Raw genomic sequence first — 72,089 nt, 5'->3', positions numbered from 1 at the left:
TCCACATAGGATTCTTGAAACTGATTCCACGTAGGAACCTCCAGGGAAACTCCACATAGAAGTCTTAGGTTACATCCACGTAGGAATCTTCGGGTTGGCTCACCAGGGCAGATTAGCAGGTTAAGCTCTCCAAGAGCTTCAGGCTTGAGACTGGTTCCTGTGATGCAGCTCTTCCAGAGCTTCAGACCAGAGACAGGGTTCCAGAGGGGCAGCTCTTCCTGAGCTTCAGACCTGAGACAGGTTTCCTGTAAGGCACAGACGAAGGAGAGATTAGAATCTGAATCTCACACTAGAGTCAACCAAGATTCAATCAAAAACAGAGACTCTGGAAGCTAACCAACTAAGATCAACACTGCGGCGTGGAAGCAAGGTCAGGCAGGAGCTTATAAAGGAGAGGTCTTCTGATGAGAGGATTAGCAACAGGTGTGCAGGAAGATTCCAGCCCTAGGGGAAAAATACACAGAACAGAAGAGGATCCTCGGCGCCCTCTGGTGGGCAAGCCTGAGGATCCCAACAGAAATAGTATATGATTATATATAATTTTTTTGTGGGACTATAATCTATGTTCAGTTATAAATTTTAAGAGCATGCCTTCCACATAACCCAATTTGGTCGTTCTTCTGTATAAATGTTGTTCCAAAGAGGGTGCTAACATTACTTTGCCGTGCTATCAGCGCATCCGTCTCCATTCAAGGGGTCATTCCCACAGTCAGGGTCTAATAATGGCAACATTAGTTCTTTTGAGTGAACTGAATCACTAGAATTAATGCACTAAAATGATATGAGAAAATTTATTTCACTGAATCAGTTCATGCAGCTTGGTTTTATAGATTAAATGAGCTACTTCGGTCACTAATTATTATGCAATTTACAGAGCTTAACTGCATATTTTGCTCATTTACATTTAATAGTTGGCAATAATCATGGCTTTATTGAAATTAAATGTTCCTATTATAGACCTTTGATAGGCTTTTGTTCTGAAAAAGCTAAAGAGGTAATAAATAGACAAAGTTCTCAGGCTCTTATTTTGAAGTTCTCACACCTGAAAGTCTGTTAAAGACAAAAATGCATAAAAAATACAACTCTATGATGACATTTAGATGAAAAAAAGCAAAACAACAAAAATCTGTTACCAATGACAAAAAACAAAAATTAAATTACATAAATCTGCATTGTTTGTTCCACATCATATCTTTCCTATCTCAGTTCATTGGAACATTATGTGGTAATGCATGAACTTGGGCATTAAGTCGCAACACAGGCAGACAGTGTAAACGAATAAGCCTCTGGCTTACTACTATAGTGTTGCTTTGTATTCCACCCCTGGTATAAAAATAAAAAGGGGTCTGGAACTGGGCGCCCCCATAAGGAGGAGAGCAGGTATGCCTATTTAAACATAGCTTACGTGCTTTTCTATTTTTTGTAACAAACTATATGTTTTTACAGTTTTACCTGCTGTCAGCAATTGTGCAATGTGCAATGTTTATTCAATACTCTTGCTGTAGATCATTGTTGTTTCAATATGTTGCAAAAATTTATTAACCAGGAAAGAATTAGTTATGCAATAGTTTGCAGCTGAAATTTACAGTTGTTACTATTATTATATTTACAATGTTTAAAATATTGCAGCATTTCAGAACACATTAATCAAACTTAAAGGTACTGTATGTGTTTTTCGGCTACTTACTTATTCAGAGGCTGCCACAGCAAGTCCTCACTCAAAGACTATGCAAAGTTTTTACTTTGGATGCCCTTCATAAAGGAAGAAAATTAATAAGTAATACATTTTTTTTATTAAGTTTGGTATTTTGTTATAAATACTTCTCATTTTTTCTAAAATGATGACAATTTTGAAGGAGTTCACAAAAAAGGTTTATCTCATTGCTTATTGTTGTTGAGCCTATGCCATTTTCAGTCTGATCTCAAGCCTAATATTTGGTCGTCTTTGAGTTTACCTTCCTTCCCTGCAGCAGGTTTAAAACAACTATGTTTAGGGGACACTGTTGTCCTGAAACATAACAGTCATAAACAGATACTTTGGATTGATGAATTAGGAAAACATCCAACCTTTTTATCTCCTGTAGAACACTACCATCTACCCTGCTCACTTAGATAACATGTAAGTGGAAATGTATCTGAGTGAAGATGAGCAGATTGATTTTTTCCTTGCTTCAGTTTTGCCATTCAAGCAATAATTTTAGTCCTCAAACAGTAAAATTTAATTTTGCGAACATGCTAACAGCCCCACCTGTGCACTCCTGTTATCTAAAGTTCATTTGGACACCTTTGATGATTTGTTGCACACATAATTAGAGGGGAATACAGTGTGTTGACACAAGTCTCCTCACACTTATGCTTCAATCTGCCTGCCTGTAAACCTGAGTTATTGTTTGTTTACCGCATATAAGGTGTACATTGATCATGAAGAAATTTAAAGTACAGCCAGCTACCAAACTGGCAGAACAGCAGGCATCAGCAAAATAAAAGGAGCATTTAGCTTTGGCATTTGAGAGAGTGAAGCCAATCACGTCTCTCCTTATTTGGTTTTGGTGACAAACTCCCCTCGTCATTAACCTCTCTCTGCATTAATAGCAGTGTAATTAGTCCCTCATCCTCAATCCATAATGTTGAGACAAGAAAGTGACGCTAATTTAGATCTAATTAGGCTTTTTGCAATGCCATTATGTGGCTCTGATATGCAGAGGAGCTAACGGCAGGCTATGATTTGGAGTGGAGGTTCAGTAGCTAAACGACAGAAGAGTGACATTAGCACAAAGAGAGTGGAGTTACAGCCTGTGAATTAAAGGCAAACTGCAAGTAAGCACTTCTGTCAGAGGGGCTTGCTGGTGAAACACCGTCTGTCTGTCAGAGAGTTGGGCAGGTTGAAGATCAGCAGCAGGGATCCTAAAGCAGCAGAATGTCTTTATAAAAACTGCTTGTTCCACCAAATAATGTTAAAGAATCCTTTAAAATATTCCTGGATCCACAAAATTATGTAACTGATCACCAAATGTAATGGAATGTTCCTTGGACGGCAGTGCACCTTTGCTAAAAATTTCATTAAAATCTGTTTATAACTTTTCAAGTTATCCTGCACACAGACGGACAGACAAAGTAACACACACACATGACTAAAAAGATAACATTCTTGGCAAAGGTAGCTAAGAACCACACTATATTATAAGAGTGATCGATTTATTTTGCCGTAAGATACCATTGTCAGGCTATCATAATTGCAATAGTCAATTAATCCAGGAAAATCTAAACTGCTTAGGAACTAAGGCACTCAAATTATCCTCAACTGACAGTTTGTCTTCAGAATAATGTGAAATTAAGCACTTAATCATTGATTTTAAAACCATGATCTTTAAAGGTTTGGTAAGGATTTAAATTTTTCTGCTTCTACAGAGCAGAAAAATTGCTAAGCCATTCATGGTATCTCAAAACTTAAGGGAGCAGTTCTTAGCTGGTTAGTTGTAATCTACCTTTGGACTGCACTGAATTAAAAACTGTCATTCATCTATAGCAGGCATGTCCAAAGTCAGTCAGTGAGGGACGCTGTCCTGCAAGTTTTAGAGGTTTCCTTGCTTCCACACAGCTGATTTCTATTGATAGCTGACGGACATGCTTTTGCTGAACTGCAATATCAGAATCTGCTGGACTGAAGCTGATAAATATTAAAAACCCATAGACAGTGTCCCTCTAGGTCATACCAGATCATAATCATTGCTATTATAAACAATTACAAAACTCTACAATAGAAAGACATATTTTAAAAAATCGATTCCACATTTTTTGCAGATTACAAATGTATGTTATTCTTTATTTTTTATGACCTGTTAGATCAGGCTTCCTTAATTTCTGTCCCACACCTTTCAAATGTGTCTCTGCTTTGACTCACCTGAGTCATAGAGTCAGGTCATTAGCAGGACTCTAGACAACTTGGCTGCATACTAGTGAGGTAATTGGACAATTTTATTCAGGTGTGGAAGCAGAAACACATTTAAAATGCACAGGACACCGGATCTGGAGGACTGGAATTGAGGAAGCCTGCGTTAGAATGTTGCTGAATCACAGCAAATTCAGTAAAACTGCAAACACAATGTTGTGAAACACAATACATTTCTTCTTACTATTCTCCCAATGATATTTTCCTTACAGCTACAGTATTATACCAAACCTTCTCATTATCTATGGCTGCTCAACCTGGCACTATGTCATGCTGCATTTAAAGAAAAATGCTAGATTACACCAGTTAGCTTTAGCCTGGCACTACAATTAGTTGTAGGTTGGCATGATACCACCTAATCTCATTTGGTGGCAGCATTCACTTCTCTGCATGGATGGATGAGATTTAAAGTGTTTGGTAGAATTAAAAAGTGCAATTTCAGGTTTGTTTAAGATGGCCTTCATGGACAGGATTGCCCCTCCTTAATATTGCTGAGATGTTTGTTTTTTATTTTGCATTTCTACAATAAAATACACCATTCAAGTGTAACATATTTTTTTGCTTCAAAAACAGACTTCACTCCTGAAGGAATGCTGTTAGTAGTATACAAATGATCACTGATACTGTATGGTGCAAATATAGATATGTTGTCAGCATTTGTATTTTCAAAAGTTAAGAGATGTTTACTAAACCTTTAATGTGCAGATGCGCACAAAAATAAAACATTGACATCTGGACAGAATGTTTGTAGTGAGTTGTCTGTTAATGTATGCGCATTATATACACATTTCAGTCGGCACATTGCTTTACTAGGATTTCCTGAATCATCACCAGTTTGATATTGCCCTACAATTTTTTCATTAAATTCATGCATGTAATTCTTCATAACCTGTCTTATCAACAGATCCTCTGGGTTCATCTGCTGGACCTTTAAGCCTCATGTTTATGAACTAGTTATACAGCCCATCAAATCACTGCTATCATTAAAACAGCAGGATTTAAAGGCCAAGACAGCACCTCAAAATTATTATTTGACCATTTAAACGATTATATAAACATTTTGTCTTTCTGGTTGAATGATTTCCCTAATGAATGAAGCCATCATGAAATACCATTATAACTCTTGCTATTCACTGTATGACTAGCAATGAAACCATACACATCTATGTGTAAGATGATCTTTGTGCTCTGACACTTTAATGTTTACTTCTTTAGCTGATTTGGCCTCAGTGGGTCTTGTCAACTATAATAAAGAGGGTCCTGGGGAGAGAAGTGGTTTTTGAGGTGCTCTGACTTTTACAAGTTGGCTCTGAATATGATCGAAAAAGGTTCACTTACAATGTAAAATATCATCCCCACAAACAGGCGTCATCCCTAAATAGTTAATTAAGCTATTCAGAGATTAATTTATTTTCTAAATGTATTTAGGGTTATAAACAGTACATTTCATTGTTCACCCTTTTAGTGATTTCCTGTGATGCGTTTGAAATCAGCTTTGAGTCACATTAATTCAATATTTTCAGTTTGACTTGTTTGATCTGACATCAGTCCTAACAAAAAATAGCTTGACCGACAGTTTGAATCTACAGCAGTTATTTTGAAATCCTCCACTGTGTTTTACTGACTTATGTTTCTCTCAATAGTGATAATTTCAGGCTTCATCCCTGTGTACTGCAGCTTCACCTACTAAACTCTGATTAGTTGTTTTTTTTGTTTGTTTTTTTTAAATGATGAACTGCTGTTGCAAGGTCATGCACTCATCTAAAATCTATTGTGGACATTCGCAAATTGGCAGACCCATTCAGAATAACAGGGAGCAGCACAATAACTAACAGTGTATCGAATACAAAATCAAAGCAATGTGACACACTGGAACGAATGCTGGTTCCACTGTGGTTAGCGTAACATGCAGACATATCTTTCATTGCCAGTTAATGTGATTGAATGTGTTTTCTCCTTTTCAGAGGCCATTAGCAAGGCTGATAGTGATCAGTGGGGTTTACATCATGCCAGCTTTAAAAGCAGTGTCTGCTCTTGCTTATCTAATGGCCACAGGAAGGAGAAGCCATTAGAAAATTAGCAGCTCTATCAGAGTTGGGGAATATGTCTGCCTCACAAAGTTATAGAGAAACATGAGAGGATGAACTTCCTGCAGATAATGACATAGAGGCTCACCTGGAAATATGGTTAGAATAGACTAAAATACAGAAATATTGTTTTTCCTGATTAGACTTTGATTTGGATTTGAAAAATAATTTTCTAAAGGAATGTTGTATCCCTTGAGAAAACCTTTACTTACTTGCAAGACCAGCTGCAATGAGTCATTATCATGGGTCTGATTACCTTTGTCAGTTTGTCAGCACCTGTGGAGCCAAAAGGCCAGACAAACTCACTTCAACAAAACTGTGTAAACAAATACCAACTCTGTGTCAGATTTTGAACCTGAGCAATACATATTTGGATCAGCTTGCTAATTTGCTTGGCGATGATATAGCAGTTCATTGCCAGTTTGACAGCGTTCCGGAAGGCACTCTTCAACTGGCTTAAATTAGTAAAGTCCTCTTGTCTGTCGACTTACCCAGTTAGTTGTTCAAGGCCTGGGGTAGAAAAAACTCCTCCAACCTATATATATATACTATGTGCAGAATTATCAGGCAAATGAGTATTTCAACCACATCATCCTTTTCATACATGTTATCCTACTCCAAGCTGTATAGGCTGGAAAGCCTGGATTAATTGAGAAGGATTGAGTGTGAAGCTGCCAGGAAGCCATTATCCACCAGTTGTGCCATATTTCAGAGCTGCAACATGTCTGGAGTGTCGAGGAGCACAAAGTGCTCAATATTCAGGGACCTGGCCAAGGTAAGGAAAGTCGAAAAAGGCCACCGTCTTGATGGGCCAGATGGATGGGCACGAGGCTGGATCAGTAAAGGGCAGCAAGTTCCTTATCAACTTAGACGCCAGCAAGGTGGAGGTGGGGTACTGGTATGGGCTGGTATCTTCAAAGATGGACTTGTGGGACCTTTTCGGGTTGATGATGGAGTCAAGATCAACTCCCAGACCTACTGCCAGTTTCTGGAAGACACCTTCTTCAAACAGTGGTACAAGAAGTAGTCGCCATCACTCAAGAAAAACATGATATTCATGCAGGACAATGCTCTGTCACACGCATCAAAACACAGCACAGCGTGGCTGGCCATAAAAAGTCTAAAAGGAGAAAAAATAATTACATAACATAACAGATCATTATATTGGTCACTGATTAGTTTTTGTTTTTGAATGTCACAAATGTTTATTTCTCCAATTTTGAGTTGTTATATTGGTGTACCTGGTGAACATAAACAAGTGAGATGGATCTATATTTGTTTTTTATTTTGTTTGTTATTTACCTGCACACACGTGCTGATTAAGATTCTCAGTCATCCAGGTGTTAGTCATTCCGTAAAAGTTTGAAAAAACAATCTACTGGACTTGGTTTCCAAGGTTTGAAGACGTTTAAATTCAAATCTCAATTTGAATTTGAGAAAGCTTCCTGGAAGGGAAGCGAAATGTCTTCAAACCACGGAAACCAAGTCCAGTGGATTGTTTTTTAAACTTTTACGGAATACCCGCACACACAGACATACTCATATAATGGCCAAATCTAAAAAAAACACATCAACTTCCAAAATATGAAACTTTGATATTAAGGAGTCTTTTGGGTTGATTGAGAACACAATTGTGGCCAATAATAAAAATAATCCTCAAAAATACAACTTGCCTAATAACTCTGCACACAGTGTATGTGTGAAAAGCTGAGATGAGTATCAGCTCAGAGGTTAAGGTTTTCGCCTGGAAAGAGGCGGCTGGTCCCTTTTAGGCCAAAAGGGAGTCCCGGCCTCAAGTGGAGGAGTTCAAGTATCTTGAGGTCCTGTTCATGAGTAAGGGGAGAATCGAGTGGGAGATCGATAAAGGGATCGATGTGGCTGCTACTATAATAATAATGCAGATGCTGCACTTGTCTGCTGTGGTGAAAAGAGAGCTGAGCGAGAAGGCAAAGCTCTTGATTTAGCAATTAGTTTTCAGTGATACCTTCACCTACGGTCATGAAATCTGGATCATAAAGAAACAATGAGATCTTGGATATAAGCGGTTAAAATTAGCTTTCTCTGCAGAGTACCTGGCTACTCCCTGAGGAGTTTGGTCATGCAGAAGAGACTCTGATTAAAGGTGCTTCTACTCCACATCGACAGAAGTCAGATGAGATCTGGAAAGGTAGCTGTCCATTGGACAGCTGGCTAAAGCATGAAGCTGCTCCCAGTGTTTTTAATTTTACTGCCTATAACAGGGGTGCCCAACCTTTTTTTAACCAAGATCTACTTTTGAAGTTGATGGCATTCCGAGATCTACCAAGTCAAACACAAGGGCTGAGCAGTAACAAGGTAAGTGCAGTTCAAACGTAGTTGTTTTTTTATTTGTACAGGTGGAGAATAAACAGTATGTCCAAAAAAATTGGAAAATAAATGTGAAAAAATAGGTTGCCAAAACAGAACTTAATCTTGTAAGAACTTCACACCATCTCTCTCTGCCATATCAAATACGCCAAAACTACAGAAAAGAGTGGTGAATAACTCCAGAAAAGGTTGTGCAGTCAAAAAAAGTCCTCCCCCCTCGCACAAAAACACAAAGTCTAGCGGAGAAAACTTGAAAGCAGGAAGGAGGAGAAGGTAAGTCCACTATTTCTGATAAACTTCACCGAGCATTGGCACTGGCAGAGAAACCGGCAGATGGATTCAAATTCAACCAGAAAATAGATAAGAATAGGAAAACACTAAGTACAAACTATGTGGATGTGAAGATGTAACATACTCTTCAAAGTACAATATATGAATAGGACTATGCCTAATTCAAGATAAGAAAAATAATATTAATAAAAAAGAACACTTCTCTACCTTAGTGAGACTTCTGGCACTGGGAGGAGTCAGCAAGCTTCTCATAATCCGGGCAGTAGGAGCTGAGCGCCAGCCTTAAGCAGGCTGTAAGGTGGTCATCAGTCAGTGTCGTTCTGTACTTCGACTTCATGATTTTCATGTTTGAAAATGCAGACTCACACAAATATGTTGATCCAAAAAGGGAAGTCATATTCAGTGCACTTTGTTTGAGGCTTAGATACTTCTCTTCCAGCAACAGGTTCCAAAATTCGCCACTTATGCCAGATGTTGCTCTTGCTTGTAGCTCAATATCATTTGTGAGAGTGAGAATTTCGTTCTCCACAGCACTGCCGTCCAGGCTGGAGTGTTGCTATTTTGGGGGCAATGTAATCCACATCAACATTTGCAAATGGAAAGCATAGAAACTGGGCAATGGAAGCAAAGTCTGCAAACCGGCACTCAAACTCCGATAGAATGCTTTGAATTTGTTGCACATAAGCATCTGACAGCTCCACACTTTCCCTGCCCTGACGGTGGAGCTCTGCCTCCATGTGTGGAAAACTCCTCAAGTCACACCGCTGCAACCTGCTTAACAGCAGGCGTAACTTTGTTTTAAATGCGTTCACTGAATTGATCATGTTGGCGATGTCCTTTCCTTTCCCCTGCAGCTCGAGATTCAAGTCATTGATCTTATTTGTGACATCGGTGAGAAAAGCCAAATCAGTGAGCCACTGACCGTCTTCCAGCTTAGTATAAGCAGGAGAATGGGTTGTTGAGTGTTTCAGGAACTCTTTAATTTCAGGCAAAAGTTCCAAAAATCTTTCGAGGAATTTGCCACGGCTTAGCCACCTGACGTCTGAGTGCAGCAGCAGATCATTGTGGTCTGCACCTGCCTCCTTGAGCTGGGAACGGAATAAACGCCTCTGTAAACCCCTGGCCCGAACAGAGCAAGCGATCTTCATCACAACGTCCATGACATCCTTCATATTTAAAATATTGCCCCACAGCTGTTGTTGGTGAATGATGCAGTGGTAGCTCAAAAAATCCAGGAATGATTCCGTAAGCTTGCATAGAGCAAGGAATCCAGCAGTGCGCCCAACCATAGAAGGAGCCCCATCAGTTGTGATAGATGTAATTTTGAAGAGAGGTATATACGACTGGCCGACGAACTCGATAAAAGTGTCAAAAATATCCGACCCTTTGGCTGTCATGTCACCAAAAACCATGTGAATAAAAACACACAACTGCATCACATCCACAGCATCAGTTGACTTATCAAATTGCAAAGAAAAACAAAGGCAGGTGTCAATGTCATTTCTCAGCTGCTGTTCTATATCCAGTGACATGGTCTTGCACCGCCTTGTAATGGTGTTACTGGATAGCTGCATATCTTCAATAAAGGACATGATTTCCTTCTGGTTTTGTCTGCAGCTTCTAAAAAACCTTCCTTGAAAACTTTGCCATCTTTAAAATCTCGACAGTTCAGAAACCTTCTCAGTCCATAGAGCTGATTTCGCCAGGAAGTCACTAGCATACTTTTTGTGAACCGTAAGAAAATGTCGCTCCAAATTCCACTTCTTCGGGGTTGGCCACAGCCGCATTACAGATCAGACACACCGACTTTGAATTCGAAAAAGTAAAAAAGTAATCCTCTTCCCACTCGCGATGAAAGTGATAATTTCTGGCTTTTTTGGCTTCAGGCACTATCTCTTCAGATTCGTCTTCACGCCTTTTTGTCCCTGGTTACAACCTGGCAACCATGGCAAACCATGCCCAGTAATCAGCATGCATTAAACAAAAAGGTGGCCTAAATAATTTTGTTTTTTTCATGTTATTGTCATTAAAATACACATTGGCCTCTTGTGAACAATGATTTGAATAGTTTTAATTTTTTTTTTGTCATAGCCATAAATAGGTCTACATTGTAAAGCTTCTCGCGATCAACTGAAACTCCGCCCACGATCGACTGATAGACCACGATTGACTGGTTGGGCACCCCTGGCCTATAAGTTGGGCTTTACCGACCGGCCAACACATTCTGACAGCGGGTTAGCAGCAACAATCAAACATATGACAGGCCTTCATTAGTAAAAAAATATTTCCATTAATGATTTCTGTGTGATTTTGCTGTCAGTACATTTAAATTTATACATAACAAATTTTCAATGAGAATATTTCATTCATTGAGATCTAGGAAGTGCTATTTTATTGTTTCCTTTTTTTCAAACTGTGTATATAAATAAAAAGCAACTGAACTTTGTCTCTTGTTTCCTAAAGATTTCATACACATGATATAAGACCAACATGGAGACCAGCTTTAAGTGAAGATAGATAAAACTGAGTGAGACTTTCAGACTTAAAGTTTCAGTTCCAGCTAATCTTTATACCTCTTTTTTATATCCAAGCTGCAAGTAAGTGGTGATCAGGGTCTTTAGGGTTTTTGTCAAAACGAAAGCTCCAGATATCTCATACTTTTTTTATTCCTCTTGTCCTAAAGAAATCTCTCCTACTGTCCTTGCATCCCTGCAGGATTAGGAATACAGTGTTGTGTCAAATCAGTCTTGTGCTCCTCCGAGGTCTTGTTGTCACCTGCGTGGATCACTTCATTTTTAATGCTCGTACAACAGTTCTTCATTTGTGCAATTGAAAGCATGCTGTGACAACAGACAATCTTTATCTATATACAGACATCACTCTTTGTGAGTCTGTGTGAGGAAATGCTTATCCAGAAACCAGTCCAATTTGCATCCGTATATGGAGTTTTGTTCAAAATTTTGTCAATTTTTAACTCCAGTTTAATCAAATTCAGGACAAATAAAATTATAAGTATTTTTTTTAATATTGTGCCTTGGTCGATTATCTGTTGCAAATATTCGGTACAACTTTAATTTATGGCACACCGTGCAAACCTTACACTCATAGGCTATTGGAGGCATGTGGGTGTGTGCTGGAGCTCTATAGCAGATCATAAACCAAATAACATTTAAAGTTGTAGGGAAGTCTTATTTAAATTTCAAATCATTCTGGCTTAAACATCTATATATATGTATTTCTTATCAGATCATATTGTCCCAAAAGTTAGAAAATGTATACTTCTAAAAACATCCTGTCTTTAAATCTGTGGGGATTTTTTTCATTATTTTATGCAGGCCAGTTAGATATACGTCAGCTTTTACGCCTAAATTCGGCCAATCATATATCAACGCCCAGTGTTTACGGGGATGGACGTCTTGTGTCTTCGGCAGGCATAGAGTTAACAGAACTAGCAGCGTTGTGAGGCAATGGCTCAAACATGTACGGCTGTAAGCCTTCTACACCAAACTAAGCTTCTGGCGTCCTCTTCCACAACAACTTCGTCCCCGCTTTTCTCCTCTAAATAAAATATAAATGACAGAGGATACTCATCCACGACCTCTGACACAAAACTCTCCTCATCTTGCATGTTTCCGCTGTCCATAGCATTCCTTCACAGTGTTGTTGCTAAGTGAAACCTCATCCAATGTAATTTCCCATTCGGAACCTAGTAGCATTAAGTTGCTAACTGGTTAGCAAGATGCTTCAGAGTCTCACAACTAAACATGCTTGCGAACCTTCCGTCACAACAATACTGCCCCCTTGATAATTGACCAATCACATTTACTTTATTCACTTGTGAATATTATTCACTTTTGTAAAGTCGGGCACCACTCGGGAGAATTCGGAAATGAAACCATTGGAACAGCTACTTCCCTTTGACTTCAAATATTTGCTCGCTGATTATTAATTCCAATTTTGAAAATTTGTTGTTGTTTTTTTTTAAGCTAATACTTTAAAAACTTAAGCTAAAAGAATAAACCTCAAAAACATTTAGGGCCTGATCTTTAAAGACTCAATTTAACTTTTTTTAGTACCTGCAATAAGATCTTTACAGTTGCTGAGCATATATTAAGATGTGCACACTGATTTGGTTCTACCTATTCTTTGCTCAGTTTTGTATAATTAAATGGAGTGAGAAATAAATGTGTATATTGAGCACTTTCACACTGTCATTAGTGAATGAATTAACTGTCAGATAAACAAATTCAACAAATAGTATCTATTGAAAATAATCACCTTTTGCAGTTTGATTTAATCTTTTTTTGACAAAAATAGGTGATAAATAATAACTGATAAAGCATGACTATTTCTTTTAGTTTTCCTCTTTATTTCATTTGGTTAATGCTGATATTTGAAACAGTTTGAAATGCTCTGCCCAGCCCTAAACTTACTCTCCCCTGCAGATTTAATTAGTACAATGCTGACTTCAAGATTTGATTTTACTTCTCTTAGTTTTTTGTGTGTGTTTGGCTTTAAGTCTTCAGGAAAAAACAGTTGAATAAGTTCTCATCTTTGTACAAGAGCTGTCCAGATTAATTCCCAGGATTACCGCAACAATAAAGTCACTTGAGAAAGATATACATTTTCTATAAATAAGAAATGTTCAGACATTTACGGTCTCTGTAAACTAAATTCAATTTGAAACAGCTAATCATTATGTGAAAATTTGTAAACGCATAACACAGTGACAAAACATTTGTGAAATTGCAAAGAAAACAAGATTAGTATGTCTTCTCAAAGTTGACAATATTGAGAAGCTTTCATTAAATAAAATAATAATAATAATGATAATAATAATGTGATATTTCAAAAATTATCTGCTCTACCTAGAGCCTATGAGCTGTTTTCCTTTTGCATTTTGCAGCCCTGGTGATGATGAAGTGGGGCTGTGATAATTTTGCTGTCAGCTTTATAAAAAGGGTCCACAGAGCCTGACCTGTGGCTAAACACGTTGCCCATGAATCAGCCCAAACCATAAACATTTGGGCGATAAATAACTATAATTAAAAAAATACTGGTTATTGCATAAATTAGGTAATCAATTAGACCACATTTGGTATTCATGCGCTGCCTACTCAGCCAGTAGTTTGACTTATTAGACTCTCTGAGGCTAAGCTGTGGTATATTAAGATTTAGGAGTTGGTATTTTTCTAATGTATGTGTTAGTGTACATGCGGGTGGTTGTGCTTATATGTGTGTGTGTGTAACCAAGGAAGATTAAAAGGGCCGTACATGTGTAGTACAAACACTGAAAATAAATTTGATAAACACAGAATTTGAGAACAAAACTTTCTTTTATTTCCTCGTAGAAAACATCTTTGACTCTGCTTCTCCTGTATGGAAAACTTGTTTGGTAAGAATGTGTGGTATAATGAAAAATGAAAAAGGTTGCTTAAAAACACAATTGCAAATATTCAACTCCTTGTTGCTTATTTCACATTAACAGTGTCTTACAAATGTACAAATTTTCTCAGTTTTTATTTCTTTGTCCCTACAGTACGAGATGGGGGTGATTTCTTTTTTTCCTATAGTTTTCTGACTCACAGAATGTTGCAGGGATGCCAAAAATATTTCAAATTCGGCCTCTTCTGATCAGAAAAACAAGTGTAAAATGTCCATTCTTTTCAAATCACACTTTTACAGACATATTTTGAAGATTCTAAAACATTTTCTTTTAATTAAGTAAAAGTCACTGGGGAAAATAGATCTCGTCTAAATTCAGAATGAAGTTCATTTGGTTTAAATTAATTTAGATGTGCATTATACTAGCATAAAGCTGCAGCCACTGGGGGAGATGTTTCGGGTGTTACACCTGACCTCATTTGAAGGCTGTGTTAAAAACAAAGCAAACTTATTTGGATAAACTCTTTAGTCTTGCTCTGCTTGCTTTTACTTTTTTTCCAAAATACATTAAATCCAGAACCCCGGCGGAGTTTATTCCACACTCGGCTCTCGTGGTACTCCTAACTTAGAGAACATGAATTGTTGATGGGCAAAGAACAACAATTGCTACTTTACTCTTCATATAATATTTAAAAAAACAACCGTGACAGCTCTGTAAGCATGGCCTTGAAAGCACAATAGAGTTTTGTGCGGTTTTGGTACAGGAGAAGGAAAATTTATCAAAGAGAAAAAATGTTTTAATTGTAAAAGTGTATAAAAATATCGATGTGTTGTCCATTCTGGTCCCATTCTATGTTATTTTAATTAGGTTCGGTGAGAACTGCTGAAATACATCCAAAGTGCAAATTCTGACAGATTGCTTTTTATCTGTGGAGCGAGCCAAACCCACAATAAGAATGGCCTCAGCATCTTCCTCCTCCCTCAAAAGACTGCTGGAGCTTTCGCAACAGCTGCTTTTGTTTATTCTAAACCTCACATATCCTCCCCCAAAAGACTACCCTTCATCAACAAACATATTAGGTTATGCTAATATTAGTTGTCATTAGAATTGTGCTCACGGCACTGATACGCTTGCTGTTCACTGACTCATTTGTTTTGATAACTCCATGTTCCCGTCTGTACTGTGTGGGTGTCAGTGGAGGTCAGAGGTTAAATCCTGCACATCTATATCATCCGTGTTGGCTTTCAGTTAATGCACAACTCCCACCTCCTGCTCTTAAACATGACAGGGGTGCACTAATGGACAGTGTTAGAGCTTTAATGTGCTGCAGGTCCAGACTCTATCTGAAAATAACACAACGAACAGCAGCTTTTGGCTCACATTTAACCTAAAACAAAAGGTACAAATCTAAAATAAAGTGTGGGGTCTAATTAAGATATTAGGACTTTATTTTCCTCAACACTTATATGGCCTGCTTTTATATATATGAACACTTAACTACTCTCTCTTTGTTTTTTTTTAGCATAACCCTGACAGATTAGGGGAATAGGTTCTACTACATTACAAAGCAGTGAGTGTACTAAATTGCCAGCCCTGTAATTTGAGTTATTTATGCAAATATGTGCAATTATATAAAGCTCCAGTGACTATTTGCAGTTGATGAATTAGCTCACAGGAAGCTCAGCATGAGGGAAACAGAGAGAGAAATAAAAGATAATGTTATACTCTCTTGTATTTAGAGCTATAACGAACGACTATTTGAATAATCAAGTATTCTGACGATTAAGCGAGTACTAGGTTATAAAAAAGTCACATTCCACAGAATATTCACAAAATAAATTGAGCTTATATGAGTAATAAGAACATGCATAAAATTGAAGTAATTCAAATTGTTTTTGAATAAGAACATAAAAAAGTTCATCAAGATGTTTAAAGCATATCCCTTTCCAGCTAGCCTAAGATGAACACAATGCAAGCTATCTAAGTATCTAAGTAATATTTATCTAAGTAAGTACAATTGTTAGTTCAATATTGCATTTAGGATTCTTTTTTTAATTAAAGGGCATAATCTTTTCTTAGGTAAACTGAAGTATTTTGGATTGCTTAAGACCAACTTATACTCTTCTTGTTTACAGAGCAAAAGATAACATTAAAAGGTAAACTTCTAATAAAAATTCAAGCACAATAAAAAAAAATCCTCCCAGCCCTGAGAGAGATAACAAAGACCAAACCTCGCACTGGCTCCTGGGATCTACAAAATATGGCTGCAATACATCATGGACATTACTTTTTTTTTATTCTTTATTTGAACTGTATATTTCGCAGAGCAAAAGGATGTACTGCCAATTCACTTTGTTTACTGTTTTCAAAATTGCAATGAAATACCATTTTTTTAAACAAAAGACTAAATTATTATATTATTTTGTATGATTGTATTATTTTTAATCAAGCTGAGGGGTGAATAAAAAAATCTTGGAATAAAAACAACACATACAGATTATGAAAAAGGGGTAATAAAGTAAAAAGGTTATTTTTTATATAAATGGTTTTAATTTAAAATGCGATTCATTGCAAGTAATTAATTACAGACCTTGTAATTAACTTGGTTAAAAAAGTTATAAAGTCTCAGCGCTAATATATAGATATACATATATACAGAAAGATATTAGCAAATAAAGATAAAAGTGCATTATAGGCTGTGTTTCTTGCAAAATACATATACATTCCATTAACAAAATGTGTTTCTCTTTAGCTCCATTAAGAATATTTAAATGTGTTGAACCATGTCTATTTATACATGTCTATGATAGCTGTATTTAAGAATTTTCAGCACAAAAAGAATGTCATGTTTAGTATTCACCAAGTTATGATTAACTGAGCACATAGGCTCAGTGAAGAGCCTGCCCAAAAAGAATAACACTGAGTGGATCGAGGTGCCTTCTGAGGGTGGGTGACAAAATGCAATTCTTGTCCACATATATTTTATATATATGGCTATGGCTGCAACTGCCTTGACCTATCTTTGTTTTTACATAAAGGTATGATCCTGAATCCTTGCATAAATTTCCTAAAGCTGGCCAATCAAAAAAAAGTTCTGTTGAGCAAAAGTGGGGGCTGAGCGGTGAGTGATTATTGAGCAGCGATGAGAGCTAAGCTGGGACTGTAGCTCAGATGATATATCAGCCAGTTCACTGTGCAACTTTCATTTTTGTAAAGTTTGAAGTGAGCCGATAACTTTTAAACTTTTTGTCTCTCTCTGCACTTTTTTGTGCCTGTTGCTGTCGCAGCGTGGGCTATTAGTGGTAGCCACCTGCCCAGAAAAAAGCGCCATTAATAATTTGCTTTAATTAATTTTACTAACTGAGAGCCTTGAATCATTTTATTATTGCAGCCTTACTTGCACTGCTGTTTGTATTATAAGTTGCAACTTGCACTTTGTAGCCTTATAGTAAAGTTCAGTACTTCTTATATATGAAGTTTAGGCAAAAATTTAATCTGGAAAACTCTTATCAGCCTCACCTAGATGTAGACTTAGAGACTTAGACTCAACTTTATTTATCCTTTGGCATTTCTCCTTCAGGGAAATTCTGGTTCCAGTAGCCTATATAGAGTATGAAGAGTAAAAGCAAAATGTCATTAAAGATAAAAATGCAACAGAAAAAGTTGTAATGTCCTGGAATATGTTTCCCTTAGATATAAAGATATCTACACAGTAGGATTGGACCACTTACTGATGCAGCATGTTCAAGTTCCAGCCAATGAGCTCCGGGGCCCCACAGAAGCCAATCATCATTCAACATTCCCATCATTTAGCTTCTGGCCCAGGTCCTTCCTGCATGCCAGCCAAACTCCAACTACCTCTGCCCAGTCTCCTCCCCCACTCTCAGGCTATTGTTAGTCCCACTCTTCCTCTGGCATATTTAACTACAAATTCTGGGACTAAGAGAGAATACTACTCTAACAATTTATTCATCCAAGTTCAAGGGCGTAGGAATATGTTTACAATTGGGGGGGACACATGTCGGAAATCTGAGATTCGTAAATATTCAACAGAAACATATCTTAAGTACGCTACTTAAAAAAAGGCTATTTAATCTTTTACTTTATTCCTTTATAAATGTGTTTGCAAAAATAATGCATTTAAAATTAACATAATGCATTTGTTCATAAGATGTGAGCATATCACCAAACAAAATGACTGGAGTCTTTTATTAAGCAAAGGGAGATGTCTTTCAAGGGCTTCAGCCCTTGGCATATTTAGTGTCCGCATACGCACTAGAAAATCAAAACAATTCAGTAGGCCACACAAGTGCAAAGTTTGATATGTTTTATTTTGTCAAACTTGCAATAATGGTCAAAAATGAATTTATATAGGTGACTGACAGAGGGAGCTGACAGTGTGTTGAAGAATTATGGACAGGGCGCTTTGAAGCATCTGGTTCAAAAACGCATATCAACCTTTGGTAGAAATCCATCCATCCTTCCATTTTCTGTACACCCTGTCCCTTAGTGGGGTCGGGAGGTGCTGGTGCGGGGTCCACCCTAGACAGGTGGCCAGTCTGTCCAGACCTTTGCTAGAAATGGCGCCTTTAATTCCAATTTGCAGTACAGAACAGAGAAAACTACAGAGTTGTCAATGTTGTGTTAATCTGTTTATAGTGTAAAAAGAGGAGCCAGCAGTTTATTTGAGGAAATAAAGATGCAGAAGTTAATTAGTTGGTTAATTAGTGGTTGTGCAGCAGTCCACTGCACGACCAATGCGGCCGCCGCTGCTAAGAATTAGAATTAATTCTCCCTGTGGTTAACTAACGATCAGGAGCGCGACAGGTATAACATCTGTCCATTTCGGCGAATCAAAACCATGCAAAAAATAAAAAATCCTCGTAAAACGCACGCCCAGACCGGGCTAATTTCAACACAAGTTGTGTTAGGTGACTGTTACTCACACTGACGTTTCTCTTTTAAAAAAATCTGAGTAAGTCCTACTGCTGTTTCAGCCTTTTAGTTGGTGGTGGCATTGTACTGAAATGAGATATAAAAAAAAAAACATTTTGGCTAGCGTGGCAAACGTCTAGAGAAAGTTAGCAGTTAAATATTGGATGAGTGATCAGCCCAAGACTACGGAAGAGGATTAGGGCCACTGGAGAAAAAAAAATTTAAGTGATTTTTACATTTTATTTCAGTTTAATACGGGAAAAAAGTCAGAATTCTGACTTTTTTTCTCAGAATTTTGGATCTTAATGTAGATGGACACCATGAAGGCAGAGATGTGGAGCACTTCACTGACAAAGATGTGAGTTGTTTGAGAGAGCCAGTGACACATTGGTGGAAAATGACGAAATTAGGCAACTTTTTACGTGCCCGAGGGGTCCCCTCATTAATGGAGGAGCAGAAGGTCATTAAACAAGAGATCTAGTCTCTAAAAGAGACATGGCTATGGCTTGATGCTAACATGTTTGTTGTTAAACATACTTTTGTTAAATTACATTTGTGTTGTGTTTTCCAAATAGTGTAGAAAATTAATGGTGGGTTTATAATGTTTACCTTTTATGAGCAGGACAGGAAGCAGAGAAGTGTAGCATTACCTCCAACTAGTTAAACTCATAATTATGAAGTTATTCAACAAATTCCTCAAGTAAAAAAGTGCAACTTTTATTTTTTATTTATTTATTTTTTTTAACCAAATTTGTTGATTAATTTCAGAATTATGTATTCCTTCCAAATTTCCAAATCTGAAGAATTTTTTAAACCAATATCTACATTATTTAACATTTAGTTTGTTTTAGCAGTACTTCCTGTTATATTTCTTTATACGTATATTTTACATTTTCTTGCACAGCAAGCTCAGCAGATTTGAAATTGTGTGCTTGTGTAAACACTAGTCAATCTTTACTCTAAACATATATTCTGGTTATTTTTTAGTTAGACCTTCTTGTTTTTATATATCTGTATAGTACCCCCCCCCCCCCCCCCCCCCACCACCACCAAAAAAAAACTGTAAATTGATTAGAAACATTAATCATCTGTAAGATTTCTGAGAAAAAAGTCAGAATTCTGAGATTAAAGTCAGAAATCTGAGAAAAAAGTCAAAATTCTGAGATTAAAGTCAGAATTCTGAGAAAAGTAAAATTAAAAATCAGTTAACTTTTTTCAGTGGCCCTAATCCTCTTCCTACAAGACTAAGATGCCTAAACCAAAAAGATTCAGTTTCTATATATGAAAGTGAACTGACAACAAGACCTTATAAATAAGCAATATTCATAGCAGCATTCCCGACAGACCATTTTACCTCATTCACAAGTTTCTGACTTTCTGTATGGCTGTTTCCCTCTGAGTGCTCAAACACTCAACAGTTCACAGAGGGGAGGGGGAGTACAGTGACGTAACGCTATGCTGCGCCTTCAAAATAAAAGCACGATAGTTAAAAAATTGTCAAAATCTAATATTTTGCGGTACAATTTTTGGGGGGGACATATCCACCTGGCTTTTATATTGGGGGGGACATGTCCCCCCCGTCCCCCCCGCTTCCTACGCCGCTGTCCAAGTTAGTCATCCAACCGATTGTCATATATTGTCATGTATTCCATAATGTCAGTGAAACCATTCTAAATGTATATTTTTTTGTGTGAGGCTACAGATTGCAATATTTTAACTTCCTAAGTATTACATACTGTATAATTAATAAAATACTTTGGTATTTTTCATTTTTAGTTATTTTTTTGCACACACAAAATGCACAGATTTCTTTTTACTGAGAGTCTTTACAAGACCAAAGTCCTGGGAGGAAACTTAAAACTCCACTTTGTTTATCACCCTGCTTTTTTCACAATTGGCTTAATTATTTTGCAGGTATATTTTTTTATACAAAAAAATATATCTATTTTTTAAAGAAACAGTTTTGAACATTTCGGTATTCATTGTCTTCTTGCTTTGTGTGTCAACTGTCACGATTGCTAAGCGGCAGAGGTACTGTGGTGGAAGCCGCAGAAGGATAGACCTGTTTGAATTCACAGCCAAAACTCTTCTGGTCTCCTTATTTTTATGGACTTTAAAGGACTCAGTCCAGGTAGATATCGTCCTTGGAAGACGCAGCCCATAAATTTGAACGCACCGTTTAGTCTTAGTCTTCAGGAAGAAAACTATTGTTGGTCTTAGTCGCATTTTGGTCATTACGATATATGATAGTTTTAGTCAGTTTTGTGTTGCAAAAAAAGTTAACCTTTACAATTTCGAATAACAACCAGATTCTTTGTCTGGTTAATGACAATAGCTGGGTATAGAATGCTGCCATGCAGTTCATCATTGCTCTGGGGCAGAAAACCTTGATTTATAGAAACTATTTTTCTTTATGAATTAATGCCCTACTTTATAAAAAAAAGTGTCTCACAAGCACTGTGAAAATAGCAGATATAGTTCAACACATTATATTGATTTATATAGCAGACAGACAAGCTAACAAAACATACAATAAAGGAATGGTTTTAGACAAACAAGGTTTCCATCCCGAAGCAAATACTTCCTGATCTACTATGAACTATGCATTATACGCAGATGAATAAAATCCTCATTACACAAAGAAAAACAAAAAACGAAAACATTTTCTTTCTACTTTGACAATCTTGGCCTCACTTCTATGAATTTCCCCCTTGGTTAACACTGCTCAGGAGTCAAATTAGATTTAAATTCACAGTTTATTTATATAGAACCCCCCCCCCCCCCCCCCCCCCCCCCCCTAAGAGAGAACCAACACAATTGCCTTGTAATTCCATGACAAGCCAGACCTAAAATAAATAAATATGTTAACTAAATTGTTTAAATATTTAAAGGAAACAGAGAAAATGTTTGATGACAATACAAGGAAACATTTACATCATATTTAAATAGATGAAATAAAATATTGAAAAAGAAATATTCAAAGATCTTATACCTTTTCACTTGGGTCTTTATCCAAAAATAAACAGTATGCAAAGAAATATCTTCTTTGGATTTACGGATTCCTTTTGTTAGAAATTAAAGAATGTTTAGTATTACCTCTTGTGAGCTTTAAGAGATTAAATATTAATAATTAGACAAAGGGATTTTTTACACTTGGCAGAGAATGATCAGCCACATAATTTATTAAGTAGAGAGAGCAGGAATAGTCATACTGCTGAGAGCGAAACATCAGTGTGGAGTGTAAAGCACAGACTATGAGCTATGCATGTGCAAATACGCATTTCTTCTTAAGTACAGCTGGAAGAAAATAGGCCGTTTCTCAATTCACTACAACGCGAGTACTGACTCGCATCCTCACCAAGTATGTTCTTAAGAAGAACACAGGAAAGTATGACCTTGGTGAGAATGGGAGCACACAGCATAAATCTGGGTCAATTGGAACAGAAGTGTACTCGTGACGTGACCACATGCCCGGGTTGTCTAGAGCTGCATTTCACCTCCTGCTATTAATAGTCTCTAGATAATAATAAATTATAACTTTTTTCATTTAGTGGGGTAATAATAATGAAAACAGTCAGATAAACACAAATCAAATGAACATTTTGCCAAACAAAACAAAAAAATCACCATCAGAGCCAGCGGTACTTCACACACAGCTTTGCCGAGAGAGGGCTGCTGCAGACGAGCTGCGGTTAGCCCTGGCTGCCTCGGAGGTCCGCTTGTTGTCGCAGTCCTCTCAATTTAGGATTTTTCTTTTTTTATTCCGCATTAAATCGGTAAATGGACCATATAGTGACGCTTTAAAGTATAATATTCTCGCCTCAAATGACTTAAAAATGTAATTTTATTGAACAACAGCAACAGAAAAGAGAACTTTTAACTTTCAATGGATGCTCCATTGAAAGCTGCTGCTGCCGCAGTGCATACTGAGATAGCTGTCAATCTCAAGAACGGACAAGTCTTCTCTGATGCATACTCAGTAAATAGGGAGGGGCGAGAACAACATCCGGGAACTTTGTCTGTTCTCCGTCTTCGCGTTCTCGTGATTGTAACAGCAATAGAGTTGAGGTTGATGACGTTTCACGAGTACACGAGCATATGAGAACGCACAGGTACACATATTGAGAAACTGCCATAGTTTGTGAGTTGAGTGCGCAGTAGAGACTGACATTTTTTAGGGAATCCCACGGGTCACGGGATTCCCGTGGGATTCCCGAGGGATGGGAGTCAGTATTAGTAAAGATCACGTGATTGGGACGGTACAGGATTAAACATTAACAGGAGCAGACGGGAGCTGGAGCAAACCAATAATAACTAAAAAAAAAAACTAGGATCAATGCCAAAAAATAAAAAAAAATAGAAAGAAAAAAAATCCAGTACTGGCGCGGCGCCGCCATTTTGTAGTTTTTTTCCTTGAAGCCTACACTATAATGCGAGTCAAAAAAACTACATGACCCAAAAAACAACAGTGCTTCCGCTCTGAGTTTTTCACCCGCGCTCAAAAAGAAAAAAAACCAAGAATGGTAGCGGTGCAGGAGCGGGAGTCATTCTGAATGGGAGCGGGATGGGAGTGGGAGTAATTTCACCAGGAGTGGGACAGGACAGGATTTAGATTTCTACTCTGGCCCGGGATCGGGATGGGACACAATTTTTTTTCTGTGGGAGTGGGACGGGACAGGAGTGAAAATCCACTCCCGTGTCAGTCTCTAGTGCGCAGTACCGGACCATAACAGGTTATTTTCTCCCCTGCCACTGCTGCCATGGTCCATCTGTTGTCATGCAGAATGTGCAGTGCAAGTGGACTGCGTGACCAAATAGGACACAGCAGCATGGTTGATATGGATTACCAGATTACACCACAAGGATGCAGTTTAAATGCAAGACTAAATAAAAAATGTAATTTTTATTTAGTCTCGTCTCGTTGATAAAAACCCACACCTATGACTAGTCATGTTTTAGTCATCAAAGATCCGTGATTAGCTTGTCAGTTTTAGTTATCATTATGAAAAAAAGGAGCGTCAACTAATCGATTATGTCACTGTCATAGTCAACGAAAACAACACTGCGGAGAAGTGCTTACTATCACGGATGTAGACTGGTTTGTGAACAATATTTGAGGGAAATGGTTATATTGTGTATGTGGAAAAGTTTTAGATCTTTGACTTCATCTCATAAAAAAATGGAGCAAAGCCAAAATGTTGCATTTATATATATTTTGAGTATAGTTCAGCAACACTGACACAGATCTGCTGTGAAGCATTACCCAATAAATAGGAATATAACTGGGCAGATGAGTAACTGGGCATGTGTGAAAACACTGCAGTTATGTATTTTATGCCCATAAGATAGATAGAAGACTTCCTCTTAAAAAGCAAGACAAAAAGGTTTGTAACTCAGTTTTTGCTGATGTTCTTGCCCCGGTTACAAATAAATACTGCAACAGCCCCACCAAACCCATCCGTATTTAAAAATAAATTTCACACAATGGACAACTAAGGAGTTTATGTGGGGGCCTTTCTTTCCCTGACAAACTCACTTCCTTCTCAGTTTCAGCGGGTAGCCTTGAAAAGCTTCTGGCTCACCTCTCAGATTAAAGCTTCTGTCAGAGCTCTGTGTCAGTCCACCTCCAAGATGAAGGAAGTTGCTCACACTCACAATATTGATCGGTAAATCTTAGATCAGACAAGATGCCAAACAAACACGTGGACACACACATCGAAGACAGCTTTTAGCTTTAACTGGGATTTTCTGTCTGATGGAAGAGCTCATGGGGTGCTTGTTAGGACCGCTTGCAGAATAAAGAGAAGGAGCTTCCTTCGTCCCCATGCCGGAAGATGAATCTGTGCCTAATGACCTTCTCTGACAGACGTAATTCTATCAGGACCCAATCAACTGCAGCAATTAGATGCTCTTTTTGAGCCAGGGAAAGGGTGCAAAGATCCTAACTGGGGTCAATTAGAGAGAATAGAGCTGCCGCTCAACTCCCACTACATCACACTGTCTGTCGGCTTCTGACCAGCCCCTCCTTTCCCTTTAATCACATAATATAAATGTATCTCATTCACCCTCCCTTCATCTCTCTCTCATGCGCCATGTCCCCAGGCAACTTCATCTTGGTCAATGTGGCGATATATATTTTCCCTTAAAAACCTGTCCACGTTTTCCCGTTTCCTAGGAAAGCTTGCAGTCACATACTGGAGGTTATCACCCAGGACTGCTGCCTCAAAGAGTCACTTCTGTTACCCTACAGATTATGTGAAGGGTCACAGACTTATTGTAGATGATCTTCATTGTAATCTTTCTCTGTCCAAATAAAAGCTCCTTGTTGTGAGGGCACATTTACATATCAATGTTTAGCGTATATGGTGGCCACTGACCACAGAAAAAAGCTGACTCTTTCATCCAGTCGTTCATAGGATTTCTCATTAAGATTCATTGAAGTTAAAGGGCTTTACAAAATTTTGGACAAAGAGACAAAGTATTGCTGAAATCTCTTTGTGAAGAAAAGAAAATCTTGTTTCCCACACACTTATGAATACTGTTTTAAGTCATGCTCCTGCTAAACCCTGCAGGATGCTGGTCTTTATCATAGTGCAACTTTAGTACCACAGTGAAATGCATTACATACAACGCATTACATAATGTCCAAAATAGCCCTATAGCAGGGGTCGCTAACCTTTTAAGGCTGAGGGCTACTTCATGGGTACTGAGTCATAGGAACCACCCTATGAACTGGTGGAGTCAGCTTTCACCTAAACTTCATATATAGTGAAAATATTTGATTGTTTCTTTTAATTTCCTATTTTCTTTAGATATTATAATTTTGAAATCTCTATAAATGCTCGAAAACAGAAGAGCAACAGAAGAAAATAACCATTGGTCCAGAGTGAGTTGTACTGTTTTTTTAGAATATGCTGTGGACCCCCTTTGTGGTCCTTGGGGGCCCTTGGTGCCCATGGGCCCAGCATTTGTAACTACTGCCCTATAGAATGCTGTGAAAATTTGGAAAATGAGGATTCTTTATTTCAGTTTTCTCTAGAAGGGCAGGCTCTGATAGGCCCAGTGGTGGTCTTTGACCAGAAGAGGTCTTTAGGGATTCCGTAAAAATTCAAAAAATATCCACTGGACTTGGTTTCCAAGATTTGAAGATGTTTCGCACCTCTCCAGGAAGCTTTCTTAATTCAAATGTCTGGATCTGCAGTGAGTTTGAGTCTTATATAGAAAAAAGCCTTGCATCGCTTGGAAACATGCAAATTGTAACCGATGAATGGGTCGTTTGGTTCCATCGTTAGCCTGTAATATCTGAAACCTGTCTATGATTCTGAGGGTCGGTCGTCTTTAGGGATATGCAATTGGATGAGTTTAATGTCATCTGCCCTCTCAGCTGCATTGATGTTAAAAGGATTGTGAACAGGTAATGACACCAGGCTATTAATGGTCATCTCCTTCATGTTGTCAGTGTTGAACCACTTGTTGATTCTGCAATAGGCATCTAGGTTTTAAATCCCTCTTTTTATATAGAGATATCTTTCCCTGTAAGCGTTGAATGGCAGTGGGTTTATCTGCAAATTGAAAAAGGTCTTCCTAATATGCGGGTGTAGAGTCATACATTTATGGTCAAAACTAGTGTTGCGCCAATGCCATTTTTTTGCCCCGATACCGATACCCGATACCTGACTGTGCAGTATCGACCGATACTGATACCATAATAATGTAAAATAATTGCCATCATGGCTTTGTCGAGCTGCTGCCTACCTTTGTGAAGCAGGAAAAAAATCTAATACAAAGTGAATCCAGTAGAACTTTTTATTGCCTACCAGGAGTGGGTGACAATAGTTGATTAAACTTCTGGCTCTCAAAATGGTATCGGTGCCCTATTTGTTGGTACTCGCCGATACCGATACCACCATTTTAGGGTAGTATCGGGGCCCCGTCCGATACTGGTATCGGTATCAGTGCAACACTAGTCAAAACGGTAATTGTGTTAAATGACTCATGCTACTAGGATCAGTTTAAATCTGCAACTAAAGCTAGTAGATATATTCATTAATTATTGTGCAAACAAAGGGGACACATCCATTTACAAAAAACTGTTTTATGGCATAAAGTAAGACAAACACAAATTAGTATTTTTTTTTTCTATTTGGACAATTGCCTCAACACTGACCACAGTATGCAGCATGTCTCTGCTTATTTTAATTTGATTAAAAAAAAGCTGCAGGTAATTTTGTTGGTGGAAATTAAAGAAGAATGATTCTGATAATGCATTTTGGGTTATTCCCTTTTCTCAGTTTATGATTCCTATATTTTCACAATCCCCAGATTATTAATTATTTGGTATCACTCAGTGTGTAAAGTAAGATATTGTAATGGCTTCAAAAAGATTAAGCAATAAGTGTTTCCAACAGGGAGGATGTAGAGAAATTATTTCTCTCACATCCACATAGTCCTTCCATGGCTTTTGCAAAAATTTTGTGTTGTCAATGCATGGCCAGACATTCATTCCACATATTTCAATTTAGAAAACTTTATTTTTGTCAAAAAAATCTATTAAGTAAATATTTCAAGCGATATTCTAAGGGCACTCTTACATTTTTCAAAGTACCTGTTTGGCTTGAAGGGAAGCAACATAGAAAGCTTGTTTATTTTAATGTTTTTTAAAAGTATTCATTCAATTCAGACAGCAAGGCAAAGGTAATTTTAAAATGATTATGTACTATTTAGTCTTCAACTTATTTAAAAAGTAACATTAATTTTTTTTTCTCATCTGCTGATCATCTGTTGAATTTGTATAAATTAACTGATTTTTAAAGTCAGCATATTCAATTAAATGTTCACTTTTCAATAGATTTAACTATTTTTTTCTTAGTTACTTGCTTTATGCTATTATAAACATGGTCAACATCAGTTGTGGTCATTTACATTCATAGTTGAAAAGCAGAAGGCCAAAATCAGATCCAGTAACCCTGACTTGGTTAGAGTCAAATCAGGATTATGGCTTCACATTTTATTTTACATTCAACTCCACTACCTATAGGATCCACAACTCCACTACCTAAAGGATCCACTACCTCATATTTAAAACTAGAGTTTTAAATATGAGGTAGTGGATCCTATACATAGCTTTTACAATAAGTTCTTTGCTATTCAAAACAATATCATTGACTTTGATGTTTCTTACCACGAATGTCATTTTAAAAAATGCAAGGAAAGAGGCTCATTTCTTTTTTTCACACTTTCTCTTCTCTTTTATTAATAAAATGATATAATATGTCCTTTTGGGCAACAGAACCATCAGCAACCAACTCAGGGTGCAGCATAAATTCCAATAGAGCATGTGGTGGTCATAGAGGGTTTATCCTTGCTCAGATCACCTTTTTTCCCCCTGTGGGACTTTCTTTTGCATGCATTCTTGTTTTCTATCTCACTGGCATGGGTGCATAAGAGCACTTCAAACAGATTAGGGAGGAGGTGGAGCCTGTAGGGACCAATGCAGATTCCAAAGAACTATCAACAGATCTCTTCCTCTTTTTCCTTTGGTTTTCCTCTAATTCTCAAACACGTGAATCAATCTGTTGGCTTCCAGATCAAGGACCAACAGTAAAACTGTTTAGTTTATGTCTTCAACACTTGGTCACATTTTCATAGTGATAGAATATGTGTTTATTGGCTTCATCTATAGATGGTTGGGTCACTTTACATGAGAAACCTAAAACATTTAATCTCCAACACATCTGCTGCATGATTCATGAGTTTGGGTGCATGTTTAGTTTACCTGAAAGCCTTTACAAAAAAAAAGGTAAATAAAAAGATTGCATGCCAAGGGAGGTAAATAGCAAAGAAGTAATTGCACACAAGGGGATAAGGGTATGTTTCGTGCAAATGAGAGGGAGCACGCTTGTCTTTTTTGTGTGCAGCAGTGTATCAAAAGCAAGTTTCACACCAACATTGAGTTGGCACAGGTGTCAAAAAAAGTTAGTAATTAGAAAACAAACAAACAAACAAAAGAGCAATGGAGTGAGGAGAGTCAATGTGGAGTAGAGACTGATGTCATTTGAGAAAATAAAGCACAATTAAAATGCTGACAAGCATAAAGTGACAGTTTCTTTCTTTCTGGTGATGGGGATAGTGGAAATTTTAAAGACTTACATCCCCTTCTTAGGATGCACAGTTTGAGAAAAGTTTAAACAATTTTGTTGGAAAAAAAATTGTCTTCATTTACTTTTTCAAATAAAAAATATAGGTTATGATTCTTGATATTTTTTTATTTGTAAATTTTACTGTTCACAAGTGAATGGATGTTTGACCAATTCTTACACTCTTGGTATAGAAGTTGAGAAGTCCATTTTATTAGGCTAAATAATAATATGTTTTGCAACACATGTTATGCAATACATTTTTATTCGCCGATGACAGAATCATCGGTCATTAAATCTGCAGCAGCATGTTGGCATCTAGTGGACTCTTTTTTTTTTTTTACCACACTGTTGTGTTGGTCGTGTTTACATCATATGTTTCACATTTTTCCTCCATCAGTTGTTTTCATTAAGTATTCCACACAAAATTAATTTCTTTCGTTTTTTTTTTATTTAGCTTATTTTACTTCTGTAACAGTGCAATCACGACATTTACAGCTCTTGTGTTTTATTTCACTGCTTATATTTGACATATCATTTATTTTGCTGCTCAGCTCTCAGTTAGCAGATCCTTGATCTCCAAACCAGGAGAGTTTTTTTTTCTTTCTTAATCTTCAATGCCATTTCCTCAAATAAACACGCTCTCCCACTTATATATAGCCTCATATGGCATTATTGGGGTGGTAATTATGCAGATTTATGGTTCTCGGGAACACAAGCTCACTAACCAACAGTTGGACTTCAACACCTTAATGAGGATCATTTACGATCGTTTATGAAGTTAAGATCCTTTGTTCCAAAAAAAAAGTTAAAAAAACAATCCACTGGAATTAGTTTCCAAGTTTAAGGACTTTTCGCTTCCCATCCAGGAAGCGTTTTCAATTCAAAATATCATGAATAGCATTGAGTTTGAGGTTTATTACAGAAGCCCTTCAAAACTTTGTTTTTATTTTGAAAACATGCAAAATGAAACAAACGAACAGGTCCACCCCTTTGGAATGGGAGTCATTTGGCTTCATATGTTAGCCTGGGATGCCCAATACCAGTCTTAGTCATTAAACTTAAACCCCTTAAAGGGGTGTTGTTAAAGGGAATTGTTGGCCTTGCTGAATAGGCAAGTTCTTCTTCTCTTCTGTGCAGGGGCTGGGGTTGCGACGATAGCGGAAAGGAATCGACTCAATTTCTGCATTGTAGGTTTTTAAAAGCTGAAATCTGACTTCACCCCCTCTGTTTAAGGTTGTTTTTTCTTTTCTTTCTTCTCACCATTATTTTGGGTATCTGCAGATTTGAAGAGCATCTTAGATGGGTTTCTGTTCTTTGTGCTTCCCTTCTGTTTTCGTAGGAACATCCTCAGCCTGGTGTTGTAAGGTTCTGATGACTGAAAGTTTTTATTCCAATGGTTGGTGTGATTCATAAAGAAAGTATTGGTCTATGTTTTAATGGGCTACTGTATAAAACTTCAAACTCAACATTATTCCTGACATTTTGAATTGAAAAAGCTTTCTGGATGGGAAGCAAAACATCTTCAAACTTGGAAAGTCCAGTGGATTGTTTTTAAATTTTTTTGGAATGACTATGACCTGAATGACTGACAATCTTCACCAGCAAGACCCTTCGTTGAATCTGATATGGTGTGTTCGTAAGATCTCACAGTAGGAGGTAAAGAAAGAGAAATTTAACACAAGAATACAAAAATGCAGTTGCATGAGGTGCAATGGGTGTATATTCTATCTGACTGACAAATTGGTTTGTAGATAGGGAATATAAATAGGCCTTGTCTTTTTGGAAAAGCATTAATATGACCTTTTTACCCCAAGAAACCATGTCCCAAACGGAAATCTGGCTGATTTGATGACTTATCAATATATCACTGCATAAAGGTATGATGCTGCAGGAGAAGGTGATGAAGAAAAGTTCTTGGAACATGCTTTTGTTCTGATGCTAGTTGATGCTCCAATCATGTGCAGAGGCTGCTGGTACAGTAATATTAGTAGTTATTTGCATTATAATTCATATGATTTTAGAAATAAATTCCCTGAGTTTTTGACCAGCTATTCACCAATCAGAGAATCCTTCCTTCCTTCCTTGCTAAACTTTTTTCAGTGTTTTAAGAAATGCCTTAGGCTGTGCAACAGACAGAAAAAAAAAAAAAACATTAGACGAGTAATGGTTCTTAACACAAAAAATGGTTTGGGACACCCTCTAAAACATCCACCTGGACATATCCATCCACCCCAAATGCGCCCCCCTTAAGTGGCTCACTGATGTTTACAAAACCTAGTGCATCATGTCAAATGGTCTTTACATTAAACTTTTTGCAGGATACCATCACTGTTAATTAGTTAATGACAGCATCATCAAATGTATGTCTTGTACAGAGTGGCTCATCCCTGGCTCCTCAGTCAAACTCAAGTGTTGTGAAGAAATGTGCACATAGAATAAAAACAGAGGACAAGACGTGCTGGGGCTCTGTCCCTGAAGCTTCTCATGAGATCCCTGAGAGGCTGGTGGAAAGAGGGAGAGGCTTGGAGACGAGAGGTGACACGAGTCCCCTGGCAACTCCAAGCAGTCTCTCAGACAGAGATATTTCAACACTAATTAGTGCACATACACAATATGTTTAGGACAGGGTCATTAACAACACTTCACACAGCCTGAATGAGGCCAGAGTTATCATATTTCACATCATTGCTCCACTGAGGTTTACTGTACACTTTCTATTGTGCCTATGCAGTTTATTTTGAGACCGACGTCTAAGAAAAAAAAGCAGATAGTTGCTATTGAAATGGGATAAACAGTTTAAGTATCTGTGCATTCCATTATATAAATGCAAATGTTGTACAGTGAGTGGAGCCTGAAAACCTGCAGATTTGCCTAATGAGGCGTTTGTCACACTTCAAACTTGCATCTTCCCTCTGAAGGGAAAAGGATGAATCATTTGATTTCTGAATAGAAATAAAGACTAATGTGGCTCTAGGGTTTTTCATCTGAGCCAGTAATAAATCTCCGATAAAAGTTCAACGTACACACTGCACACTCATCTAGCACAGCAGCATCTTTGTTTCCTCAGGTTTTATAACACAGTCTTAATAACTCTGGTCATTTATACCCACTCAAATAGACTAAACCAGAGCTGTAAATGGAAAACAACCCAAAGCAACAACGGTATATAGGTTTCTATGAGAGATTTTTATATATGGGGGGAAAAATGCATGACTTTATCCATAAAAATCATTCTTCTCTGTACTCCCACAGATAAAACTATTGGCGCCATATAGTGGTGCGGCTTTTCTGGGGTGTTTTTCATGATGTATGGATGAGCATGCACCACACTCTGACACTAAAAAAAATGAGGTTCAAACATCTTTGCAGGGGTAGAAAGACTGGTTAATTGATGCTAACAGAGAGTGTCAGGGGACTATACTGATCAGGTCCCCTGATGTCAGATGGAATGCCAGATCCAGCTATGATGCTTGGAAAGAAGCAGAAGGATGGAGAGAGTAAGAGAAGGGGAGTAAGTATGCAGGCTCAGTATAGGAAAGGGGATATGCAGGAGACACACAACGGCCATTTATGAAACGAAATCTAACACCAGCAAGATAAAAGATGAAGATGAAAGAGAGACAATAATCATGGGGAAATTTTTACTTCTTTGCGGTATCTGATTTGGAGGTGATTTAAAGATACTATCTTCTACAATGTGTTTTCTGCTGTTTTAGTCTCTATTCTATACAAATGTATAAATGTTTTCAGACCAAGCATCTGAAACGTTTTTTTTTTTTCCAAAGTTTTACCAACAGCTAGACCATCTATCTTTAGATTGTGAACTAGAAGGAGTCCTGATCACCAGTCTATGCATCATATATTAAGAAGAAGTCTTTTGAGATATGACATTGGCCAGTAAAAAGTCCTGGGCCAATAGGTCATTAAAATTAATCAAATATATGCAATTTTTTGCTTTGAAAAACGTCACTTCAAAGTGTTGTGAACTCAGTCCCCGTCCACACGAAGTCAAAACGAACACGAAACGCTAATATTTTCCAGAACGTTTGTCGTAAAGACGGAGACGTATAATAAATGTGATCGTCCACACGAATGCATGAAAACGCTGCAAAATGTATGCCAGGCCTACAAGTGGCGCTGTGGTGCAAAAGCAAAAATAGGCGGCGAAATGTTGGGCATGCGCACTAATATTTATGCATGGGTTCCCTGCGGGTCCATTTTCGTGGTTTAGTCAAATTCAGGTGCTGAACTATGTCGTCTATATTGCTCTGTTCTTCCTGGAGATATTCCAGAAGAAGAAGATTCTGTTGTAAGCCCGACAGCAGGGTGAGTAGCATGAGCAGCAACCATTCAACACAGTACGGCGCCATTGTTGTTGTCATACTGTGTCGCGCATGCGTGTTTAGAGGCGATGCTATGACGCATGCGTGTAAAAAAAAAAATGTGGTTAGAGCTTAAAGATGGAAACGCGAAAATGGCGTTTCAAAATCTTCCCACTCTGAAGGCTGAATAAAAAAAAAAGATCGTTTACAGACCCCCGAAACGCCGGCTTCGTATGGATGAGAGGCTGGTTTGGTGAAAAATGTGTGCGTTTAGGCCAGGGTTTGGCTTCGTGTGGACGGGGCCTCATACTACATGTTAATCACACTGATTATGATGACTGAATTTAGCAGTCTCTGAGAGCTGGTTATATAGTCAGGTAAGCAGGTGAACCTGATTGAGACTGACTGGAAACAGGGAGGAGCTGACAGGTGTGTTGAATAGTAAATCAGACCAGCACTAGTGCCCAGAATCATGACAGCAAAGGTTATTAGATATCATATCTGAAATGCAATGGATTCACACTGTGCATTCACACTGTAGAATTGACTGAATGAAGGTTCTCTAACTGCTCTTCATTTATATCGCATGTGAATTTTACGTTTTATTGTCATTACACTGTCACAAGTACTGCGAAGAAATTCACCTTTTGCATTTAACCCACCCTATTGGGGAGCAGTGGGCTGCCATTTGCAGCGCACGGGGAGCAGTGTGCTCACAACCTCAAGATTGCAAGCTCTATGCCCTAACCACTAGGCCACCATTCCCCCAAAATTTCTAGCGGCTGGGTTGTTAAAACTTATTGGAAAGGATAACTAATTCACAATGACAAAATGAGAGGAAATTGCAGGGAATAGACTGAATAACTATGATCAGTTAAATCTTCACATTAATCTGTAATCGTATTGCAGTTGCCTGATCCTGTAGAATTATTTAGTAGAATTATTTAGTCTCCAAGAGAGATGTGTATTTCAAAAGAATCTATAAATAAATATTATGAAATTATCAACCACTTTTTGTAAAAAGCTTGCAATGGGGCTAAAAGTTAACCAGCATTGCTCACATCTTTTATGGAACTTACATGAGCAAACTTGAGTTTCTAAAGTGGACAAGGAACCAGAATCACTTAGCTGGGTTAGGCCTATTAATGTAAAGCAGCTTAGTTTTGCTCAGATGAATTTCAAGATATGGAGCTAATGTTTTCACTAATGGTGGGAGTTTGGGGCAGTGCTGCTGATTAGCATATAAAGAATAAAGTCTGTCAAAGCTTGCTTTAAAGTATTTACATTTTTTCATCTTTAGAAAAAGCATTCTTCAACTGTAATTTGATTCCTGACTGTATGACCTTTCGGGTGAACTCAGCAACAAGCGAGCTGCCTTCCTTTAAAGGTGAGAAGACATAAAACCTAGGTCTTTCTGTCTACTCACCTTTCATTCTTTAACATGTTCATCTTCACTCCAATTGTGGTGAGCTACAGGCGTATATTTTACCTCCGACAGCCGTCCTTAGGGCCGTGAGAAACATCTTCTCAGCAGATCACTGTGGGGCCAGAGAGCTTGGCTGTTAATTCCTCTGACAGCAGCGTCGCTGTGATACCTCTTAAAGCTGAATCCCTATCTCTATTCTAAAACCTCAATATCTCCATGGCGCCCCATGCCTGACTGGAATACCAGCTGAGAGTTTAAAACCAAGCCGAGGAGAAGAAGCAGAGAGAGAATCAGAGGCGTGCGGTATTTGTTTGACAGGTACATGTCTCTATAGGCCAGTGCCTTTCCAATTTAAGAGGCCCTTAAGCTGGGAGCAGCAGCTTAACATTATTCTCTGTGAAGAGAAAAGGCACAAAACGTTGCTCTCTTTTTTTCCCTCTCGCCTGGCTGCTTTCAGAACAGGCCCTGCCGACCCTTCAAGGACGCTTTAATGCAAGTGTTTCATCATTTGGTTGAATTTTAATTATTTTCAGGCTTGTTAAGTCCCACAGCGATGGAATTGAGCATTCACTGTGACGGAAAAGGAAGTGAAGTGACAAAGGTATGAAGGGAAGACCAGGGGGATGATGGCGGATGACAAAATATTTAATTAACCTCTGAAATGTTGGTTCACATGAACATTCAGAACTGATTGCCCACCAGCTGGTGGTGCGCATGATGTCTCTGCTTTTACTTGCTGGACAAACTGTTTAAACAGGAAAAACCCAGCTCTGAAAGAAGGAAAAAACCATACCCTTTACTTACTCTACACCATTCCTTAAATTAGGCATTATAGTTAACTTTTCTTAAAGATAAACTAAAGAAACATTAATGACCCATGCTCCTTTCATTTGTCTGGAACAAACTCACAAAAAGACTGCAAAAGTCAAAGTTAAAAACTCATTTGTTTAGAACTGCCTTTGACTGTTAAAAGTAAACTGTTAAGTGAAGTATCATTGATCTAAATGTTTTGCTTGCTTTACCACCTTTTTTTATTTCTACTTGCTTTTATTGTGCTTTTACTTTCCTTCTAGTTTACTCTTTATTTTATGTAAAGCACTTTGAAGTATCATACTGAACAGTGCTATAACAATAAACTTGCCTGGCCTTCACCTTTATGTGAAAAAACAGGTATTCTAAAGATCTGTTATGTAAGTCAAATTGGACATGCATAATTAAACAATGCTTTATATTTTAGTTTTAAAGAGGGACAGATGCAAAAAATGCTCTATGTTGTTCTATTGTTGAATTTTTCATAAGGGAATGGCAAAATGTATTCTGGATAAATGGGACTAAAACGTTACTTTACTTGCACATGCAGTGTTTTGAGGGCTTTGAGGTTAAGAACTACTGCATATCTCCCTGAGGACACTATCCCAATGTAAAACATGATTTAATAACATCATACAAAGGGACTGTTTTTTTTTTTTTTTAGCAGAGACAGACAAGCTGATCAGCTATGCTAATTCTAGCTCTAACTGTGGGTAAATGCTGCATAAAAATAACTCTTTGTTAATGCTTATATAAAATTCTAGAATTGATGTGGTTCTAATGTACTAACATCCAATTATTTTTTTATGTACTTAGAAGCTGTAATTCCAATCTGAATAAGCATGTGTTTTTGTGCCAGTGAAGATTTTGTCATCCAGGTCATAGTCATTACAAAAAAGAAAATGAAAAACAATCCACTGGACTTTGTTTCGAAGTTTAAAGACGTTTCGCTTCCCATCCAGGAAGATTTTGCAATTCAAAATGTCAGAAATAGCGTTGAGTTTAAGGTTTTATACAGTAGCCCAACAAAGCCTTGTTTTCGTTTTGAAAACATGTAAGCTGAAATGGCCTTTTTTCCTTAGGAGGCACTAGCTAGTGCATCTAAGGACAAGTTAGGTTGGTTGGCATGGAAGGAGATGGAAACCTCAACATTGAAGTCTATAGGAAATCCACTCCAACACACCAATACCTTCTTTTTGACTCACACCACTCACCGGAACACAAACTTTCAGTCATCAGAACCTTACAACACAAAAGCATGTACCTACAGAAACAGAAGGTAAGGACAAGGAACAGAAACACATCAAAGATGCTCCTAAAACCTGCGGATACCCAAAATGTTTGTCGAATCAGCAAGGATATCCAAAAAACACGCAGTAGAACATAACGGTGGGAAGATTAAACGCAAAAACATTGCCATCCCATATGTTGCTGGAGTCTGTGAAAAACTCAAGAGGATTTTCTCCAAACACAAAATCCCTGTACATTTCAAACTTAAAACTGAATGCTCTGATCTTTATGTAGGAGAAACCAAACAACCTCTCTACAGACGCAAGGCCCAACACAGAAGACCGACCTCTTCAGGACAAGACTCTGCGGTACATCTACACCTTATGGACAAAGGAAATTCTTTTGAGGTCCTGAATGTTCACATTTTTGACAAAGAAAATAGGTGGTTTGAGAGGGGCATGAAGGAACCTATCTATGTTAAGAACGAAAAAACAATCTTAAACAGAGGGTGTGGACTCAGGTTTCAGCTTTCCAAAACCTACAATGCAACAATTGAATTAATTACTTCCTGCTATCATTGCAGCCCCAGCCCCTGTACAGGAGAGTGGAGGACCTTGCCTATTTAGCCAGGCCAACAATCTCCTTTAATATTCTGCTTTCACACTTAGGTGGGTATGGGGCATTGCAGACTAACAGAAGAAGACAAACGACCCCCATTCCAAAGGGGTGGACCTCTTCATCTATTTCAATTTGCATGTTTTCAAAACAAAAACAAGGCTTTGTTGGGCTACTGTATAGAACATCAAATTCCATGCTATTCCTGACATTTTGAATTGAAAAACTTTGCTGGATGGGAAGCAAAACATCTTTAAACTTGGAAAGAAAGTCCAATGAATTGTTTTTAATTTTCTTTTTTGCATGTTTTTGTTTAGATTGACTAATGGGGAAATGTTTTGTCAATGTTTTGTCATGTCAACCCAGGGCCATAATCCAACAGACTAGTTGGTGTAAGTGTGGGAAAAGGATAGTTAATACATTACTGTTACAAAGGGGCCAACCACATATTAATATCATACTGTGCCGCAAGTAAATCTTAAACCACAGCCTTCATCAAGAGTGGAAATAAAGACTGGCTGATATTGTGAAAAAAAGCTTAATACAAGCTGTAAAATCTTATGACTATGTTGTCCCTCACATTTATGAAATATTTACAGATTATTCAAGAACATCGAACAAGCAAAATATTTCATCCCATGGTTCCAACTAGGACCGAGTCTAATAGTTAATTTGAAATCAAGAGATGGAGGATTGATACAGTCAGCTCGCTGCCAAATGCTGATGAAGGTTCTCAGTCATCCAGGTCATAGTCATTCCGTAAAAATAAAAAAAATATCCACTGGACTTGGTTTCCATGATTTGAAGACGTTTCGCCACCTCTCCAGGAAGCTTTCTCAATTCAAATGTCTGGATCCGCAGTGAGTTTGAGTCTTATATAGACAAAGCCTTGTATCGCCTGGAAACATGCAAATGGTAACCGATGAATGGGACGTTTGGTTCCATCGTTAGCCTGTAATATCTGAAACCTGTCTATGATTCTGAGGGTCAGTCGTTAAAGGGGGGGGGTTGCCGTTAAGGGGGGGATTGTCTCCTGTAATACCTGAAACCTGTCTATGATTGTTATAATTGCTACGACCGACTCTTAACCGACTCTTCGTGTTTCTTGAGATTGACCCTCTCTCATCCATTGATTTCAAGATTGAAGTTCCCTCTTGATGTGGGTGATCCATGTCCCTTGAGGATGTGAAAGATTTGTTTCATTGTAATTACCTTCCTTACTGTCACTCTCAATTTACTCCTAATCTTAAAAACATATTTAGATCACTCTGGAAAAAAAAAAATTGTTCATCAAATCAGATCTTCAGCTTAACTGTATACCCTCCAGATTTTGATCCCCCTGTAATGAACTGAAAGCCCCCCATTTCAAGAGTGAACCAAGCAAGTGTTTTGTTGGATCTGCCTTGCCTATCCCATCATCATCAGAGAGGCCTGGGGCAAACAAAAGGCTGAATTCATAGTTTATGTTGCTCTCTCTGCATACTTAAAAAAATCAGGTCACTCTGATTTCAAGCTGGATCCAAGCCATCAGCTTCAATACAACTAATGTCCATTTATCTAAGGCACATGAACATCATAGAGGGGCTTCTGTAGCAGGTGAGTCATCAAGCTTTGCGATCTTTCAAGATATGGTTTACAATTATTTGCTGTGTGAGAAGCAAGCTGCAGGACAGAGAGCTCTAACAGCCTTTTTTAAATATTGAGTGCAAAATCAGCATTCTCAACAGGGAAACTCATTTCATTTCTTGTTTCAAGGAGGGTCCCACATATCTATCTACCCATGCTGAGTAGACATCTCAAAATCTCAAAACCAATTTGGCATTATCTCCATCACAGACAACCCTTTAAATCTGCATCAGTAGAGTGGCTTTGGCAAGCAATTACTCCAATGCAGGACATTGGTAATTTGATGAGAATCTGCCCTGACAAGTCTGGACGCAGTGAAGAAGGCATCCCCTGGGAGATAGTAAAAGGGATGGAGTCGTACTGCAAGCTGGATATTTGCTGGCCTGCAGTACTACAAGAGAGGACATGAGGATTAATGCAGTAGTAGGATAACAGTATCCTCCTGGAGTCGCAGATACATGCAAACATGGAACACATCTGTCAAAACATACAAGCCAAAAGCAGCTGATGATGCTGAGGTGAATGAGATCAGCTGCTATGAGTTGCTTCTGTGCGGCACTCCAGTCTGCAAACATACAATAACAAAATCACATGAATGAAACTATTTATGCAAAGTGCAACTGTTCAAACAACTGTGATGCGTAAAATAATGTGCAATAGTTTTTCCTGCTGCCAAGCATCACAAATATGGTAGACAGTGGTGGTTATGTTTTATTTGCTTATTTTAAATTATTGTTAAAATATGTTATCACATTGTCCAAAAATATGGGCAATTTGATTTGCCTTTACAATGAGAACATTTATAATGTTGTCACAGTTATTTCTACAAACCAAATTTTTCGTTTTTAAGTCTGAAGTGCATGCTTTTAGTTCCTTTTATTTGTCAGTTTGCAATTCTTTATTTAGTTGATAACATGCAACAGATGAATGTTTCTTATTGTTTTTGAATTACCATTTAGCCGGTAGAGCCATATCAAAGAATAGAGCACCAGCTAAATTAGTTCCCTTTCAATAATGTCATTAAGTGTCATACCACTGTGGGATTGTAAGGGAAGAGGAAAGTTGTGTTTATTATTATTTCATTTATTTATTTATTATTATTATTTTTTTTTTTGGTGGGAGGGGTGGGTTGTTGGCCTGACAGACTGGTTCCCATCTTATTTATTTGCCTGACATGTCTTTGGATGAATCCTGAACATGTCCTCAACACCGGCTTCACCCTCTGGATTATCCTGCCTTCCTTTGTCTGGCCGGATCCTGTTTGTTCTATGTTCTCTGGGACTACAGTGTCTGAGACTTTATGGGTGGGGCCCGCGGTGTCTTGTTTGACAGCCGACCGGCTGGAATCAACCTTGTTCTCTGAGCACTTACTGAACTAAAGGTTCCTGCTTTAGATGCCCTAGCTGCTCACTGCAGATCCAACGTTTTTAAATAAACGCTCTTCAGTAATCGGTCTATCTTGCCTTAAATACTGGGTCCTCTGTTCTGAGCCTTGACAGAAATGCGCATGTGGATTGCAGTTTTTTAGGTACATTATAGTTTTTGTTTTAAAATTGTTATTATATAGATAGCTTTGAATAACAATCTGACCAACATACATTTCTGTAATTCAAAGTGCTTACTGCCTGTAAACTGGATTTTTCTTTTATGTTAAAACATGTTGACAAGCCTCATTTAAAACCTGTTATTTAAAACCTGTGAAACTTGCATGTTTTTTGTGAGGTGTCCCTATTTGTTAAATCTAGAAACATCCAAAGCATGCAATATTGTTCCTTCAAAATTCTGGACATCCTCCTAGATTTACATTAGACATGTAAGGGGGCTAACATAACCCCACTTGCTATCACCTCTATTCACACTCTGTGACTGTTATGTAACTTTTTAGATATGGTGTAAAAGACCAGTAAATTATGATATATGAACTCTGGCATTAACACACATTAATGACCATGGTATTAGCCTACATACAAGTCAGATTTGGTGCATAACCTCACAGAAAAAAAGGTATAAAAAGGGGTATATGAGCTCTAGGTAAAATAACAGGTCATCCTTAAGAGTAATTATTTATAATGTATTAATGTAACAGCACTCATAATTAGGAATATGTTTGCTATGTGTTTGTTTGTCAGTTCAAATGTTCTGTTCTGGACTGATTCATTAATTATAAAAAAATATTTTTTTGTTACGGCCCTAGTGGCACACCCCCCAAAGATGGCTATTTAAAAGCAACAGCACATTTAATTAAATCATTTCAGTGGTATGACTATTTCAGAGTATGGAGATATGTTAAAATAGGAGTTGTTTAATTCAGCTGAAGTGACCCTTTAAATGTAAATGTAATCATGAGGGAAGTGTCCTTTAAGCATGTCAGACTAGCTTTACCTTCATCAGAGGTGACATCCATCATGGCTAAATGATTCTCTGTAGGCAGCTCCTGAGAGTTTTATGGGCAAACAGAAACCATGCTGGCAGAAGGAAGTCAGACGAAAAAAAAAGTGGTAAAAATCCTGAAATAGCTTAACAGTAAACACCACTGTATTCTTTACACTAATTTTATGTCACTCTACAGCCATCTTATACATAAATGATCTAAAGATACAAATGCATAAGATATGTGAAGGTCTTTTTGGTGGAAAAAACAAAAACACTTTTCCATCTTTATAGCCAATCTAAAAACTGACAGTGACTGTTGTTTTTTAAATTGCACTAAAATATTCACTCAGGGTGGATACGTGCTACACAAGGCTGGAAGTGAGGCTTATCTTGCTGACATTTGAGCAGCTGTTTTTCAGTGTGCAATATTTTGGAAGGGGAGTTTGACTGTAAGTTGAGGGCTATTCAACATCCCTCTCTTTACTCTAAGTTGTGTCTAACTTGTTTTGGTGAAACTGTGTAAAACTTCTCTGTTTTCTCATCAGCATTCTCTAGTTAGTTCAGTCTGTTGCCTGACCAGAAGAGACATCATTGGCAAAAACTGTGTCTTTTCTCGCTTGCATTTATAAATGCTGCTTGATTGAATACCACCAATTTTGTTTCTGTTGAATAAGAGTAAGATCTTTATTTCAGCAACAATCTTATTTCAAATTAATCAAATACAAATGCAAAAAAACATATTTTTAAAAAGAAAAGCAGTAAATATTTTCCCTTAAGAATGTGGTGTAGACAGGCTAAATAAATTCACACAGTAAATAAAAAGATTAAATATATGGACAAATGACATACCTTTCTTACATAATCTGTACAACATGTAAACCTCATAACAGTTTTTTAAAATTACTCAACAAAAATAAAAGACACATACATGAATGATGCAAATCTGTTGTTTGGAGGCTTTTTTTATTGTTCAGAGAATGGACTTCTGTCTCGTTTCAAGGGCATGTGACAAGTAGCTATGTGTAGAGTAGCCAACCATGCCATGAAAAACAAAAAAAAGAAAACAGAACTGTCCCTTATTTGATATTTAAATGTTGCTTCTTCTTTTGAATCAGCTTGTTGCATATTTTCATAAATGTGACAAGCTGTTGGAAAATCATGCACGTCTACTGGAGATTGTTCTTAGTTATTTACAGATCCTGAAGGGGTGCAGCCTATGATTTCTAATGTTATCAAACTTTTGGAAATTGAAAAAGAACCAAAAAAAGATATGAGCATTTTAACATCGGCCCTTGATACAGTAATTTCAAAATAGATTTGCATTCAAAGCTTTAGATTTACTCTAAAGCCAGCTGAGCAGTAACAAAAGCTGTTAAGTTTGTAAGGCTGCATGTGGACAAAGGTTAAAAAACAATCCACTGTACTTTTTTTCCCAAGTTTGAAGACATTTCAAATCCCATCCGGGAAGCTTTTCCAATTAAAAGGGTCAGGAATAGCATTGAGTTTGAGGCTTAATAGAGTTGACCCAAAAACACTTTGTTTTGCGTTTGAAAACATGCAAATTCGACTGGACGAGCGGGTCCGCCCCTTTGGAATGGGGGTTGTTTGAGTTATTTTGTTAATCCCAGATACCTGTTTATGTCACTGAAAGATGGTCGTTAGGGGGAATTGTTGGCCTTGCTCAAACTGGCGAGGTGTTTTGGTCCCCTCTATGGGGCTGGGGGTTGCGATGATAGCAGGAAGGGATCAACTCAGTGGCCGCATTATGAGTTGATCCCTTCCCGCTATCATTGCAACCTGATTAAATAACATATTTACAACCCCTACTGGGGTGGGTAATGAATATATTAAAGTTACACAACATATGGCTTATAGGGGGATGCTGTTCAGGGGGCTATGGCTTACAATGTAGAGGGAGGTTTACTTCAGTGGGTACTGTCTCGTTCCTGGTGGCTGCTGAGCTTGGTCTCTGGGCCTCCTTGCCCTGTGGGGTCCCGACTAGAGGGGTGGTTAAACCCAAAACCTCAGACCCCAGACCCCGGGGCTCTTGTTCAAGTCCACCTTGGGCATCTTCTGCCCTTCTTTGGTGTGTGTGGCCATCCATACGTCTGCCCTCCTTGCGTCCCATTGATCTGGGGGGCCTCTGGATACTTTGGGCCAGGAGCACTTCTTTAGCAGTCCGGGGCCCTGTAGAGCAGGTCTGGGGCTGCCAACACCTTCTATTAAGCATATTTTCCTTCTGAAGAAGCATTGTAAATGCCCATGCATGCACACCAATGGCATTTGATTTAGGTGTTCATGGACAGACACATATATAAATACTAAGCCATAGATATACTATCCTGAATTACGTTGTGTGTTCACCATAAATTTTGTCTTAGACAAAGCTCTTGGAGCTTCTTTTAATGTTTACTTTGGTTGTCTGTGAGATGGAGCTGCTCTGACTGGTCTATCTGGAAGCCAAACAAATAGAAGAGGAATATGAAATGCGCTGCTTTGGCAATTTGTGCAATTTTGTGCTGAAAGCCCTAAAAAGAAAAGGTGATGACGTATTTGGAAAAAAGACATGGCTGAGGAAACGTGGATAGTACGGTCTGTCAATTTTACAGACAGAACTGCATTTCATTCATTGCACCCCTTCCATTTTGCTGTGTTTACATCTGAAAGGAAAAAGGAGAATCCTTGTTTGCGCATGCTCCCTGAGCGATTTGACCATGACATCACGATTGCTGATCGGGAGGTGGTCGTGAGAGGTTGATCACTCCTCATAAACCACTGTACACTTCATGACTCACGATGCACGATTAGGCTGAAAGTCAGCCTGATCGAAAGATTCTTGCACGACTGGAAAATCACCCCGAAAATCGTACAGTGTACCCCGGGCTTTAGTTCTTATCCCATCTTTCATTCTCACCTCTCTTTCTGTCCCTGTGTCGGTGTATAAAATTTTACTCCCAAATAATTTTCAGTAAAATGTTATGATATTGAAGGGGTCATAGAATGATCATATAGGGTATTTGGTGATGGTCCTTAAGGTCTCTTAATAGGGTGTGTAACATTGGTTGCGCTGAAAATGGCATATTTGCTGTTCTATGCACCTTAATGCAAGACTGGTTAAAAGCCCTAGAATGCCTTTTATGATATGCTCGTGAATATTTAGATGAGCTGTGCGCTGATTGGTTGGTTTACAACAAGTGAAGATGCTGAGCAAAGACGCATCATAGCAACAAGCACTCACTCACTGAAACATCGAAATTGTTGATATGGTAGGGTGACCAGACATCCCATTTTTCCTGGACATGTCCTACTTTTCATACCTAAAAATATGACCGGGGGTAATTTCAAAATCATCCGGGATTTTGGTCGACTACAGTCCGGCGGTGGACGGGTGGGTCATGGCTCTCTGCTGAGGTCCGGTCCAGTCAGCGGCCCAGCAGTCAATACTATATCCACCCCCCTCCCCCACTCTCCTGGGCCAGTGAATCAGTGGGCTGGTCTGCATGTCAACTTTCAGGCGTGACAAAAGTAAAGGCTTGAACCAAATAGGGCAACATCCCCGAAATGATGTATATTTGGTGCTTCGTTTTAATTCACCCGTTTTATGGTGGAAGTTTAGAACTGGGAGATTTGCAAAGAAAGGATGTGTCATGGTCCTGGTCTGATTGTTCCTGTTTTCCTTAGTTATCCATTTGTTGTCCTCTGCTGCCCTCTTGTGTCCTCCCTTCCTGTTTCTCTGTCCTGCCAAGCACCTGCTGCCAATTTCCTCGTCAGCTCTCTCTCTGTCTCTGTCCCCTTTAAAAGCCCTCCCTGTTCAGTTCCTGTTTGCTGGATCCTCGTCAAACATCCCGTCTAAACTTCTGTCTGTGTTCCTCGTCTCTCCCTGGCTTCTGGTTTGGTTAATCCCTGATGTCTCCTTGGTTCTGGTACGTTTGTAATTTTCAGATGGACTCTGATTCCTGCTTCTGGACCTGTGAACCTGAATAAACAGTCTTAATTCACCTCTGCCTACTGGTCTCTGCGTCTGGGACCTCCACACAAACAGTGATTCATGACAAACTTCTCTGTACTTCCATTTCACCCATTTAACTATCGTTATTTATCTATGACAATGTAAACTCGGTTTTGCATTCTATGACCCCATTAATGGTGTCTGCAGATGCGTTGAATCCCTCCTACTGGGTTAAATACATATTTTTTAATGCTTATAAGCCGCCATACATGGTCAAATTTGCTTGAAGGTTGATTTTGTTTTTCTTTTCATATTCTATATGAAAAGATATATATAATTATGTATGAGCTTCTGGTCTAAGAATAATGACAAGACATATTAAAGGAAAATATTTTATATGCCCAGTAAACAGCTGTTCTATTACGTCCTTGTTTGGCTTGGTTTTTTTTTTATTATTCCTTGTGTGTTTCAGTGTAAGCCCTCTTTCTGGTCTACTGTTGTCATGTCTCCAGGGTTCAGATGATCAGACAAATAGCAAGTGGGAACCCTTCTAATAGCAGCAGCTACTTTTCTCTCCCTATGTTAAGTCACTCCTCTTTGGTGCTTCCATTTTCATACTTCTATGCATGGCCGCCCTGACATTTAGTACAGTGAAATTGACTGTTTTCAGGGACTCTCTAGGGAGCTCTGCATTACTTTGTCCTGTCAGAAAGCGGTGTCATGAAAGGAAGGTGATGTCAGATCCACAGGGTTGTTTATTGAATTTACGGCACCATTATTTCACCACTCAGCATGATTGTATTCATATTATACCCTATCTTGCCAAGGTCTCCCACACACAGACTGCCTGATGACCTTGCAATCGTAGGCGTTTGGGGGAACAGGTTTAACTTAACAGACAGGGACCCTTCCACTTTTTTTGCTGATGGACAGTCAAATAAAGCTCTGAGCTCAATGCACTCCACCAATCAACCAGCATCAAAGCTGATGGAGAGCATTAGTGGCAGCTGCTTCAGCCATTCTGACAAGGTGAAAACAGCCACTTTAGGGTGTCAATTCAAGAAAGACTGACTGACTTATGCCTTCATGCAGTGGCCCTTGGTGGGGTCACACAGATGGGAAATTGCAGCATTGATCTTCTGATAGGATGGCATGTTGTTGTTGTCTGCCCAACAGTCATCGCAGATAGAAAGAAAGAGGTCGCTGTAAGGTGAGATGCTGATACAGTCTCACCCCACTATCATAAAAAAAGGATTTAATCGAGAATGTATCCATATATATATATATATATATATATATATATATATATATATATATATATATATATATATATATATATATATATATATATCAGACAGACAGACAGACAGACAGACAGACAGACAGACAGACAGACAGACAGACAGACAGACAGATAGATAGATAGATAGATAGATAGATAGATAGATAGATAGATAGATAGATAGATAGATAGATAGATAGATAGATAGATAGATAGATAGATAGATAGATAGATAGAGGGGACCATAGATAGATACTTGGATCAGAGTTCAGGCAGACAGCGCAGGTCAGTTTGAACGACAAGGGCTTTAATGAAAGTTCAGGGTTAATGCGAGGTGTCGGCTGGGGCCGGCTTGCTGGATTCTCTGGAAATAATTTCAGTCCATGTCCAGAGGAAGGAGTGGGAGCCAATCCGGTGACTTCTTCACAACATGCAGCTGGAGCCACCCAGAGAGTTCCAAGAGCGGAACAGAGCAGCCAGCAGACGCTGACAAACAGAAGGGTCCAGAGGCAGAATCCCGAGCAGGTAATGAAGCTGGGGTCCAGACCAGAAGATCAGAGAAATGCAGAGGTACCATGGGGATAATCTAAGCCAGTGTCAGGGGACAAATCCAGGGTCGTTTACATGCAAAGCACAAACACGAGACAGGCAGAAACATACCGAAACAGGGACAGACAAAAAACTCAGGAATCCAGGGGCAAAACAGGTCAGGATAAGGTTGTCAAAGGTATACTAGATACTTCTCACACTAAACTTGAATAATCTGGCAATGGTGGCTGGAAAACAGGCAGCAATAAATTGGAGCTGGAAACAGGTGGATCAGAGAAGCAGTAATGAGCAACCGGGCAGTGAAACAGGTGAATGAAATTAGCAATAAATCCAGCCACAAGCTCCAAGATCATGACAACAGGTATGTGTTCCCTTCCCCGTTGCTTCTCCTACTCCAACCATACAGAGGCTATCATGGTACAAAATGGCTTCTGCAGCATCCGCATCACCAATCCTTTCAAGTGATGAAGAGGTTTGTTTACACAGATAAGTTTATAAGTACTATTTTAAGAGTCTGTGTAAGATATAGAATTTATATAGACCTAAGATAGAAAATATACCAAATATTTGTTCCACATCATTACCATGTTTTAGTGAGCTGATTAGCATGTTGATATAAACAGAGTATGTCATTTTAGTTGTTATGTTTAATATTGTGGGATAGGTGTTGTTAGACAAAAAAAGAGGGAGAAGGTGAGGAATGAGGAAAATAAGGCACAGTAGACTTGCTGCCAGAAACAGAGGAGAGAGAAGTCCTGAAGAGATGACGGGAGCAGAGGACGCAAGATTTGAAGCTCTCCAAAGGAGCCGAAGAAAACTAACCAAGGTTTGTACTCAGAAAAATATTTTTGTGCAGTAATTTTCTGGACCTGTGGTTTGTGTGATATTAATAATTCTAATTCAAAATTATTTATTTACAGCTCTGAGTGCTACATGTAGTAAAGTTACTGTTATCAGTGGTTTAAGGGGTAATCTGTGTGTAATGTCAGTCCTCATTACCTGTGAAATAACAGGGACATTGCTCAGTTTAAACCTCTCAACTGGCCACATTCACATTCAAGTGTAATGAGGATCTCTACTGTTACTACTTTGTCAGCTCTGTGCTAACATAGCGATGTCTGCATCCACAAATGCAAGACCTGCTCATATGTAATTAAAAATAGCATTTTCTAAGGCCATGCAAACATAAAGATTGAGGGTTTCACTTTGTGTGTGATATAAAATAAGATAATTATGCATAATAAATATAATTTATGTCAGTATATCCTTGTAATTACTACACACTAGTTTTTTGTATAAAAACAGTAGCACTTTCAAATTTTACTTTCATTGCATGTTCCTTTGTCTAATGAGTTATCCTGTCTCTTAGCCACACTGATGTTGCAACCATTTTTCCTAAGCGTGGAAAATGCAGGAGATTTTTTGTCCACCAAAATACTGGATCCTGGCCCCGTTAAAAGGGCCACTCATCTAGTGTACCTTATCATTACATTTCGAACATCAGTACCAGTTGTCCTTTGTTGAGATAAAAGAAAATCCTGGATTTTGAACTGGATGTCTAAGTAGGTGCTAATAGCAAGAGGCCCTAGAAAAGTAGTGATACTGAGCACAGGTGAGTAATTATCCTTGTTCAGAAGTTAAAGTGGTCTTAAGAAGCAGTGACACCATGAAAAAAAGTTTGATATGGAAACATTTTTCCGTTGGTACTTTACTGGTTTTCATCAAATGGCTTAAGTGAACTGACTGATTTCAGACCAGTCACCCATGTAGAATGTAGTTTCACCGTTTATAAACTGACTGAAGTAGTTTTTGGACCGTGAAATTCTCCTGCTTTTAATTTTCTTGAGCTTGGATACAGTTCTAATGCTACAAGTAAAGTAAGAGACCATTGCAGTGGGTATCTTCAGAATTGCAATCAACCCAGAGATAACTTTAAGAATATCCTTCACAACCAAATTCAAGCTGTGTGCAAAGTGTGGGCAGTATCTACAACCTGCCATGTCCACAGCAACAACCATGTTGGCCTCATTATCTATGACTGTTGAATTGTGTTCTTTATGCCCAATACTTCCACAATTATAGTAATTTGTGAACTGATGTTATCCACAGTGTATTGTGCAGAGAATAACAGGTTTCAAGCACATGTGTTGCATCTGCCACAGATTATCAACGATGTGGTATGTTACCTTTAAATAAGTCTCTGGGATTCTGGATATCCATGTGAGTTGTTTGTACAACATTGCCAACCTCACTCAATATTTTTCTAGCTTTAGAACAGAAGTCTTCATAAAATGTCAGTAGTGTCCTCTAGAGATTTTGACTGGAATTTGGTACCTTAGGTCAAGGGCACTCAAAAAATACTGAAAGTCACCATCCACAAGTGAGAAGGGCTGCAGATCCTTACTATCACCAACTTGTTGCCTTCTCATTCAAATGTTGAAGTGCTCCTTAGAGCAATGACACCATAGGAGAAAACAACAACTTCACTAGTTTCTTCCCCAATATGTTGTATGGCTTCTTTTGACTGACTGATTTCAGAGCCTTCCCCTGACTTAAGCAAAGTGGGTTTTTTCAGGTAGAAAAGATAACTGCATCATTTTGTTCAGATCGGCTCTCCTAGATGTAGAATGTAATTTCACCTTGTCTCATCTGACTGAAGTAGCTTTCGCTCTGCAAACTTTTGCTACTTTTGAATTTCCTTGAGCTTGGATGTAGTTCTAGTACTGTGATTAAAGAAAGAAACCACTGCAATGCTCTTTCAGAATTTCAAGAATTTCTTGTGATATTTTTACGTAAAGCCATTCTACATGCTTGTCCCATTAGCTATCTTTTTCTGTGCATACACACTTTGAGGTGTATATCTGTGATGGGTTACGGTTTTAGAAGTCATTGAAGCTACCCCACATCGGCAACAAATAAAAAAGATGGCGCTGGAGGAGATACATGACCAATGGGTAGCAAAAAGGAGTGATCATCTGTCTGAACGGTAAGTTAACTGAGTTCGCTATAAAGTCCACTATATAGTCCCCGTTCTATATAGTGATTAAGGTATTTAGTTGTTAGGGCGGATGTTCAGGCACAGTAAGCTTTTATGAGCCATGAGAATGGCAACTTTTAAACGGAGTGTGCATAAGGAGAAATGGGCTCATGGATGCTCTTGCACGCGTTTAATAGCCGTTCCCTCTCGGGAGCGGGTACAGGGTTGTGGATGTGCATTTTTTTTTAAGTGGAGAGGGTCTTTTAAAAATGTATGAAAATTCTCCACAATACCTTTAAGTTTAGTTTTCTAAATGTGTTGTCAATTTGTTATATTTGTTAGATAGGGTTAGGAGTACAACGGCATGTTGTACAATTTGTATATTATGGCAATATAGCAACAATTATTTTTTTCACTGATGGAGTAATCTAGCTAACTATTTTTCACATATTGGTAGAGCGATTGTGTTACTTGCAACCAAAAGCACTATATTACTCTAATGTAATCAATCAAAGGAATTTTCCAGAAGTGCACTTTATCTGCTGCAGAGAGAGAAGTTTTTAGTGCAGAAACTGCGCAGGAGCTGAAAAGGAATATACGTGGCTCTGATTAGGTGAGGGGATGTAATGTTGGTGGGTGTTCAGCATGCAATGGTCGCTAACGCAGAGAGTAGAGATATGAAACAATGGTGAAAAGATCCGCAGATTCAATTATATTGGATCACTTGTCCCATTTCACTCACCCATAATGGTATGGAGTAGTGTAATATGTTTTGTACATTATGTATTAAACATTCTATGTTGCATAATTAAATTCCCATTTTTATTTAAAGTTATCATAAAAGGAAAATAACTGAGTTGTTAACTCAGGTACTTTTTAGAATAATAGACTATAACCTTTTTTTTTATGTGTCCAACAGTGGTTCCAGGTATACACAAAAATCAAAATGTTAAATCGCAGATTCCCTGTGTACACACAAACAATTAATATGCTATAACATGGACAGAAGGAACAAGATGCTATCACGGTTTTGGTTCGGTTTAAGTTTTCTTTAAAACTTTTAAGTTTCACTTTGATGCATGTTTTTCTTTGTTTTCTAGTTTTATTGGTTTAATTCCTATTTTGTGGCGTTTTCTGGATGTATTTGAGTTCTTAGGTATTTCTCGTTTGCCCTCTGTTGCCCTCTTGTGTTGGTCTCTTTTTCCCTAGCTCCTTTCTAGACTCCCTAACCTGGTCTTTGTTTCTCTCTCCCATATATGCACCTCCTGCTCAGTCCCTGTAGCTGGTTTGTTGTCATGTCTTTGTCCGATTCTTGTTGTCAGTATTCTTGGTTTTCATTATTTTTGTGGATTTGTATTTTTGCTTCTGTTACCCTTTTGGTTAATTAAATCTTGCAGGAAACCACCTCAGCTTCAGTCTCTGCATTTGGATCCTGTCAAACCTCCACCTCCCCGTGACAGACGCAAGACCTGATCATTATCTTACCTTATCCTTACCAGCCTGTCTCATGAAATTGTTCAAAACAAGAGTGGAGGTCAAAAGACCTAAACAAAGGTAACCAAAATATGATCACATCAACAACCCATTGAAAAGAGGTGTACACAATAAGGAAACTCTAGTTGGCAGATTAAATGTGTTCAACCTCTTAACCATGTGCCATCATGTACCATGTACTCTAACCATGTACCACCCGGCTACATTAACATGCCTTAGGTACCACATGACCTTCTTTTGAGCATCTGCACGGACTGTTGCACATGTCAGTGTTTGAACCTCTGCTTTCAATGTTTCAATTTCAATTTATTGAAGGAAGAAATAAACGTTTACCAAAGCAAACACTTCCTACTAGGGTAATCTTTGACTCAGTTGTCCTTCTGCTGAATCTCTGGTTCATTATTATTTTCAGCCTGTATATAGATATTACCCCATTTCTCACCTGTAGGCTGCTGGAGATAGGCACCGGCCCCACCTTGACCCTGACAAGGACTAAGCGGGAGAAGAAGGATTAAAGGATGGATTGTAGCCGTGCTTCCTCTGGACCCTCTGTCCACCATCAGTAAGGAAAGGTGAGGTCTTTCCTAAGGAGACAACAATACCAAAAGTCGTAGCCAGGCCTTCAACAGACAATAGTTTGGTTGCAGGGCAAACCTGCATCCAACGCCATTGTCGCACCTACAGAAAACCTACTGAGGATCCAAGAGTTTCTACCGATCTGATCAGACCTTTGTTACTTGATGAATTCATAAAAATTCCAGATGTGACTTTGCCTTTCTTGTTGCTGTGCATTAAATGTTTAGCATTTTTGAATTTGGAGTTACTAGAATAATATTACAACTTTTAGATATTCTTCAAAAAAAAATCTGCTATTTTGAATATATTTACTTTAAATGCCAGATTGTAGGAGCTATGATTTAAAAATTTATTGTTGTAGGTGTTTCAAGAATGTTTTGAAATAATATGAAATGTTTTCATCTTTAACCCAGAAGTAAAGGTAAGATTTTTAAAATGGAAAATACATTTTTAAACCTGGACTCTATTTATCTGTTACCTCATCCACAGAAAAACAGCATTCACCTACTGCAACAGCAAAAGAAAAAATGACTCCCTCCTGTCTCTTCTGCCAGACTACTTTTATAAAATAATGCTCTGCTGTAGTTGGAGCAATGTCCTTTCAGACAACTCAGCATGGACACATTATCAAATGGCAGCTATAGGCTGCAGTTATTTAAAGGTTGTCATGTAATTACTGTCCTCATCTAAGGCCTTCAATGATCACTGGTTGCATTCAGGGTCAGCATGAAAAAGAGATACTGATTTTAACAGGAGCTGTTAGTCCACTGCACAAGCTAATGGGTTTTATGGAAGAGACCTTAGTGCAGTTTAGGACCAGGTACCCTCAAACAATTCTTCATCTGATGTACTCATCTGCTGTAAAATGGTAACATGCAATTAGGGATACCAAAGTGGCATCTCTATCCACATCCATTTTTGCTTCCCATCACACAGAGGCTAACATCCATGTTGTGTAATTAGTCTAATTAGCATTTCTCCTTGGCAGGTTGTGGTGTGCTGCATTCAAAGTCAAGCTGACGGGCTCAGTAATGACAGTGGTGACAGATTTATCCCCCTGATGTTTCATCAATCACACTGAGATTTCAAATAAAACAGACGTCCTTCAGTTTTAATCCTGAGAAATGTAGGAACTTGCCTTGCAAACATTTCTGCTTTAGCCTTTTGTTCTCGAAAGAATTCATCATACACAAGGATACTAGATAAGCGACTTAAGCATTGTAGCAACTTTCTGCATCTAAAATAGCAGAATTTTCATCTGGAATAATCTTTCATTCGGAATTAAAAAAAATGTTCATATATCCTATCTTGGATCTAGATGAAGTGGCAGATTTTTATATATTAACATTTGCACACTAATATTTTGTGCTTATTTGTTAGGATTTATTGTTGCATGCCACAATAATGTTCCCAGAATAGTCATATGTTATGAAATAAAACAGTACAAATTTGGAGATCATCTAGGCGCTTTACACCAAATTAACCTGAACAGAGACTGAAGCCCAAAAGAACATTATTAAAGCTATATGTTTATAAGACTCTAAAATTGTAATAATTTAAAAGGTCTTGATCCAAGTTTTACAGGCATCAAGCCAAGTTCATTTTAATACTAATTTCTGCTACAATATAGAACTGGGAGGATGGTATGACATAATGACCTAATGTTAAAACAGGCAAAAAAATGTATGTTGTTGGAACTACTGTAGACAGGAACTCCATGAACAACCTAACCTTGGGTGCTCGGACGCCAGTGAAGGAAGTGTAGCAAAAAAACTTGAAAGCTTTTTTCTACATTTGAAGCTCTTTAATATTTAAGGTCAATATGGTGGTGAAGATTCTCAGTCATCCAGGTCATAGTCGTTTTAAAAATGTTACGCAAGTTATGTAGGTTTTGTGATTTTATGGCATATGGCACAACACAGGTCAACAACGACTTCAAAGACTCCCCATTACTAAGGGCACACAGAGACCTCTGTGATCAGCAACGGGTTAGTATAGTCAAAGTAGTCAACAGGAGATCTTGATTACTGCTGATGTAATGTACGGTATGCCAATCAAATGAATACCAGACATAATTTGCAGATGCTTTCCTTGAGAATTTTACCCTAAACTTCTGGCTAACTCCAAACCATTCAAGAAGAATTCAGAATGTTTAAATTGTACTATAGCAAGGTTCTTTCACTTGAATACTTAAAGTACAGAGTCCCAATATTTTATCTGGGTATGTGCTGTAAATGGCACCTGTGTCAAATAATCAGGACATTAGCAGGAAGGTCCTGAAGAGTTAATTCAGCCATTTGATCAGTGGTGTTGGACCAGGGACACATCAAAAGGTGCAGGACCAGGATCTCAATACTGGAACTAAAGACCCCAACATTAGGTTGTCTAACAGCCAATCAGCAAATGTTACAAGAAGTTGACTTTTTTATGCATCTGCAGGAAATCTCAGTTATGTCTAAAGTCATATTTGAATTTGGAATATCTGTAACTTTTTTTTTTTTTGTTACTGAACTCAATGTTAGAACTTTTATAACAGTAGAAAATTAGATTCCACCAGTCAGTTCATATAAGCCATTCAAGAGGGAATTTAAATATACACTATATTGCCAAAAGTATTTGCTCACCCATCCAAATTATTGGAATCAGGTGTTCCAATCACTTCCATGGCCACAGGTGTATAAATTCAAGCACCTAGGCATGCAGACTGTTTTTACAAACATTTGTGAAAGAATGGGTCGCTCTCAGGAGCTCAGTGAATTCCAGCGTGGAACTGTGATAGGATGCCACCTGTGCAACAAATCCAGTCGTGAAATTTCCTCGCTCCTAAATATTCCACAGTCAACTGTCAGCTGTATTATAAGAAAATGGAAGTGTTTGGGAACGACAGCAACTCAGCCACGAAGTGGTAGGCCACGTAAACTGACGGAGCGGGGTCAGCGGATGCTGACGCGCATAGTGCGAAGAGGTCGCCAACTTTCTGCAGAGTCAATCACTACAGACCTCCAAACTTCATGTGGCCTTCAGATTAGCTCAAGAACAGTGCGCAGAGAGCTTCACGGAATGGGTTTCCATGGTCGAGCAGCTGCATCCAAGCCATACATCACCAAGTGCAATGCAAAGCGTCGGATGCGGTGGTGTAAAGCACGCCGCCACTGGACTCTAGAGCAGTGGAGACGCGTTCTCTGGAGTGACGAATCGCGCTTCTTCATCTGGCAATCTGATGGACGGGTCTGGGTTTGGCGGTTGCCAGGAGAACGGTACTTGTCTGACTGCATTGTGCCAAGTGTAAAGTTTGTTGGAGGGGGGATTATGGTGTGGGGTTGTTTTTCAGGAGCTGGGCTTGGCCCCTTAGTTCCAGTGAAAGGAACTCTGAATGCTTCAGCATCCCAAGACATTTTGGACAATTCCATGCTCCCAACTTTGTGGGAACAGTTTGGAGCTGGCCCCTTCCTCTTCCAACATGACTGTGCACCAGTGCACAAAGCAAGGTCCATAAAGACATGGATGACAGAGTCTGGTGTGGATGAACTTGACTGGCCTGCACAGAGTCCTGACCTCAACCCGATAGAACACCTTTGGGATGAATTAGAGCGGAGACTGAGAGCCAGGCCTTCTCGTCCAACATCAGTGTGCAACCTCACAAATGCGCTTCTGGAAGAATGGTCAAAAATTCCCATAAACACACTCCTAAACCTTGTGGACAGCCTTCCCAGAAGAGTTGAAGCTGTTCTAGCTGCAAAGGGTGGACCGACGTCATATTGAACCCTATGGATTAGGAACGGGATGTCACTTAAGCTCATATGTGAGTCAAGGCAGGTGAGCAAATACTTTTGGCAATATAGTGTATATATATGAAACAAAATGCTGATGATTTGTAGAATAATCTTTTCAACATAATTTCCCTGAAGAGTTTGCAAAAATTAGCATCTCAGCATATGTTAACTTTTTTAGTTCCCTATTACTATCTCAAAACTGGGAAGGAAAATTAACTTTCTAATGTGAGCTTTTACATTTCTTGCACTATGACTAAATGTATTATCATTAGGAAGTTAAAGCCTTCTCAGTATGCAGTATATAAACCAGCACTCAGGTGTGCACTTAATGCAACCCCCTTCAACTATCCCAATAGTATCATTAAAACACCATTACACATAATAAGAGGACTCAGTCTTAATTCATCAAAGCCAAAACGTATGTCATACCTCTCTTATATTATCGGAACTTAAGGAGGGTTGCTAAGGAGTTACATAACCACTGTTTTCTTTGTTGTTAGCTGAGCACATATTGAGGGCTTTGTTTATAAATTAATTCCATTCACTACTGTGATGCTAACAATAAAAATCATTTGACTGAAATGTAATAGATTTTTATTTCAGCTAATGATTTTTGAAATAGTACTTCTCAAAAATGTTCTCTTTTATTTTCCCTTCTGCTTTGCATCATGCTGTGGTTGTTTCAAAGCCTAAGAGATATTGATTTTGACAGATTTTAAAGTTAACCTGTACTCATTCCTTCTGGGAAAAAACCTTGGTTCTCACTGAACTAGATATTTCTAATTATCATTCAATTAGTGTGTCAGTTTCACTCTCATTTGGTTCTTGTTGTTATTAGTAATTACTTAAAATTAGTACATGAAAAATAAGTCCATGGACATGTAGCATGCAAATTAGGCAATTTCCCAGGAACATAATATTTTGTGGTAACTTACAGGTACCTGTGGGGAACACCACTTGTAAGGGAAATGTTTTCTTCTTGGGTTGGGGTTAAGTTTAGGACTAAGGTCTGAACTGCATTTTTGTTAGGTTTGGATTTGGGGTTAGTGTCTGGGTAGGCAGTAGAGATGAATGTGAAATGAATGGAAGTCAATAGAAAAATTCTGCTTCGAATATTGGGACATAACATATGTGTGTGTGAGGGTGTGAATGTGTTTGTGAATTTTAGATGGGGGTGTGACTATTACTAGGATTGACTGCCTTCAATGCTTTAGGAAATAAACATTGTTTAAGTGTATTAGCTTTACATTTGATCTCATGGCATAGAAGTAGAAAATCCTCCTGTACAAAGTCCTTCCTCTCCTGTGTCCCACAGCCTCCGTATCACACTGTCATGCTGAGACACATGTTTCAATTATACTGTAGAACTATAAAAGTTGGTGAGCAGTTGGGAAACTTTCCTTTGATTGCTGGATATCCTTTTTCACTTTCCTCTGAGCTCTGGTGTAGGGAGCTTGCCTCCTGAGCTATGTGAGGAATCTAGATTTTTTTAGCAGGGGCTATTCTGTGCTCTCTAGCCATGGTTTCTGGTTAGGAAAAACCCTGATTGTCTTCATGGGCTAGATTCAGTACAGAAATTAAAATCGGACAGATAATGCTTATTTCTGATGATCCACATCCTCTTTAAACACTCCACAGCCAGTGTCCTTAAAGCAGTCCAATAAATCTAAGCAGTCCTTGAATCTCATGTCTATAATAGAGCACTTTAAATGTAATGGAAATGTACCAAGCCATGTAAAATAATTTGTTAATGGAATAATTTTAACTGGTGTATTTTTGTAATGAATTCCTGTATTACTGAGTGTTAAACTTATGTTCATTCTGTATATTTCAATTCAGTTCTGTTCAGTCAGTTTAAACAGCACCAATTTACAACATTTAATCTCAAGTCGCTTCACAGAGATAATAAAACCAAATTATGCAAATACATTGGTTACATTTTTGTTGTGCAAGAAAACGAAGCTGAATGTTTGAAATGTATTACTTGATGGGTCTGTTGTGACAGTAAACATTTGCTTCCATAATGTTGCTTAGTTTGCAGCTATCCTTCACAGCAACAGTCTATGCAGTGACAGTAAGGAAATCCCCGTTAAGTAAAAGAAATCTCCTGCAGAAACAGACTCAGTGTTGGCCTTTTGTCAACATCAACTGGGTTTTCGAGAAGACAGAACTAGAAACACAAAATAAACATAGTTTTATGGTAGGATCATAGACACACCACAGTGGGGTGGCTAAATAATTATACACACTGTCAGATGGTTTCAAATATAGTTGGTTTTGGGGGAGCAAACTGACCAAGAAGCTTTTATTAGGATAACTTTCAGCAGGATAACTACAGATAGCTCAGGATAAAATAATATTCTGGGTTTCACAGGAAGCAGTAAGCTAAAATGGCAGAGGTATATTATCTTGATTTAATTCTTATCAGAACTCTAGCTGCAGCATTTGGGAACAGCTGAAGGCTTTTTTTCTGGACTTTCAACTCTCATGTATTAATTTGGTTTATTTATATAGCGGCAATTCACAACACGTCATCTTAAGACATTTATTCTTATGAGATCATAAAGTCAGATTGATTCAAAGTTTTCTATCTCAGTAAAACCAGCTGATTGCAGCGACTCATTGACTTGACAGCAATCCCTCAAACTGAGCATGCATGTAGCATGTGGACTGTGGAGAGGAAAACTCACTTTTAACAGGAAGAATCCTCCAATACTGCAGTCATTTTAGGTAATGCATTTTGACAGGAAAATATACTCGTCTGATGGGAACTCTTTTTTCTTTCGCCTTACAAGTGCCTAATACCAAGCAAAGCAAAGGCAAAGCCGCCTGATTAGTTATTATAGCTGCACAAATATCCAAAACCCGACCTGTGATGTATGCGGGAAAACAGCAAGAATTTGTTTTATCACAACAACCTCATCAGTACAGCAGGTTAAACCACAAACAAAATATCCTGGACTGATGAAGAGGACAGAAGAGAGCACAGGTGCTGCTAGACATTAGGCAGGTACAGTGCAGTTTTAGAGCGGGAATATGTGGAGGTCTATTGGCCTTAAGCACTGTTGTATTTGAAATTCCTCAATTTCATAAAAGTGATTATAAAAGAAGTTACTGAAAAAAATATAAAAATGTTATAAATTAAACGTTTAGTATTTTAAATGTTGATACTAAAAAAAAAGTTTGTGCATAATTAAACTAAATATTTTGAAGGTGTTTTCAATTAGAGCCACCCAATATAATAGAGCAGTGGCTTTCAAGCATAGGACTCGCCTTTTCTGTTTTAGATGTGTTTCTACTCCAGCGGATTATTGCATTCCTCCCTAGCAGCCATCAAGGGTTCCACAGGCATGTTAATCACCCATTTTTTTAAGGCAGGTAAAGACCTAGGCTGATTCTCATTTCACAAAACTGCGAGTGTGGTTTTCTGTTCTTGCCAAGTCCGATCTTGACAAAAACACAGGAAGTATTTACTTGGGGAAAACGGGGGTGTGAAGAGCAAAGCTTTATGAACTGTAAGAGAAACTTACTTCTTAAGAGTTCAATCCTTAAAAGCAACAAAGAAAACAATTTCATTAAACTCTTAGATCACCTAGAAGCATGGTCAAAATGCTGGAGATTAAGATGCAAGATGCTGCATATATTCAGGGTTCTCTGCATGATTTTTTGTGAGTATAAGTTTGAAAATTGAACTTGAACTATGTGAGTTGTTGCTCGTTTTGGCCACTTCTTTTTCTTTTATTATTTTATTTTTCATATTGGAACTAGCCGTTCATATCTACCCATTATATGCAAAATGCCAACTAAACCATTAAGATGCTGCGATAAGCAATCTGCAGCTATGGGGGGCTGCTATGTACTGACGCAGAAACATCGCTGTGTTAATGAGATTGAAAAAAGTCTTCTAACGGCTAGTTCAGCTTGACAGACCAGCTGTTTGGGGATCTTTCCAAATCTCACAGTGGTCCTCTGCATTCTCCACCTCTGCATTTAAGGATTGTGTTTTCTGTGTCCTGGTGGGACAAGAAGTGTTAACCTGTCTGCAAGTGCATGTGACCCGGTATAAATGTGAGCCGATGTCAGAGTATGAAGTTGGCAGTTACTGTAAGGTGGTCTTACTTAGATAAAGGTAGGGAAACACTGAACCTAAATACATAAAAATAAACAAGCACACCTGTCTGTTATTGTAAAAAAAAATAAAATTTTTACACTAATTGAAATTCAGCTCAATGGAAAAAATTTTATTGTAAATTTGACATATTTCAACATAATGGCCCGTTAAGCTGAAATAAACCTGCTAGAGACTGGATAGTTCAGCCTCTGCTATATATTAATTTTTTACCTTCAGTAAAAAATCTAAATCTAAAATAAATTTAATGTTTGTACCCAATTCTTCTCAGTATTGGCAGTTGTAGCCCAACATCCCAAAATGTAATACATTTATAATCATGACTGTCTATAAGTTTAATCAATACAGTATAAAGCACCTATCCTTATACTGCTGAAAAAATCTGACTTAGTTAGGGTCTTCCCTCTTTTTTCTCAACTATTACCCTGCATATTATACCTTTATGAGAGGTATAAAAACTGCCATTTAGATCATCTGTAGTTGTGAATTGCACTCTGGTGTTCAGTGTCATGGAAGAGGAAAAAGTTTGAATAGAACATCTTTACCTCCTTTCATTACTAAAGAAGAGATAAAATATAAATAATTCTTCAACTGTTCAAAATCTGTTCAGAAAACATGACTTCCTGTATCACTGGGCATGACAGACATGGCAGGCAAAGTGGTTAAACTGACACTCAGGCATCCACTATGCCATGTTTAGAGCATGGGAGGTCAGGCATTGTGACAGCCATTGGACGCCACTAGCTGATGAGCCTGACAAGTCACCTTCGATCCACCTAACTGAACCAACACTTCCTGCTGTTACTGTTGCTCTTTCACCCCAAAATAGGCAGCAGACATTGCCACAGAGATCTGGAGACAGTGGCTGTCAGGATGGGAGAAGAGGAGTAGAGTGGAGGTCGACACAAGGAGGGAGACGAAGTCAATTAAAGCTAATAGGAAACAGCCGTGAGCTCTGGGTCAGCAAGTTTGAGTGATTGTGTTATTGTTATCTTTGCTAAGGACCAATTAGAGTGTCAAAGCAATAGTTATTTTCCAACTTTATTTGAGAGGAGCATTGTTTTAGGTCCGAGGTCAGGCTCAGGTTAAATATACATCTTCTTGACCACTTGAAATACGTAAATCTTAAAAGGTTGATCCATCTACTCCTCTGTTGTATTTTTGGCCTTAAAAAGTAATACAGATATTTACTGTGCAAACATGTCCTTCCTCTGCTGTGTTGGCTTTAACGTCTGTACCATCAAATGGAAATTTTCTATCTCAAATCTATTAAATAAACTAAGCTCTCATTGTAATTTGGTTATTTACAAGTTAATAAAATAACAGACTGTTGTATGATACACACCAAAGTGGGTGTGTGTTAGGACAAGTCATCTTCAAGGATTAGGAATAAGATAAAATTAACTTTTAACTAATTAATAGAAATTTAAACCAATTAAAAATTGAAATCCAGGAGGTAAATACAATCTTATTGGGTAGAACAACATTGTATAAAATTATATGTCTAATCGGAAATCAATTCTTGTACCATGTACCATTGGCCTGCCACTTCTCTAAGTAGGCCGCCATTCCCCTAAGTATGTTATACTGCAGTGTTTTTAAATCTTCTTTTGCTCCTTTTCCCATTGCCAATCAAAAATACTGCAGCATTTGAGAAGCCTTTGGCTGTTGAAAGCCTGGGTAGCCTTCCCAAGAACAGGTAAAGTCCCTTTTGGAAGGTTTTGGTTGCACAACAGACCCAGTTCTTTCTAGCTTTCCCAGCCTTGTTGAGGAGTGTGTATCTTGCAGCTGCAGTGCTTTGTTCCACCAGTGGCAATAACAGATGTAGGTGAGAGTACAAATGCTTTTTTCATACCTTAAACTTTTCATAACATACAGTTTTGAACACAGAATAAAAAAATAAAAAAAAATCTCAAAAGTTGGTCTGTGGAGTCAGGAAAAGCGTACTTTTAACTTTAAATCTAAGTCAAAGCAGCAAACCCAGAAGTCTTCAGGGGAGGCCAATGTGAGCAAACTAAGGGGGGAAGAAGAGTGTGATCTTCAGCAAACTGCAGCCATAAAGCCGACCGGCCAATTGGCAATTACCCATTAACTATTAGTATTAGCTACTATGTTTTTAGATTTTTTTTAAAGAAAAAATCAACCTCCAAACTTCACCAGTGTACGTAGTCAGTAAATAAAGATTATGGTCATACTCTTAAATATGCTTTATTGGTGGCAAAGTCCTGCTGAAAGGCCTGTTTGGCTGCCAGGCTTGTCAAGCTAACTGCAGCTTGGTGGCAGTGGGAATCCCAAGAGAGAGACATCAAACCCGGACAGGGTATCAGGGAGTTCCTACTGCCTGTATTTGTTATAGTGCCTGAAACGGTAAACATAAAGCATTCAAGAGAATGGAGTAAAAACTGTGATTCCCAAAATATTAAATATAATAGGTTTCACCTGAAAGTTCTGATATTTTAGGGTAATAATGGTATCAATTAAACTGTTATACTGGTTTAAATAAAATACATTTTAGTATGGTAATGCTCTGATGGAGGACTTTTACTCTTCCATGTGCAAACAAGAAATATAATTTTTCCTTACATTGTCTTTTCACATAAACTCACTTACAGGGCTGTATGATTGGCATTTTACCCGGAGCACAAGTGCTTTCAAATAAAAATAAAAATAAAAAAAGAGCACTGAAAAACACTATGGATTTTCTTAATTGGCATAAAAAAAATATAACTTTGGAAATAATACATGTTTCTAGAAGCTGTCTTTTTTCCAAATGCGGGTTTCGAGTCACAATTGCCAAATTACCTGCCTGCCTCGGCCCTTTGCAATATGTCAGAGATGTCAAAGTCAAATATACCAAGGGCCAAAAAAACGAATTTGCTACAAGCCGAGAGCCGCACTGGTTAAATGTTTATTAAACATATTTAAATGAACATAGCCTATTGAGCCAAGACCTAACACATAGTTTCTTTAAAAACAAAATATTAATATCAATATTATTAATAAACTTGTATTATATTAATAAACTTATTAAGATAAATACATAAATGAAAGTGCATGCATTTTAAACCGGAAATGCATTTTGGTCCCCACAAGAACATATGTCCCCATGATGTGACTGTGTAAACAGATTAAAGTCCCCACTCTGTTCTTAAAAGAGGTACACGCGCACACACACCTACACAAATTTCAAACTGAAGGAAACTATTATTTTTAATGTTTTGGCATCTTGAAATGTATTATGTGAAGGAAATTATGCACATTCGTTGATGTGATGAGTTTATTTATTTATCTTTTTTCTAGCTTTTATTGTCATTACACTGTCACAAGTACAAAGAAATTCACTTTCTGCATTTAACCCATGCTGTTTGGGAGCTGCCATTGTGTGGCACCCGGGGAGCAGTGTGGGGTTAAAGGAAAAGTCCAGTCACATTCAGAATACAAACTTCTGAAAGTATTATAAGTATGGCATTATTACATACTTCTCAATAAATGATAAGTGTTTTTAATAAAGAGTAATTTCATTTGAATGTGCTTTACCGAAGACATCCATGTTTGTCAAAGAGCGCTACTGCCACCTTGTGATGTCAAGGTGTGGTATTGACTGTTGAGCAAGTCCCACTGCTGTATCTGATGTTTGTCACAGCGAGCTATTATACATGATGGTGATGACCAGTGCACTATGTGAAGCAGAGTAAGGGCTTAATGACGTGTTTTTTTTCTCTGGCCAGAAGTTCAATGACAAATCCTCCCTTTTCAAGTTGGCAATCCAACGATGAACCCATGGTAGATCATGAATCGGAAAATAATTTCCTCTTTTACCCGATATATTGCAATATCGAACTGCTATGCACGTGGAAATTGTCAGTTTAACTATAGATCTCGCGAATTTCAATGGTGAAGTCCTCTGGAAATATTGAATAATTGTTGTTGTTTGCAGGAGTGTCTAGTAGCTCCCAATGATTTTGCTTGTAAAACGGGGACAATTAGCATTAGGCACACCGTGATGCCCTGCCGGAAGACGTCAGGAGTGAGGTGTTACAATATTTGGGCAGAAATGGCTGTTCCTGGACTCAGTGATTATGACTCAGAGTATTGTTTTTTTTTTTTTTTACTGATAAACATTAAATTCATTAAATTACCGTAAATGCAGTAGTTTTAGGTATAAAATAATGACCCATCGGTTATTCCTTCTTTTGCTGTAACCAGTAGGCCGCTACTCCCCCTGTCTTTCTTCACCTAGAAGCCCATATTTTTCCAGGAACAAATATCAAAAGTGCAGTCATAGTTATTCTGAGGCATGCTAGAGCAAGGAAAAACATCAAGACATCAGCATGTAAATTAGTTGCTCATCACGCATTGAGGTAGCAGGGCTGGAGCAGGTGATGGCATTAACCAGCAATCTGAAAGTGATTATCAGTAAAACAATCAGTCTGTCAGACAACTGGCAGCTCATGATCGGAGCTTTGAATATCAAAAGGAGTCTGACCTGCTCTCTAAAGCCAGTTGTCAGCGGTGCTTTTTCTGATCATTGCCACCATTGGATCATTGCTTCCTGACAGGCTCTGATCTAGGCACTGACTGTGACTCTGTGTGTCATCTTAAAGAATAAAGAGGAAGTGGGGGAAAAGCATGGCTCTCAGTTCTCTAATGGATTGAGAAGACTGCTCACCTTTTGAGCTTAACACAACCTGAGAGCAATGACAACGTTTCCAGTTCTCACATCCTTTTTTGTGCCTTTTTCCCCTCACTATTTGACTAACCTTTAACTGATAATGGCTTCTTACATTAAGCATTCATTTCTCATTCTGTAACATTCATCCATAATGCAAATATACTTTGTCACATCCTTTTGAACCAACCTTGTCGTTCAATTCTTCACTCCGCTATTTTCTTTCCTAAAGGAGAATAGCAGAGGATTAGCAGTCATGTCTGACTGATGGGTAGAAGATATGCAATCAGAGTACCTAAGAAGTCAAAGATCTCTACTTCCGTCTTTCCTCCTAATTTCCGTGTGAATTAAAGAGTGGAAATAAACGAAATATATGCTTTAGTTTCATAAGTTTCAACCTGTTTCTCATCTTATGAAAAAGAAATAAATGGCAGCATGATTTGAAAGGTAAATCTGTTGGGGTGAATTTAATCTGATATCTGAGGCGCTCATTACTGTCACTGTTGTGCATATCAGTAAGTTTGTGAAAATGAAACAGGTATGAAATAACACCTTTACCATGGAGGGAAATTTCTTTCTCTTTATTTAGGTCTTAAAAATAAATAGGAAATGTAACAAAAAAGGTTTAACTACTTGCCTGTGATTAGGTTGACGTGTGTTGTTTAATGCACACCGTCTTATTTAGAGCCTTATTCTAGTCTTTTAATTATCCTAGTAGATAGAGTAGTATACCATGCATAATGTCGATATTTTTCTTAAGATACATGCCGACCAAACATATGTATTTCAGATGCATAGTGTTTTCTCTATGCATCAAATAGGAGGAGCTTGAACTGTGTTAAGCTGACCACACACCCATAGAGAGGGAACAAACACTGCTGCTCTTGGTACTCTATTAGAACATGCAACCTGCTAAATATGTGCATAAGGAATAGTTTATGAGCGTCTGTATCAAGTGAAGCTGCTCATGTGAGTATTTATTGCATTTGTGGACCTTTGGCAGAATACTGCCACCATACAGATTACCTAAATTTTGATGAGGAAAAACTGTATAATCATAATTATGTGCATGTTAGTAGGGTCTAAGAAGAACACATGGCCTCTTTGAACCTGCTGGAAAATAATTAAGATGTGTGTGTGCTTTGTTTGAGACAAGTACATACATTCAGCTGTACTCTTCCTTTACTGAGTACTAACTATTTAGGCAAGAAAATCATAATAAGAATTTTAGCCAACAGTCTCATTTTGCAAGCTTAAACCATCATTTATGGCTAATAAAACAGAATTACCCTATGTAGTATCCCTTCATCCAGACATTCAGTCCCATTAAGAAGTTTGTTGTTGATTTTAAATGTATGGCACCCAGATGACCCAGAATCCTTTTCACTAGAGACAGTTGCAGTTTCTTGGGTCCTCTTTGATGCCTCTCTGAAGTTGAGGTTAATTGCCTCTGTATGGTGTACTAGAAGGGATATTTCATTGGTTGGCTGCTAATCTGCTGAGTTGGCAGTTACTTCCAGACAGCTCTGATAACCTCTCCAGAGACATGCTTGACCCCTTTACCTCACTGGGTCAGATCACTTGCAGTTTTAAAAAGAAAAATGATGAAGTTGTTGTTCACTTCTTAACAGCTGGATGTGTTTGCCAGCCTGCACTAAACATCGCCTACACATACATATTGACAGTTATCTCCTGTATTTTTCATTAATTCCCATTAATGAACAAAATCCGCCACAGTCTTGTTTGGACCGACCACAGTTAAATTTGAATGGAAGATGGAAAAAAAAACAACAACAATAAAATAAATAAAACTGCATAAAAACAATCTGTCAGTCAAAGCATTCCTCAGTAGCTGCCTTTTCCGAGTAAGAATGCAAGAGCGCTCACACTCGGGTCACGTTCATAGATTATCACTCTTTTCTTGATGCATTTTGGCACAACCCAGATTCAAGAAAAGTGGAGTTGACATCTGAGGGAAGTGGGATTTCTTTTTATGGCAGTTGCATGCCTAAAGAAAGTAGGGTATGTGATTGATCTCACCAAACCAGTCAACTTTTAACTTGATAAACCGAGACTAACTTACTGCTCCATGGTCCTGATTTCCCCACTATTTCTCTCTCTGCTGCTCACACCGTTTATCTTCTGCCTCCCTCTGCAGTTATGCCAGTGCTGTTCACCCCTGGTGCTTCTTTTAACCCACTGTGTGGATTCTTTATTTATGACCAGAGATGAAGCTATCAAAATGGTCCCTGGACCAATGGTCCCCTTGGACCGATAAGCTTCAGCCTTGCTGGTCCTCTTAAATCAAGCTAACGCTGTATGATATTTTCTTTGCCCCATTTTGAAATTATTATCTATTCACACAACCAGTTTTTCAAACCTTCCCGATCTTTGGTTTAGCAGTGTGTCGTGCCCTCCTTAATTCTACATGAGGTTACGAGGAGCAATCGGCAGCTCCAGCTCCGGATAAGAAATTGTTAGGGCACTGGGGCAGGGCTGTGCGATGACTGGCTTTGGACCCATATGTGGAGTGAAAATGAGCCGCACAGCCAATTTACTGGATTCAGATTATGCTTAAACCAGAGGAGCAATGGATTAAACAAATAAACTAGACCGGTCGGGGTGGGTGTTTGAAGTGTTTCTTTTTCAATCCACAATAGATTTTTCTCCATCTAAAAGCGGCATGAATTTTCAAAGGAGCTGGACAAAAACTGAACACATGGCAGAAGAAAAAAAGAAAAAAAATGTGCACATTATAATCTACATATTGTCAAAATAAATAGTTGCAGTCCCCAATTCCTTCAAAACTACAAGATACTACTAAGCAGTAATAGTCAATGAAATCCCAGAAGAACATTTAAAAAAAGAATGAGGCATATTAAAACCATTCATTTGATTTGAATTTTTATTTAAAGGATATTTCTTCTCACATTTATTTCACCATAGGTAGTCATTTATAGAGTTAGATCAGTCTCAATTTTCAGAAATACACATATATGATTCATACATTCAGTGGAAAAGATCCACACATGCACAGAAAAAGATTCCCAAAAGTATTTCTGGTCCATAAACAATTATAAATTCAATTAAAAAGTAATAGTGGTCTTTAAACTTTACTGCATTTGTGTCTGGATTTTTTAGACTGCTCTGACATGCATAGACAAATGCATTTTTTAAGCAGAGATGGTTTGCCACCAATCACAAAGCTCCCTTGTATAAGCCAATCACAAGAAAGTAATCTACGTGGGATAACTGACCTCCAGATTCTACATCCTCCATGTCCAGCCCGCTTCGCTCATATACGTTGTGCGGAGCACTTCCATACTCGTCTAAATCAAGAGAGCTATTCTACATCCAGCGCTACTACTTTGAACGTCACCGTCCAGTGGAGGATGTAGGCTTTGCTTTGTGCCGGTGGTCTCGAATGGAGCTGGGTGATACGGAGGATGTAAGGAGGATCTGAGGGTCATCCCACATGGAGTACTTTCTTGTGATTGGCTTGTACAAAGGAGCTTTGTGATTGTTGGCAGGCCATCCCTGTTTAAAAAATGCATTTGTGTATCAAGGCACATCAGGGCAGTCTCAAAAATCCACACACAAATGCAGTGAAGTTTAAAGACCACTGGTATTTTGTAATTTCATTTAAAATTGTTTATGGACCAGAAATACTTGGTAAATCTTTTTCTATGCATGTGTAGATCTTGTGTACTTTCAGCGTTTCTGTTGTGCGTGTGTGGATCTTGCAGTGTGTGTATGTGTGGATTTTTTGTGCTTGTGTGAATCGTTATGTGCATGTGTGGATTTTGTCCTGTGCATGTATGGATCACACATGCATTTTAAAAAAATTGACACTATGGAGATCCAGCTTCATAGTCATTACGGTAAATTAAGTAGCAACTGTTTCTTTGTTGTTATTATTTTTTTTTTCCTTGACTGGAGTTGTAAAAAATCAATTTACCCATTCAAAAAGAAAAAACAACACTAAATTTGAAAATAAAATAAAAAAAACTAAAATAAAGGCTGATAAAGACTACACCAATCTGCCAGAAAAAGTGTAACACAGGTGCAGATCTGCTAAATGTGCAATATCAAGGCAATACCAGTAAATCTGTTATTACTTTGGTTCATCATAATACTCACCATCGCTGTAAAACCCTATGAAGAAAAGAGATCAGAGATCATATTTATCCAGGTACATGAAAAAATTATAAATTTACTGAATTAATGGCAAACAAGGGAAAACAGACAACATGCTTGATTTAGAGATTTAGGATGATGGAATTTTATAATTAAGGTCACTGTTAGTCTGTATACATTTTGTCTTCCTCATCTAAAGAAGAGTGAATAGGACACAGACAGGCTCCACAACCAGCAGTCAGCAAACTGAGCACTGAAAAAAAGTCCTGTTCTTACCTGCTTTTCTATCCAAAAATGAAAAGCATGACAAAATCGGTGCCCAAGAGCTGCAAAAACACTTTTCAATTTTATCTATGTCCCATAAAATTGTTTAGTAATCCAGTCATAGATTTTAAATTTCCTAGGCCATTTTCTTGAAAACCCATTGGTCAATTTGTATGATTGACATTTCCATTGAACTGTCAGGGTCAGTAGAATATGAAGGTGTTTACACAAAATCCCATCAACATCATAATTCACCCTAGGCAGCAAGGAAAACACTTTTGAAATGCTGCTTTTGTTCTGTGCAGTTATTGCTGTGGATTTTTCCAGGTATATGTCTTGCATCTCTAGACACCTTTGAAATTTAGCTACTGTTGGACTCTGTTCTTGTTGTGGTAGAAAATACTTTTATCATACAGATTAGCCCATCCTCCTCAAGCAGATATGAAATATACCTGTTTTTGGTATTATTTTGCTTGTGGACGTGCTGCTGACTATGGTACCTGGGATGCTTGGGTTCCAGATGATAACGGATAAATTTGTAGGCAGTTTCTGCTGTTCAGATACTTGTGGAAGACTCCAAGTAAAATACTGAATAACTGTAAAAAAAAATCATCACTTATCAAGTGACTGAAGAAATAGGAATAATATTAGCCAAAAGAAAAGGAAATGTGGATATTAATATAAAATATAAAATTTCAAGGTTATTAAGAACCATTTAGATAAAAGAGTGACTTGGGCTAAAATACTGATAATGTTCACAAAACACTGTATTTCCTTTCATATCTATTTTCCTATCTCTTTGTTGTTTGTGTGCTTTATAACAAACACATTAGAGTTTTACATCAGGATGAACTATTGCTTAAGCGTGTGCATAACAGATTGCAAATTCTATCTATCTATCTATCTATCTATCTATCTATCTATCTATCTATCTATCTATCTATCTATCTATCTATCTATCTATCTATCTATCTATCTATCTATCTATATATAAATGTATGTAAATTATATAATTATATATATATTATCTCTCTCTCTCTCTCTCTCTCTCTCTCTCTCTCTCTCGCTCTATATATATATATATATATATATATATATATATATATATATATATATATATACATACACTCACCGTCCACTTTATTAGGTACCCCATGCTAGTAACGGGTTGGACCCCCTTTTGCCTTCAGAACTGCCTCAATTCTTTGTGGCATAGATTCAACAAGGTGCTGGAAGCATTCCTCGGGGAGTTTGGTCCATATTGACATGATGGCATCACACAGTTGCCGCAGATTTGTCAGGTGCACATCTATGATGCGAATCTCCCGTTCCACCACATTCCAAAGATGCTCTATTGGATTGAGATCTGGTGACTGTGGAGGCCATTTGAGTACAATGAACTCATTGTCATGTTCAAGAAACCAGTCTGAGATGATTCCAGCTTTATGACATGGCACATTATCCTGCTGAAAGTAGCCATCAGAAGTTGGGTACATTGTGGTCATAAAGGGATGGACATGGTCAGCAACAATACTCAGGTAGGCTGTGGCGTTGCAACGATGCTCAATTGGTACCAAGGGGCCCAAAGAGTGGCAAGAAAATATTCCCCACACCATGACACCACCACCACCAGCCTGAACCGTTGATACAAGGCAGGATGGATCCATGCTTTCATGTTGTAGGCGCCAAATTCTGACCCTACCATCCGAATGTCGCAGCAGAAATTGAGACTCATCAGACCAGGCAACGTTTTTCAATCTTCTATTGTCCAATTTCGATGAGCTTGTGCAAATTGTAGCCTCAGTTTCCTGTTCTTAGCTGAAAGGGGTGGCACCCGGTGTGTTCTTCTGCTGCTGTAGCCCATCTGCCTCAAAGTTCGACGTACGGTGCATTCAGAGATGCCCTTCTGCCCACCTTGGTTGTAACGGGTGGTTATTTGAGTCACTGTTGCCCTTCTATCAGCTCGAACCAGTCTGGCCATTCTCCTCTGACCTCTGGCATCAACAAGGCATTTCCGCCCACTGAACTGCCGCTCACTGGATGTTTTTTCTTTTTCGGACCATTCTCTGTAAACCCTAGAGATGGTTGTGCGTGAAAATCCCAGTAGATCAGCAGTTTCTGAAATACTCAGACCAGCCCTTCTGGCACCAACAATCATGCCACTTTCAAAGTCACTCAAATCACCTTTCTTCCTCATACTGATGCTCGGTTTGAACTGCAGGAGATTGTCTTGACCATGTCTACATGCCTAAATGCACTGAGTTGCCGCCATGTGATTGGCTGCTTAGAAATTGTTAATGAGCAGTTGGACAGGTGTACCTAATATAGTGGCCGGTGAGTATATATATATATATATATATATATATATATATATATATATATATATATATATATATATATATATATATATATATATATATATATATATATATATATATATATATATATAAAAGAAAAGCTTGGCATTAGAGATATCACATAAGCTGTTCTGGTTGGCTTAAATGTCAATAGTATTTTATTTTTTACAAAATGGAGTTTTATATTTCCTTCTGTTATGTTTGGTCAAGTGAGGAAGCCAAAACAATGTTATTTTTTATGTCTAAAGCATAGAAATCTTGCCATCTTCTTGAATCGCTCACTTTATTCTTAAACTTGTACCTTTTTGACATTTTTTTTATTTTTATTTTATATTTTTAGAGCAGGGAATTTGAGGACAGTTTGGAGTGTGAAAAGGGTCTGATGTTTTAACGAACAT

Source organism: Cyprinodon tularosa, unplaced genomic scaffold (assembly GCF_016077235.1).
Source record: "Cyprinodon tularosa strain WSP-4 unplaced genomic scaffold, ASM1607723v1 ctg122, whole genome shotgun sequence".
Lineage (NCBI taxonomy): Eukaryota > Metazoa > Chordata > Actinopteri > Cyprinodontiformes > Cyprinodontidae > Cyprinodon > Cyprinodon tularosa.
Note: the sequence above shows the minus strand (reverse complement) of the source record.